Source organism: Caretta caretta, chromosome 9 (genome assembly GCF_965140235.1).
Source record: "Caretta caretta isolate rCarCar2 chromosome 9, rCarCar1.hap1, whole genome shotgun sequence".
Lineage (NCBI taxonomy): Eukaryota > Metazoa > Chordata > Testudines > Cheloniidae > Caretta > Caretta caretta.
In genome coordinates this window covers 6,467,937-6,538,401 of record NC_134214.1, presented here as the reverse complement: position 1 = coordinate 6,538,401, position 70,465 = coordinate 6,467,937, and the positions used below count along the sequence as shown (strand labels likewise).

General features: G+C 51.1%; 1 protein-coding gene and 4 non-coding genes across 5 annotated transcripts; all 5 read left to right on the top strand.

Moving 5' to 3' along the window:
• Positions 1-44,056: 44,056 nt before the first annotated feature.
• NCL (nucleolin) lies at positions 44,057-55,393 on the top strand. Its single transcript, XM_048864671.2, has 15 exons — positions 44,057-44,214; positions 45,315-45,425; positions 46,109-46,346; positions 47,194-47,334; positions 47,983-48,162; positions 48,430-48,516; positions 48,836-48,971; positions 50,404-50,540; positions 51,135-51,261; positions 51,467-51,600; positions 52,278-52,404; positions 52,584-52,735; positions 53,430-53,556; positions 54,427-54,677; positions 54,925-55,393. Exons 1-15 carry the CDS (start codon positions 44,197-44,199, stop codon positions 55,005-55,007), a joined length of 2,049 nt encoding a protein of 682 aa, XP_048720628.1. The 5' UTR covers positions 44,057-44,196; the 3' UTR covers positions 55,008-55,393.
• LOC125643244 (small nucleolar RNA SNORD20) lies at positions 48,271-48,350 on the top strand. Its single transcript, XR_007358642.1, has one exon. It is a non-coding gene; the product is annotated as a small nucleolar RNA SNORD20 (small nucleolar RNA).
• Positions 48,691-48,758, top strand: LOC125643242 (small nucleolar RNA SNORD82). The gene has a single exon (XR_007358640.1). It is a non-coding gene; the product is annotated as a small nucleolar RNA SNORD82 (small nucleolar RNA).
• On the top strand, positions 52,906-52,974 carry LOC125643243 (small nucleolar RNA SNORD20). Its single transcript, XR_007358641.1, has one exon. It is a non-coding gene; the product is annotated as a small nucleolar RNA SNORD20 (small nucleolar RNA).
• Positions 53,736-53,873, top strand: LOC125643237 (small nucleolar RNA SNORA75). Its single transcript, XR_007358635.1, has one exon. It is a non-coding gene; the product is annotated as a small nucleolar RNA SNORA75 (small nucleolar RNA).
• Positions 55,394-70,465: the final 15,072 nt, after the last annotated feature.

The following is a 70,465-nucleotide window of genomic DNA, read 5'->3' as shown; positions in this document are numbered from 1 at the left end:
TCCTTTTGCTGAAGTAGTTGGAATCCAGGCTTGTGGAGTCCCAGGTTCAGGCCTCACTCAACACCCACAGCAGGAAAGGGAGATGTTAAATTCAGGTGCCACAGAGACAGGCATGGGATAAGAACCTGCTTCCTCCCATCGCTAGCTCACGGCAGCCCAGGGATCGCAGGCCCAAACTCTGGCAATAGCCCAGCTTTTGTAAGGAGAACGGAGAAATCAGGTGCCGGGGGACAGTGTGTGAGTCTGGAGACCTGAGTCTGAATACTGCTTGGGTCGCCTGTGACATGAGTTGGGGGATCTCTCCAGGTAGCCGCTGGTGAGTAATGCTTGCCTATGTCCTAGGCCCAATTCAGCACCGTTGGCCGTCTACACTCAGGAGAGATCTCATAATAATAAGAGGAGCTGCAGGTTGGGGCCTGGGCAGAGCTGTGTGGAGGGAGCCCAAGGATGGAATAGAGAGGGGCTGCAGGTTGGGATTGAGGGGCATCAGCAGAGCTGTGGGGTGGGGGAGCTCAAGGCTGGCACACCAGGGGGCTGCCGTGCCTTGGCGGAGCTGCGTGCACCGTACGTCAATCGCTTTCCCCCAGAAAGCACAGTCAGAACGCTGGCGTCCCGCTGATGGATGGGGCTGGAGCCCTCGGTGCTATAACACGAGTATTAATAAATCACCGACTCTCAGCCTGTCCTTAATGAGAGTTTCTTTTTGAGGAGCTGTGTGGCGAGTGAGCAGGAGACCAGCTCGCAGGGAGCCCTGCCTCGCGACCAGGTTGGGGTGCTGTTTGCACTTGAGCAAAAAGGGGTTTAGCCTGCAAGGCTCTGAAATCATTGTCGCTCTCCGGAAAACAATTCAGCCTCTCTCCCTGCAGTTGCCAGGGCTGCTCTGTGCTCCCCGGGGGCGAAGGGGAGGGCACTGCCTGGTCTCATTCCGTGTAGCTGGGACCCGAGTGTCTTTATCCACCATATTCCTACCCTGGTTCTTGGCTCAGTGCCATGGGCCCATCTATACAGGCCAGACCAAGCCGTTGTGGGCAGGGCTCTGTGGCGTTAACCCAGCCTTCCCTGCCGTGCTGGCACAGGGTCAGATCCATGGAGATGCCGCACAGGAGGCACTGCCAAGGAAAGAGGGATATGGAGGACTTTGTGCCACCTTTCTGCCCTCTGGATTGTAGGCTGGAGGATGAAAACACAGCCAGCATGAGTCAGAGCAGGCCCCAAGTGATGTAATTTATGGCAGCCTGTCTGTGCTCCCTGTAGGCCGTAATACAGCCCAGAATTCCATGTGTTATGGGCCTTCCCCTGACCCCAGCCAGCCAGGCCCCCTATGCCGGGGCTTGGAGCGGAGCAGCCTAGGTCTGCTTGGGGTGATAAGACTCTGTCAGGGGAATCCTCCCCTGGTCCCATGCAGTGTCTTTATGGCCCCTGGATGCTGCCAGAGCAGCATATGGCGTCTGAAGTAGGGCACAGGCTCTGTCCCAGGAGGGTAGATGAGCCATTTTGCAAGCTGAAATGTTGGGCCAAAAGCTAGGTACGGGCCCCTGAAGATGCTGCACTGTTGATTGCCGCAGAGAAATACCCTGTATGGATGGATGTGGAGAGCTGTGTGACCGTCTGCGTGTCTGGACTCACAGCGGGTGGTTGCCAGGATGAGCTGTGAGACGCGTCTGGCCTAGGACGATCAGGCCTTTGAACACTGGCTGCACAAAGCCATCCTGGTGCAGCCCCTTTTGAGCCTGCAGGCCCCAAGCTACAGCTGCGGCGTGGTTCTCTCCTAGAGCACAATGCCATGCCAGAGTATAGCCAGCACCTGCACCAGGCCAAAGCCCTGGGGACATGGTGAAGACGTGCTTAGGTCCCAGAATAGAACCGGGTTCAGGACAGCCATGTGGTAACTGGCCTCATAAGAGTGGCCCTACTGGGTCAGACCAAAGGTCCATCTAGCCCACTATCCTGTCTTCCGACAGCGGCCAGTGCCAGGTGCCCCAGAGGCAATGAACAGAACAGGGAATCATCAAGTGATCCGCCCCCTGTCATCCATTCCCAGCTTCTGGCAAACAGAGGCTAGGGACACCATCCCTGCCCATCCTGGCTAATAGCCATGGATGGACATAGCCTCCTTGAGGCAAGTGTTGCTGTAATGCAGATGGAGCCCAGTGTAAATCTGTGGCACCAGGCTCCCATCAGCCGTGATACACCTGACCTCCGCTCACCCCACAAAGCCCTGTCCATCCAAGGAGCCCAGGGTTCTTTACGAACAGTGATGAAGCCTCATTCTGCATTATAGCTGGGGACACCCGGGCTACCCCAGTGTCACACAGGGAGTCAGTAGGCAAGCTGGGATAGAACCCAGGAGTCCTGACTCACAACCTACTGTTTGAACGACTAGATCCTACTCCCTTCCTGGAGCTGGGAATAGAACCCAGGAGTCCTGACTCTCAGTCACCACTAGACTCCATTCCCTTCCCAGAGCTGGGAATAGAACCCAGGAGTCCTGGCTCCCAGTCTCCCCTGCTCGCACCCACTAGATCCCACTCCCTCCCCAGAGCTCCCTTCCCAGGAGTCCTAACTCACAATCTCTTGCTCTACCCTCTAGAACCCACTCCCTCCAAATGGCTGTGTCTCCAGCTGTTTTGATCTATGTATTCCCTTTCCTTTCTCCGGCATTGTTTGTATTTAGTTCTGACCTGCCAGAGCCCTAACCTCTCCAGGTCCTGTTTGATATCAGCTCGCTGACCTCCTTGGTGTTTTCAGTGCTGCCCAGTTTAGTGCCTCTGCTAATGCAATTAAAGGGAGACTCAGGCCTTTTTTTCCAAGCTCATTAATTAGCCAGAATGAACCTTGGACCCTGGTCTGCACTTTTCCCTCAGAACTCTTAGCTAGTTTTGATTAAAATAACCAGCCTGCACAGATGGAAAAGCAAATAGCCTTGGCATGCTGGTTTTGTTTTTATTTTTGGTTTTTAATGACAGCGCCGGCTTGCAAAATGGAGCCCAGCTGGCAGGAATATCAAACGCCCAATTGCAGAAGCTCTAACACTAAACCATCATCAGTGTGAACTGGGGGCGCTAAAGGAGACCTGTCAGGGGACAAAGCATTGGGGCATGCATCCTCTTCTGTTTTTATATGGTGTACAATGAAGGCCTGAACCTCTCCTTGTAATCTTCTTGAGTTTTGCCTTTCCAATCTCAAGTTTTGTCGTCCCTGGTTTGGTTGGAGGACTCATTGGAGGACCAGAGAGCTGGAGTGGGAACTTTCTCAGCTTGAACTGAAGGAGTGGGTGTGTGTGTTTTGTTGAATTTTTCACAAAGTACATTTTCCTCCCAGTTGTGCGTCAGGCATTTGAGTTATGTAGATACTAATAAACACACAAAACAACTCAAAGAATTTTAAACAATAGGACTAAAAATCCCATCCTTTCTCAATCAGTCAGTGCTCATTTCCATGGTACCTGTGATCCCCAAATCTTACTGCAAGTTTTCCATGAAGTCTTCCAGGAGAAGAAGGGGAGATAAAACCTGAATTTCTAATGTTAACAAGAAGCAGAAGAGACAGCTTGGGCCTCAATCCTGCAAACACTTTATTTAACTTTATGACAATGAGCAGTGGAACTGCAGTTCCCTGAAGTCATGTAGGACTATTCCTGCGTGCATTAGTAAGTCTTTGCAGGATTAGGATCCTAAATGAAAACCCAAACATTTTTTAGGCCTGTTCTCCAGGAGGCTGGAGCAGTGTCTCTCACTGCAGATAGGCCTGCTGGGGATAAAACCTGGCAGCAAATAGGCTAGCCCGACTCCAAGCACACCAGCTACATTATGTAACGATCATTCTCTGGAGCCTGCCTTTGACGGATTCAGCTGATCCGTGAGTCTTGAATGTCCCTCACCCCCCACCTGAATCCCAGGCTCTTCACTTGCTATCATTTTCCACATCAAGCTCTGCTCCCTTCCTGGAAGTTTAACATCCCCGCTTCCGTGTTTAATTTTCCCCAGAGCTGACACAGGGTGCTTTGCAGACACCTGTACAATTTTAATGTCCAGATCTGGCTTGTGAAATCCCAGGACAAACATTGAGACATCCTGTGCATAGCTCGTGGATCGCCCCTGGGATACCTGCCTGGGATGGCATCTCCAGAAAGCCACTGGCTTGGGCATTATTCCCTACATCAAAGTGAGTCATCAGGGGGTCCCAGAGGTTTCAGTACCTTTCGCATGGTGAGCTGGCACATACCAGAGCTGTCCTTCTCTCCCAATGACAGCTTAACCCTGGCCCTCGCTCCATTTATCACGGGGTTTAGGAGATATATAAAACAAGAAAGCCCAGGCCAAGTAATCTGGTATCTTTCAAATAAGGAGCCATGGCAGGTGCCTGAGAACTCATCTGAGTGAAAGCTGCGAGGGATGCAGTGGAAATTTACATGGGATGGGAGAACCTGTATAGCAAGACTTAATGCTGCTGCCTGGAATGTCTATTGCTTTCCATCTGAGGCTCTCAAAGCACATTGTGAGCATTAATTAGAGCGCTTGAATCTGAGCTGTGCCCTGCCTGCGGTCACTCACCTCTGCTGACTATAAGGGCTGAAGGAAGTCTCTATTCCTGGATAGCCCTGCAGAGCGAAGACAGCTCTGGGAGAGGGAGCTGGATTCTATTCTGACTCGTGCATCATCAACAGAATTAACTCATGTCTGATCGCAGAGTCTTTTGTCAGCGGTGCTGATGCACCAGCCGGAAAGAGCCTGGCTTGACACTCAGAACCCAGGCTGAGTTTGCAGGTGCTCCAGGTCCTCCATCTTCTCACTTGTAAATGGTGTCCATTCAATCTGGATTCGGTGAGACAATGAACATGTCTCCCGCACAATGCCATCCCATGATCAAATTTCAGACCACACCTGAGGCCTGCTAACACACCTACAAATAAGGAATTAGACCAATGGGGAACATGAGGCCTAGAGAGATTTGGACAGGGTTCCCCAAGGAGTCAGTGGGAACTGGTAGCAGAACCCAGGAGTCCTGACTGCCGGGCCTCTGCGTTAGCCACAAGACCATCCCCTTAGAGACACAGTTTAGATATGTTTGAAATCTTCTTCCACACGTTAATCCAATTCTCTCTTAGCTTCTTGGGTCTGGATTCCCCAGTGAATGAAGGGAATGTAGCAAAGCTGCCTCATTAGTAGAGCTGGGTGAATAACGGATTTTTCAGTCCAAAAATCAATCAAAATCAAAACCATTCTGGACTGAACTGAAAATGAAATTTTTCAGCAAGGCCAATTGAAAAGCTGAAAAAAAGAATCACGTCAAACAAAGAGTTTCCTTTCGATTGCGGCCGTTTTAAAACGGTATTGATTTAAAAAGAAAGTAAAAGTAAGGGAAATGTTGAAATAAAACATTTCCTTTTTTTTTCAGATTATTTTTAGGGTTGTTGGGAGGGTTTTCAACTGACACAATGGGACAACACTGACACGCCTTTGGGAACCAATCCAGTGTGGCTGAATCTGCGTTTTTCACCAAAAACATTTCAGCCTGACCTTGCGGCTGGACCAGGCCTCTGTTCTTTTGCTTGCCCATTTCAATGACTTTTCATGGGAGGCATGACCATCTCATGGCTCACACGCTGGGCTGCCCCCCTGGAGTCTTGGATTTAATTCCTGCTCCTGCCACAGATGCCCTGTGTGACCTTGGGCAAGTCACTTATGGCTGGATTATTAAGAGTTCTGCTCCAGAAAAAGCTAGCCCTCGATCTCGGGGCCTTGGCTCCCCAGTTTTTGGCTCGTGTCTTAGCCCCCTTCCTCCCACCCCTTGTCAGCCTCGCCTGTTTAGAGTGTGCCGCACGGTGCCTGGCCAGCACCCAGCCCAATGAGATCCCAATCTCAAGGCACTTCTGTAACAAATGGTTGGATGAAGCCTCTTTAGGGCTGAATCCCCAGCCTTGGGTCAGCGGGGTACCCGGCAGAAATTGTTACACCCCGGACCTCTGCCCATTGGGAGAGTCCTTGCCTAGCAGCCCTGCAGCTCCCAAGCATGTGCACGAACACAGAGGGCTTGTGGGCATGCCCAAGGCACAGGCATTGCTGGTGTGGGAACCTCTGACCCTTGCAGACTGTGATGGCTGGGGACCGGGATGGCGTTTGGTTTTTCTTTGTACATTTCCCCCTCTATTTTGCTTGAACTCCAAGCTGCTAGCGGCTGAGTTAAGCAGGAAGCTTCTGTTTCCGCTGCAGACTTAGTAATGCCCCTTCTGCCCTCTCTGACTCAGCACTGCCCCCTGTGCGTCCCCCGGGGTCAGCACTGCCCCCTGTGACCCCAGGGTCAGCACAGCCCCCTGTGCCCACTGTCTGGCTCAGCGCCCCTTTGAGACACAGCCCAATGTGGGACTGATGTTTTCACATTGCCAGATGGGTCAGAAGGCATCTGCAGGAACTGGCCAGTGGTGATGAATTCGGGGGACCCAAGGCGGGGGACGGCGACAAACTAACAACCTTCAACGCTTCTCAGTTGCTGGGTAATTCTCTGCACCCCAGAGAGGAGAGTAACAATCAAAGACAGAGGGGAGGTTAAGCTTTAAACAACCCTCTTGGCTAGGGATCATAAGCAGCTAGGTAGGGGCCAGGCTGCAAAGAAGGCCCCATCATTATTGTGCACTATTTATAAAGCGCCCACAGCATGGTCTGGAAGCGGGAGATGGGCGGGAGGCCAGTCAGCGAGTTCCTGGCCCAGGCCTGTGCCCAGATACCTGAGCACAAGGCCCTACCTCGTGTTTGCCTGCACTCGTCACAGATACTAGCCTCGCTGATCCCCCTTGATGCAGCAAGGATTAGCTCTGGATTTGTGAGCTCGCAGACTGCCCTGAACTGGGCGAGGCTTCTGATCCTGGCTCTGCCCTACAGCTGGACGAAGACCCAGGGGTGTGAGGACGGGGGGGAGGGGAGGTGGAGGGGCTGTTTCTGGGACCCCGCTTCTTGGGAAATGATCTCCTCTCTCTGCGTTCAGAACGTGGAGCAAGACAAACGGCGACTCACTCCCGTTTGGGGCCTAGCCTGGAGCCCTGACCCTAGCGTCTGCGTCAGGTGGCCCGTGGGAAGCTCGGTGTCTCAGCTGCTCCTGGCCTTTTCCCTGCACTGGGGATGGCAGCGAGAGGAGAACCAGGTGCTTGGTGGAGGGTCAGATTGTGCTGCCTGCAGGGATTCAATCATTTCCAGCTAGGTATTTCTGTGGGCCCAGCCCCCCAGTGCCTGAGACGCTCCCCTCCCCCGGGAGCGTTCTCGAGCCCAGAAGGGCTTGCAGGGAGGGATCCTGACCACCAAGCCGCCATGTGATTTCGCCGGGGGTCGCTCAGCGAGTTACCAGCAGGGCTGGGAATAGGACCTGTCTCCTCGCCATTGGACACTCTCCACCCACTGTCACGTCAGGCGCAAACCTGTGCTAAGGGAGATCCCCTCCCCGGAGACCTGTCAGGGGACTGGCAGTGGGCTCTGCCCAATGACCGGAGTCTGGGTCTATCTCCTGGAAGCCAGCCGAAGCAGAGACACTCCATGCCAGGAGACTGGCGCCCTGCAGATATGGGGTTACCATTGGATGCTGGGATGGGTAAAACAGTGGCCATGTTCCCTCTTGTGTCCAGAGCTTTGTCCCAGGTGGCTCAAAGCTCACCTGTCACTCGCCATCCATTAGCAATATTTAACCTTCTTAGAAGAAAATTATAGGCCTCTCAGCCACCCGTGCTGATGGCAGATTGCTGCAGGAGCCGGGGAGGGCAGGAGTAGCAGGACTCTTAAGAAAAATTGATCTTGACTTCCCAAAAATGTCTCTGAGTCACAGAGCCCCAGGGGAAGAGAAGCAGGACCATGTGCTTCAGAGCAGCAGGATTCTCTCTGGATAGTAAAAAGGAAAGGAGTACTTGTGGCACCTTAGAGACTAACAAATTTATTTGAGCATAAGCTTTCGTGAGCTACAGCTCACTTCATCGGATGCATGCAGTGGAAAAGACAGTGGGGAGATTTATATACACAGAGAACATGAAACAATGGGTGTTACCATACACACTGTAACGAGAGTGATCAGTGGATAGTGTATTTGGCAAAAGTTTCCAGGAGGCGTCCTTAAGACGCTGATTTCAATGGAAGTTAGGAGCCTAAATGCCCCAGTGAGGAGCCAGCCCTAAATGCTTCTTAAATACTGAGAAGACTGCGAGTTAGCCACAAGAGTCAGTGGCACCTTAGGCCCATTAGGATTTGCATTTTCGGCATCACCTTATTTCAAAGCAAGCCCTGCTAATCGTGAGACATCATCTTCGGCGGCCACCTGCAGTGTTCTTAGCTGCTGGGCCCTCACTGCCACCCCTTTGCCCCGATATCGGGGCCTTGCAGGCTTTTTCCGTTGGGAGGAGAAATTGTTGATAGAGATCAGGTCTATTCTTGGGAGTAATCGTGTTTGTTTCCATAGAATGGACACCACGTCCTGTTTCCCTGAACACAGTAGAAGCAAATAGCCACGAGCCTGTCCAGCAAGCTCTGTGCCTGGGACCCCTGTCTGGCTGCTTCCCCTCAGGGTCACGCTCATAGTCACAGCTGCTTCTCCAGGCTTTTGGTCTGTAACCCGCACTGGCTGCAAAACCAGCGCAGGAGGTCCACCCTTTCCAGTGACATGCGCCGCATACCTAGTTGGGCGCATGTCACTCGGCAGGCAACACACAGGAACAAAATGGCGTCCTCCACGCTGCGCAAAGCACACCAATCTGAGAGCAAAATGGCGTCCGCCAGGCGGCGTGAGTGGCCTTGCACACACCGTACAGGTGTACCTTTCATATTGCTGGTAACCGGACCCCCGAGGCCCCATCCCTGCTCCACCTCTTCCCTTGAGGCCTCTGTCCCCAAGGCCCTGCCTCCATTGCTTGCTCCTTTCCCCTCGCCCCCCATCACTTGCTGGATTGTCTCCACCTAGTCCCTCCCCGCCGGCTGGGCATCCTCTGCTCTGGGGCTGGGAGGGGAGCTGCTGCAGCCTGACAAGGAGCCTGCTGGCAGGTAGGAGGCAGCCCCAGCTGAGCAGGGGCTGGCGTGGGTTAATGACCCGGCGTCTCCCCCCACCCTGCGGTAACTGGACTTTGGGTGTCCGGTCAGTACATCTGACCGGACACTGCCAGGTCCCCTTTTTGACCAGACTTCAACCCTAAATGGCACCTGGACACAGGAGGCAAAAACCGGACTGTCCGGGTAAAACCCAGACAGGTGGCAACCCTCGGCCCCCAGGCCGCCAGGTTGGACCTCACCGGGCCCTGAGCCAGGCTCAGCTCTAAGCAGCCGTGTGCCTGCAGCAGTAGTCCCTCCCTTGTGCTCGCAGTGGTAGTTTTCAATATAAAGGGGCTTGATTGCTCCTTCTGTTGAGCCTGAAAGGCTTGGCCCAGCCATTAGCTTTAACAAGGCCTGTGATTGCCTTTGGATCAAAGACTCCCTGAATGGCAGCCATTAGCACCTATCCGCACAACAATGCCCGGGCCTGGCAGAGGTGTGGATTCAGTGTTCTTGGGCTTTACATCTCTGTCTCCGAGGACCTTCTAGTGACTACTGATTTGGGCTGCCTGCTCAACCATGGGACTCCTTAAAGAGCCCTAAAGAAAAGGAGGACTTGTGACATGTTAGAGACTAACCAATTTATTTGAGCATAAGCTTTCGTGAGCTACAGCTCACTTCATCGGATGTATAAAGTGGAAAACGCAGTGAGGATGTTTTATACACACAAACCATGAAAAAATGGGTGTTTATCACTTCAAAAGGTTTTCTCTCCCCCCACCCCACGCTCCTGCTGGTAATAGCTTATCTAAAGTGATCACTCTCCTTACAATGTGTATGATAATCAAGGTGGGCCATTTCCAGCACAATCCAGGGTTTAACAAGAACGTCTGAGGAACAGTGGGGGGCGGGGGGGTAGGAAAAAACAAGGGGAAATAGGTTAAAGAGCCCTGAGTCTCGGGGGGGAGGAGGGGCTCAGCACTGTCTGAAAATCAGGCCCCTTTAAGATGTCTCAAGCTTGGCCCCCAAAATCTGAGTGAGCTGTAGCTCACGAAAGCTCATGCTCAAATAAATTGGTTAGTCTCTAAGGTGCCACAAGTACTCCTTTTCTTTTTGTGAATACAGACTAACACGGCTGTTCCTCTGAAGCAAAACACTGGTTACTTTTAAAAATCTCGGTGTGTGCTCCTAACCCCCAGTGCCTCGCCCCAGCATAGACTGAATCAGGTGTGACTAGCAGGGTGAGGGTTCATATCTAGTGTGAAATCCAGGCTCCACTGAAGACCATGGCAAAACAACCATGGATTGAGCCAGGATTTCACTCTTGCACTCTACTTTGTTCCCAAATCCATCTGGAGTTGGATCTGCCTGGGACATTGCAGGGAGGGCCGGCTGCGGTTGGAACGCACCACAGTTCCAGCTTCCAGTCCAGTTGGGGAATGGGTTGTGAAGACAGCTAATGACTTCATACTTCCATCAAGCTAGGGGAAGCCCTCCTGGGTGCCGGCTGGGCAGCGATGGTGCCTTAGAACCAAGAGAGAATGGAAAGAATCCAAAAGGGAAATGAGAACCTGCCCCCACCCAGGAAGGACTCCAATGATCTCGCTGCTCCAGTGAATTAGTGCTTCTCTCTGCTGGCTTTGTGTCTCTGCAGGTGATCGCCGAAAACACCAGAAAGGCAGGGGGCTTGGAGCAAGGAACAGACATGAGTCGCTTCAGAGCCGGGGCTCAGATCAGTTAGGGGGTAGTGTGGATGGGGGCAGCTGGGGTGATTTGCTAACGCTTGGGGCCACCTGGACCAGGCAGGAAAGTGTCACGCTGCAAGCAGCCATTAGCGGTGATGCAGATTCACATGCAAAGCACTATGGGGCAGCTCAGGGGCAGTCTGGGGCAGCTGAAGAGCAGGCTAAAAGACTAAACATGCCCCTCCCCTGGGGTTTTTTGCAGTTGCATCTGGAAAGAGGCTGTTGCTTTTTGTATGGACACAGTTGGCAGGGAAGAGTCCCTCTCTCTGCTGGGGGCTCAGGAGGTCTGGTCTGGAAGGAGAGCGGCAGCTCTAAAGGGCTAAGATTGATCAAGGCAGGTCAATGGATGTAGTTGCTGTGTGAGATCCAGGAGGGCGGTGACACTGCAATCAGCTGTTAACTCTGGTAGGGCTGGACTTTTTCTCACATAACTGGCACAAATACCAAGTGTCGGAGCACGGCCCCCTCTCCTTTCCCAGTCTGCCCAGAGAGGGGCCCAACACATCACAGCAAAATGGTACCAACCAGTACTAACCATCACCACACTCACACCCCCAACAACAACAGATACTAACCATCACAACCCCACGCACCCCACAACAACAACAACCGGTACTAACCACCACCAACAACTGGTACTAACCACCGCCACCAACAACAACCGATACTAACCATCACCACACTTACATCCCCATCAACAACCGGTACTAACCATCACCACCCCACACTCCCAGCAACAACAACCGGTACTAACCAGCAACAACAACTGGTACTAACCACCTTCAACAACCGGTACTAACCACCACCACCACCACCAACACGTGGTACTGCCCTCCCCCACTCCCACCACCAACTGGAACTAACCACCACCACACCCATACCACCACCAACCGGTACTAACAGGCCCCTGTGTTGGCGGGCTCAGCAGAGGCCACGTAATGAGGGCGCTATGGAGACTTGCCCCCCTCGAGTGGTGAGAGAAGTACAGGGTGAGCTCGAACTCCAGAGCTAGGAGCCTCTCAGGCTGGGCAGCTCAGCCGCATGAAGAGGAAGTGAAAGGAGAAACATGGCTTGATTCTAAACTAAGGGACTCCCAGACGGACCCGTAAGATTATCCCAGGGTCTTACGCTGGCTGGCCCAGCACTGACCCCTGGTTCTGATCCACCGCCCGCTAGCTCCACAGTCTCCCAAGGCTGCTGCAAAGAGCCAGCTTCTTGCGATGCACGGAAATCTGTGGCTGTGGTTAACACGCCTTCATGGTGGCTGGAGTCGATCGATAGCCATCCATCTCAGCTGAGCCGTGACTAATGCTGCTCAGCTCACAGCCGTGCTGGCTGCGGGGAGGGAGGGGGGTTGAACTGGTGAGAACAAACTGTGGTGCCCTCCCAAGAAGGTCTTGCCCATGAGATCCATGGGAGAGGACCCGTGTGGAGGTGCATGGGTCTGACTGCAGGATTGGGGTCCAGGTGGGCACCTCCTTGTTATGTGATGGGTCCCCTTCCCCCACCTCTGGGACCTGCTGGCCAAAGGACCCCAAAGGTGCCCCTCACTCCTGATCTGCAGCTCCCCTGCTTTTCCACTCCTACCTTTCCCTGCCAGCTCCTCAGCCCACACCTCCTCTCTGCTCTAGCCCTGGGCTTCCCCTGGCCACAGACAGCCAAGAGAGAGCTCAGATTGCGTGGCCCTGCTTTCAAAACATCCAGCACCCAAGCATCTGCTGGGGATCAGACCGAGGCCACCCCATTCATCTCAATTGTGTCCTCGGTGATTCAGGGCTGTCAAAACTGAGTCTCACTCCATAGCTATTTACACTAGCTTGAAGCCCTGGCCCTCAGTTCTGAATGCAGCTCTGCCCAGAGAACAAGAAATAACTGCTTTTAGAAATAACAGAAGCAGGGCTTGGCATTAGTTTGGGGGTTGGTTTGTTTTTTGTCAATCCGGAATGTTATTACAAAAGATCTCGGTGCCTTGGATTTGAAAGCACGGGGGGCTCACGGGGCCGGGATCCTGCCGCTGGGGAAGAGCAAGGGTTTATTCCAAAGGAACAACGCGAACACAGCGCGAAACCCACCAGAGCCTTCTTAAGGAGACAGTACGATCCTGTGTGCGTGTCGCCCCACAGGACGGCCATGCTGCGACTGAAGGAGAATTGCCCCAGTGCGAGGTCGGGGGAGGGCTGCCGGACACAGCCCCCACGCTCAGCCCGTGGAGGGAACGGCCGGATCACTCTGCAGTGCAGCGAACTGCCCACAGGCAGCCGTGGGCGAGTTCCCTGAAGTCAGAACAGCACCTAGGAATCTGGGCTGGGGGTGGCCTTCGTCTTGGATGGTACTGGAGGGGGGACGCCAAGGGCTGCACCTCCATAATAAAGCACGAAAGCAGCCGCAGTCTGCTCCCGCTGAGGCAAATTATCTGCTGCCCTCAGCCAGCGCTGATGTCAGCTGGGTAAAGTTTGGGTAGGGGCTGGCGGGGGACAGGAGAGCGGTGGATGTACGGGAGGGGAGGAGTCTCAGGGCAGGAAGGGGCGGAGCCAGGGGACCCATTGTTTTTCCTGAGTATTTTTTCTTTGCCCTGCCCAGTGGGGGAGCTGCTGAGAGTCGAGCTGGAGCCTGGCCACCACCCCTGCTAGGATGCCTGCTTATGGGGCGCACCCCATTGATGCGGGCAAGGTGGGGCAGCTCTGCCTCACAGCCAGCTCCTCCTGCCAGCTACAAGGCGACCAAACCTCCCCACTGGGGCTCCAGATGAAGCGAAGGGAGTTCCATGCCCTTGTTGAGGTCCCGCTTGGCATGTCTTAAAAGGCTCTGAGTATCACTGCGAGCCCTGTCATTGAATTGCTGGAAGCCGCCCGTGTCACGAGCTAGCAGCCAGCATGACCCAGCAGGCTACCTGTGACAGGGGCAAAGAGCCATAGGGCCAAAGGCTTTGAGGAGTGATGAGGACACTGGGGTGGGCGGCAAGAAACCTGGGTTCCATTCCCAGCTCAGTCACAGATTCCCTGACCAAGTCATTTAATTGCCCCACTGCCTCAGTTTCCCATCCGAGATGCATCAACAGAACTGGGTGGGGGGGGTGCGCTGCACTGCAATAGTGTAGGGAACTGTGGGTCTGGACTGAATTGCTGGATTGCAAGGACTGGGGTGTTTTTGGCACCGTATGGAGGCAGCTTTCCCAGTGTCTGCATTGTGCCTGTCTGGCCAGTGCAAATCGCTCTCATTCAGGAACGATACAGGTACATTCACTTGCAAGCTGAATGGCAAGGATTAAGCATCCCTTCCGCAGGCTGGGAGTCACTGTGGTGGGCTGGAGGCTGGACAAAGTGGGAAAGGATTTCCGACTTTGTCCAGCATCCAGCCCACCACGGTGACTCCCAGCCTGTTGAAGGGATTTTGAATTCTCTTTTTATAGCTTTCCCAGTCAGGGAGCTTCGTCATCAAATTTTCAGCAGCCTCCTTGTGTTTGACGGAAAGGACCTCCAGAGAGGGATTAGCCTCCCAAGGCTCCTGCATCCAGCCAGCGTGCACAAATGCCAACAAACGGCCAAGGCCCGTTCTGCCTCATGGCACCAACTCAGAATTAAGACACAAATGCCACTTAGCAGGGGTGGTCAGAGCTACGCTGCTTGCAAACGTCTGTCTGAGCCCGGGCTCTTGAATCAGAAAAGTGACTCTTATGCTGGCTCGAACGAGAGGAGCCTGGGGTCTGATGGATGGTGTGAGCAGAAGGGATAGAATGCAGAGGCAGGATCAGGATTTGGGGTGATGTGGGGCTCAGGGAAGCAGTCACAGGGTCTGGGGGTGATGGGTGACAATATAGGAATTGGTTAAGCAGGATCCAGGGAGTAGGGTCTAGAAACAAGACAGAGCAATTAACTAAGCCTGTCTCTCTCTCTCTCTCTCTCTCTCTCTCTTTTTAGGTTTCAGAGGAACAGCCGTGTTAGTCTGTATTCGCAAAAAGAAAAGGAGTACTTGTGGCACCTTAGAGACTAACCAATTTATTTGAGCATGAGCTTTCGTGAGCTACAGCTCACTTCATCAGATGTTTACCGTGGAAACTGCAGCAGACTTTATATACACACAGAAATCATGAAACAATACCTCCTCCCACCCCACTGTCCTGCTGGTAATAGCTTATCTAAAGTGATCAACAGGTGGGCCATTTCCAGCACAAATCCAGGTTTTCTCACCCTCCACCCCCCCACACAAATTCACTCTCCTGCTGGTGCTAGCCCATCCAAAGTGACAACTCTTTACATAATCAAGTCGGGCTATTTCCTGCATAGATCAAGGTTTTCTCACATCCCCCCCACCCCCATACACACACAAACTCACTCTCCTGCTGGTAATAGCTCATCTAAACTGACCACTCTCCAGGTTTAAATCCAAGTTAAACCAGAACATCTGGGGGGGGGGGGGGTAGGAAAAAACAAGAGGAAACAGGCTACCTTGCATAATGACTTAGCCACTCCCAGTCTCTATTTAAGCCTAAATTAATAATATCCAATTTGCAAATGAATTCCAATTCAGCAGTTTCTCACTGGAGTCTGGATTTGAAGTTTTTTTGTTTTAAGATAGCGACCTTCATGTCTGTGATTGCGTGACCAGAGAGATTGAAGTGTTCTCCGACTGGTTTATGAATGTTATAATTCTTGACATCTGATTTGTGTCCATTTATTCTTTTACGTAGAGACTGTCCAGTTTGACCAATGTACATGGCAGAGGGGCATTGCTGGCACATGATGGCATATATCACATTGGTGGATGTGCAGGTGAACGAGCCTCTGATAGTGTGGCTGATGTTATTAGGCCCTGTGATGGTGTCCCCTGAATAGATATGTGGGCACAATTGGCAACGGGCTTTGTTGCAAGGATAAGTTCCTGGGTTAGTGGTTCTGTTGTGTGGTATGTGGTTGTTGGTGAGTATTTGCTTCAGGTTGCGGGGCTGTCTGTAGGCAAGGACTGGCCTGTCTCCCAAGACTTGTGAGAGTGTTGGGTCATCCTTTAGGATAGGTTGTAGATCCTTAATAATGCGTTGGAGGGGTTTTAGTTGGGGGCTGAAGGTGACCGCTAGTGGCGTTCTGTTATTTTCTTTGTTAGGCCTGTCCTGTAGTAGGTAACTTCTGGGAACTCTTCTGGCTCTATCAATCTGTTTCTTTACTTCTGCAGGTGGGTATTGTAGTTGTAAGAAAGCTTGACAGAGATCTTGTAGGTGTTTGTCTCTGTCTGAGGGATTGGAGCAAATGCGGTTGTATCGCAGAGCTTGGCTGTAGACGATGGATCGTGTGGTGTGGTCAGGGTGAAAGCTGGAGGCATGCAGGTAGGAATAGTGGTCAGTAGGTTTTCGGTATAGGGTGGTGTTTATGTGGCCATTGTTTATTAGCACTGTAGTGTCCAGGAAGTGGATCTCTTGTGTGGACTGGACCAGGCTGAGGTTGGTGGTGGGATGGAAATTGTTGAAATCATGGTGGAATTCCTCAAGGGCTTCTTTTCCATGGGTCCAGATGATGAAGATGTCATCAATATAGCGCAAGTAGAGTAGGGGCTTTAGGGGACGAGAGCTGAGGAAGCGTTGTTCTAAATCAGCCATAAAAATGTTGGCATACTGTGGGGCCATGCGGGTACCCATAGCAGTGCCGCTGATCTGAAGGTATACATTATCCCCAAATGTGAAATAGTTATGGGTAAGGACAAAGTCACAAAGTTCAGCCACCAGGTTAGCCGTGACATTATCGGGGATAGTGTTCTTGACGGCTTGTAGTCCATCTTTGTGTGGAATGTTGGTGTAGAGGGCTTCTACATCCATAGTAGCCAGGATGGTGTTATCAGGAAGATCACCGATGGATTGAAGTTTCCTCAGGAAGTCAGTGGTGTCTCGAAGGTAGCTGGGAGTGCTGGTAGCGTAGGGCCTGAGGAGGGAGTCTACATAGCCAGACAATCCTGCTGTCAGGGTGCCAATGCCTGAGATGATGGGGCGCCCAGGATTTCCAGGTTTATGGATCTTGGGTAGTAGATAGAATATCCCAGGTCGGGGTTCCAGGGGTGTGTCTGTGCGGATTTGATCTTGTGCTTTTTCAGGAAGTTTCTTGAGCAAATGCTGTAGTTGCTTTTGGTAACTCTCAGTGGGATCATAGGGTAATGGCTTGTAGAAACTCGTGTTGGAGAGCTGCCGAGCAGCCTCTTGTTCATATTCCGACCTATTCATGATGACAACAGCACCTCCTTTGTCAGCCTTTTTGATTATGATGTCAGAGTTGTTTCTGAGGCTGTGGATGGCATTGCGTTCCGCATGGCTGAGGTTATGGGGCAAGTGATGCTGCTTTTCCACAATTTCAGCCCGTGCACGTCGGCGGAAGCACTCTATGTAGAAGTCCAGTCTGCTGTTTCGACCTTCAGGAGGAGTCCATCTAGAATCCCTCTTTCTGTAGTGTTGGCAGGGAGACCTCTGTGGATTAGTATGTTGTTCAGAGGTATTTTGGAAATATTCCTTGAGACGGAGACGTCGAAAATAGGATTCTAGGTCACCACAGAACTGTATCATGTTCGTGGGGGTGGAGGGGCAGAAGGAGAGGCCCCGAGATAGAACAGCTGCTTCTGCTGGGCTGAGAGTATAGTTGGATAGGTTTCTCTTTTTAGGGGAACCCTGATATCTTCTAGCTGTGCTCAAGAAAAATACTCTGGGTCCGGTTCTCTGTTACTCCATCCTTGTGCCTGGAATGGGAATGAGGAGGGTGGGATTGTGGTGCTCCGGGAGCATCTCAGATCCTGCCCAGCCCTGGTTTAAGTTAGAGCAGCCCTGAGGCTGCTCTGACCTACGCTTTGCTTCCTATGGCCCCCAGGGATGAAGTGGACAGCTGTAGTACAATGCACTTCATCCATGCACCTTTCCCACCCCAGGGCTGGCTCTCCCTGTACCCCAGTGCAGGAGGGCTGGCACAGAGCCCTCAAGCTAGCTCTACCCCAGTTGGGTAAGGATCCTCAGGAGGCTGCGTAGGCTCCTTTCAAGGCCCCTATATGCTGCCAGAGCACAGGCATGGGGCATGCGTGTAACTGGGACTCAGGCCTTCTGGTGTTGGTAGGGGCTGGGAAGGTTTAGAGAGTTGGGCGTGGGAGCGGGGCAGGCAGTGGGGTTAGCAGCTCAGAAATAAAAACCCCCAGTCCATTGATAGCTGTGGATCCATCGGCTACAGCAGCCGAGGTGCCTTCCTGCAGACTCCCGGCAGAGTCAATTAAGAGGCTTTTTTTTAAAATGAAGCAGCTTCACTTCATGCCCTGAATCAAATCATGAGAACAAATGTGGCCACACAAAGCTACCTCAAGTGATCAGCCGGGGGCGGGCTAGTTACCCACCCCAGCTGAGATGGTAAGAAATCCAGTGACGGCTTCTCTCGGGGGCCTGCAAGCCTGTGCTTCCGGATGCCGTGCCAAGTGACAATTAGAGTACAATTAGAGTACATTGTAGTCACAGCCCTGTCCCTGGAGAGAAGGATTAGGACGCTTGGTAGTGAGTGCGAACATGACCCTTGCTAATAGCTTGCAGTTATCATATTTGGTGTGAACTGAATGTTGTCTGACAAGTGATTGCAGCATAGGGGAGTTTCTGCGCAGTGTCCCCGTGGAAGCAGCCCCATGGAAATTCAGCAAAGAGGGGTGCTTAGCAGCCAAATTCACCGGCTGTGTGGCGGGGTTTGCAGCTGGGGATTGGGAGTCAAGGGGAAACTGGGGGGGGGGGGGTCTAGGGGCAGATGCAGCAACACCGAGAGCTACAAAGGGAAGGAGGAAACTCTTGAGAAGCTGGGCATGGACGAGCAGGGGTTCTCTCGCCTAGTCAGCAGAGCCAAATCAGGCAAAGCCCCTAATTCTGAGCAATAACCTGGTTTTGGAAGAGCTCAGAGGACATTCCCGTTCTAGTGCAGGGGAGGGGGACCTCTGTGGTCCTGTCTGGCCATGAAAGGAAGTATTAGCTAGTGGTTAGAGCACTGGGCGAGGACCTGGACTCCTGGGTTCTCTTCTTGACTGTGTCGTTGCCTCACTGTCACTGCATCTTTCCGTGCCTCAGTTTCCCCATCTGTGAAACAGGCATTACACTTGCCTCCCTCCCAGGGTAGGTGCATGTGAGTCTCCATTACTGAGAGAGAACAAAGGGCTTGGAGATCCTCGAATGTGAGGTGCGCCGTGCCAGGAACTGTAACTCAGCCGGAGCCCGCCCATGCCCAGGCTGTAACTCAGTCCATGGTGTGTGCCTCGGTGCTTGGCAACCCAACTCGTCCTTCTGCGGGGAATAAACGGTCCCCTTTTGTTTAGAACGTGCACAGTCCGCCGTATTTTAGCTGAATTAATCACAGGGACAGGCATTCGTTCCCCGCTACTAGCAGCCTGAGTCATAAAGATGCCAAAGTGGCCACCCAATTATTGAATATATACAGGCAAGTGCTAGGCGAGCAGGCTCTGCCGTGACCCATTCCCTCAGCTCGGTGCAACATGGCATAAAGGACTCTCTCCACTTGATGTAGTGTCATTATGTGGGCACAAAAGACAAATCTCTGGCCCAAAGATGTTACAGGGGAGGAATGAGCTGGCAGGCTCCATGAGATGGGCTTATAGGTCAGGCACTGGGTTGGGGGTTAGGTGCCCTAGGTGCAATTCTGGACTCTGCCACAGACACCCAAGGTAACCTTGGTCAAGTCACTTAGGATCCAATCCTGCAACTTTTTTTCCTACGAGCAGAGTGCTGGGCCCCTCCTGAAGTCAGTGGGGTCTGGGAGAGCAGCTGCAGGATCGGGGCCTAGTCCCCTAGTTGCTGGCCTCAGACTTTCCTGGGCCCTGGAGACTGAACCATCCCCCTTACGCTAAGGGCTGGTCTACGCTACAAAGCAGGAGCGATGTAGCTAAGCCCACCTATGCCCCAACGCAGACAGTGCTCGGACGCCTCTCGGGGAGGCGACTTTACTCCAGCGACCCAAGACCCTGTCCCCTCACTGCACTAAGTGTCTACACGAGCGGGGAGGGGTCCTGGGAAGCTGCACAGCTCTGGGGACACAGACACTATCAGACACCAGGCCCATTTCTGACTACAGATGTCCCTCTCTGGATCCCGTGTTTGGACCCGGTGTTCTGCAGCCCCAGCCCTCTTCTTCCATTCTTTGTCACGTGTGTGGCTCCTCCCCCCACAGGAGGGGGTGGGGCCTTTCGTTACTCTGCGGGGCTCCGTCTACTGGCCCAGCGCTCAGCTAGGCTGATGCCTTTCACCCAAGCTGATGGCCAGTGGGTCTGAGTGTGAGTGTGTGTGTGCGTGGCAGGGAGTGTCAGGCAGCAGGTCGCCCCATCGTAGGGCTGTAGCTCGCATTTCCCTGTGCAAAGCGGTCTGAGGAGGGGTTGCCAGAGAAACCGCTTCACACCCCAGCTGCCTTTAATTGTCACATTGACCAGTGGGAGCCCAGACAGCACCCTGCAAGCCGAGTGTCCCCGGGACAGACTCGGATCCCAGTGGTCCATCGGTGGCCCCTCTCTCAGGGAGCCAAAGGAGAATCACACCAAGCTGGTCTCAGCTGAGAGTCTCCTTACTCCAGTGAGGCTGCTAGGAGCCATGCTGAGCCAGTCTTCACTGGGACTGGCCTCCCTCTGGCTGACCTGAGCTGGTCCTGCCTGGGAACTGCTTCCTTCTCGCTGTGTCAGTAGACGTCACCTTGAACTGGTCTCCGCTGGGAGGCCCCGGAGAGAGGAAGGCTGGCCTGACAATCTGGCTCAACTGCCCATATGCTCTGTTTCATCCCATTAGGTCTACTTACCCTTTGGATCCCCTGAGCCTTCCCTCTCCCACCTGGGGGTTTACACCCTCCAGCTAGCCAGAGCTGTAATTCAGCTCCTCCATTCTTTCAATATGATTTTTTGCTCCTGACAGAAATGATCCTGTTTAGCTCTACCCTTCCTCAAGCTCCTTTCCCGTCACGTGCTTCATAAAGCCCGGCAGTCGGGCCAGCAGGCCATAGAGGTTTTATAGCCAACAGCATTGAGCTTTTAATTGCCCAGTTGGATGAGTAAATCAGGGTTGTTTGTTTGCTGTACAATTAAAAATGAGCGTTATGGGCCGGGTATAAATGTGCTCTGTTCTAACTTTCCACTACAATTCTCAGGTCCAGGAAGGGAGTTGATGGCTTGGAGGGGCTGGAAAACACTTTTCCTCCTAGCAAGCAATGTTCTTCCTTCTCTCTCGCAGGGTCCAAATGGCTCAATAACCTGCTTGTCTCTGGTTAATGGGACACAGCTGGGTAGTTTGTCACAGGCCTCAGGGATTGTTTTACAACATGGGTATTAACGGAGACGTTTTCTTTGTTTGATTGATTGATTTTTTTTTTTTTCCATTTCAGTGAGAGCAATTTTTTTTTGGTTCAGACCTTACCATCCCCCTGCGGGCGTTTGCAACTCCCACTGCAAACTGGGGTTTCTGGGGGTGAAAACCAGGAAATGAAACTGACCCAAAATGACTGTGGTTGTTTGCAGTGATGATGTAGCCCTGCTGGATATGAAAGAGACAAGGTAGGTGAGGCCATGTCTTTTATTGGACCCACTTCTTGAGGTCTGGGGAAGGAAAAAGAGTTCTGTGGAGCTTGAAAGCCAGTACTTTCCACCAATTGTATTGGCCCAATGGAAGATTATCTCACCTACCCTGTCTCTCTAGAAATGACTAATCTGGGTCCTTGACGTGCCCATGCTGAGTGAAATGAAGAAAGCCAGTGAACAGCATCAATGCTGGGAAAGTACATTCCATTTAAAAAGAAATTCTTTCAATCATAATAATATATAATAATATATGGTATTAGATGGAACCTGCAGATATGCAGAGATAAGAAGATAGAGAAGAGCCTAGTTAGATAATGAGCAACTGAAAGGCTGGTCTTATATGGGTCAGGCCCTGGACTGGGACTCAGGGGATCTGGCCTCAGTTCCTAGCTCTACTACTGACTCGCCCTCTGACTTGGGCAAGTCACATAATCTCTCTTCGCCTCAGTTCCACATCTGTGAAATGGGGAAAACAATTTTTCCCTTCTCCCCGCACAATCTCCCACTGTGTATCTTGTCTATTTAAATTATAAACTCTTTAGGGCACAGGCTGCCTCATGCTACATGTCTGTGCAGCACCTGGCACAATGGGGCCCTGATCTCTACTGGGGCTTTTTCGTGCTTCTATAATACACATAAATACACACACACACTGTAGGACCCATGCACCACAAAGACAGCCTGGCTCTCACACCAATGTGCAGGCCCAAGGGCTGTCCTGGGGTTGTGTAATATTTTGAAGTGGTGCAGTTGTTTCAGAAAAGACTCTCAGTAATTAAAAAAAAAAAAAGAAATCAATTGACTGTAGCACTCTCCAGCAACCCTAAAACACTGTCTGCTAATAAGACCAGCAGTGCTGTGAAGCCAGCTCCAAAGCAACCAATTGGCTGGGCACATGCCAGCCACAACAAATAGCAAGAGGATGCGATTCAGTTTGCAATGAAGAGGCCAGCGCCCAGTAAATCTCCCTTCGCCTGCCCTGTCCAATTTGCAGGGGAGGCCAAGTTAACGTGGTCAACGGGTTCCCTGAGCGCCCATTCTCACCGACACACCCAAAGCCACTTGGGTTTGCAGCGAGCTGCCGACCCGTGACTTAACACCTGACTCTCAGTGAAACATCTCACATAAGCATAGAAATGCAAGATGAAAACCACTATTCTGAAACGCATCCAGACACGCCGGCTGTTAGCAGAGTAGTTAGCAAAACATGAGGACACGGCAGGTGGCGCGTTTCAAGGGTTTAGCATGCGCTGCAGGCGATCTGTGGCTTCATGATATACAGGTGCTGGGGCCCTGAGCCAACCATGTATGCGCGACCTTGGAGACAGAGTTTGAAAGCATCACCTTTCGCATCACTGGTTTCTACCCAGTGAACGGTGCTGACATATTGCACCCAGCAGGAGGCAGTGCTGAGACCACTGCCAGACTCTCCTGTCAGATCAGTCTGTATTCAGCAAAGTACATAAGCACCTGCTTAAAGTCCAAGTGGCTTCAATGGGACTGAAGCCTGTTCTTAAAGTTAAGCATGTGCTTAAACGCTCTTCTGGATCAGAGATGGTATTGCTGTTATGACCTGGAAATGATCGCCTCAAAGCCCATAAGCATGAGCAATACAAACAGACTGGGTGAAATTCTCCCAACAAAAGGTGAAGCTACTTGCAATTAGAATCTGTTGGCGTTCTGTGCCTTGAAAATGGGCGATTTGACCTAAAACATGCTCCATTTTGCAGGCATCTTGCTATACGTGGAACACTTTCCCGGGAGAGATGAGCTTAAAGGGCCGTCGGAATCCAATACTGTCAGCTTGAATAATAAATATTGTACGTAGCAAAGTAACAGTGGAGAGTCCCCAGTACAGACCCCACACCCGTGTGAAATGCAGTGGTGGAATGAGGGTGAGACATCAGCAGGACGTGCCACTCGACCAACCCCGGAACCTCCCTCTTTGTCCATAGCACTCTCCCTGCATTCAGGGGGAAGCTAGGGTGGGTCCTTTGGCCCATGGTGCCATCCACCCTGGAGCCATCTCGGCCTGTGCAGTCACTCAAAGGGGGAGTTCCAGGAATGAGGCATCTCAGCCAAAGCCTGTCAGTAGCATCTGCGTTTATGATGGAGAGTATTTTTAAAGGCACAAAGGGCAGCAAAGTGCCCAACTCCCAAGGGAAGCACCTAACTCCTTCCTGTGCCTTTGAAAATCTCCCTCCGTGTTCCCTATGTGTATTGCAGTAGCATCCAAAGGCCCCAGTCAGGATCGGGGCCTCATTGTGCCAGGCGCTTCACAAACACGGAAGAAGGCTTGGTCCCTACCCGGAAGAGTTTAGATCTGATTTAAGACAAAAGCAACAAGTGGCTGCAAGTCGACAGGAGTGAGGGAAAGTGAGGGAACTGATGATGTTGTTATTATGGTGGGAGGCACCAGGTGGCGCTGTTACACGTAGTTTTACAAGTTGTTTCTTTGGGGAGTGCGAGCAGGGTTCACTGTTCAGTCTTTGAAGAAATGCTGCAGCTTTGCAGAGCCAGTTACGGTGGGGGGAGCAGTGGCAAGCAGCATGGAAGTTTGCTCTCTGCCTTACTCTCTCTGACTAGTCGACGCTTGAGGCACAGTCACTCTCTGGGACTGGGGCACTGGTGTTTTGGCTGAGGTTCCTGACAGAGGGTTTTGCCTGGGTGCTCTTTGTGACCACCTCTGTTCCAGGACTGCAGTCTAGAATGTAAACAAACAAGCTGCACTAAGAGTATCCCCAGTGCCACGGATTTCTCCTCCAATAGGAAGCCGACCTGCCAGGTCCCAGCATCAGCTCCCGCTCAGCAGAGGGACAACAGTTGGATCATGCAACTGCATAGGTTAGTTACATGCACAACTTGATGGCTCAAGGCCTGGATTGCTACAGAGGAAGCTTGCTGTATTGCTGCCTGTGCCTGCTCTGTGGGTGCCTAGAAGGCTGTAGGCTCCAGAGCTGTTGATCTCGTACCTTTCCCCAGGATGGAGTGCACTAAAACAGCAGCCACAGATATGTGGGAAGATTCTCTCTTATAGGAATTGCCAGAGTGGATCAGATCCAAGGTCCAGACACCCAGTGTCCTGTCTCTGACAATGGCCAGTGCCAGATGCTTCATAGTAGCAGATGTGGGGTAATCTGCCCCCAACATAGGTCTTAGCCTGAAATCTAACACGGCTTGGCTTAAGCCCTGAAGCACAAGGTTTCATATTCCTTCCAAAATGTAGTTATCGTTAGTATAACACAGGATATTTTTCATATAAAAGTCCAATCCCATTTTTGAATCCCAAGGAGTTTTTGGCCTAACTGACTTCCTGTGGCGGGGAGTTCCACAGGCTAATTACACATTGTGTGAAAAAATATTTCCTTTTGTCAGTTTTGAATTTCCAACCTTTGTGTTTCATCGACTGGTACCTGTTTCCTGTGCTGGGAGCCAGGGAGAAAAGAAACTCCTGGTCTCTCTTCTCTACCCTGGTCATTATTTCACACACTTTTATCAAGTCCCCTTTTATCCGTCTCCTCTCTAAGGGAACAATCCCAATCTTATCAGTCTCTCTTCTTTCTCTCACCTGCAACAGCTTGACAGCAGTGTAATCACTCTGGCTGTGACAGAGTTACTTCTGCATCAGCGTGAGAGGGGATTCGGGCCCAGGCAGTGTAAGCAAAGGAAAAGGGGGTTGGAAATACAATGTGTTTGCTGGGGGAGATTCTAAATACAGTGCTGCAGAGTTGTGTTCGGAACGACAGCCCTCTGGAGAGCTTTGCTATGTTAGGGAAGAACTGCAGCCTGCACCAACAGAGAGCAGGCTAGCAGAAATGATCATTGCTAGGAGCCTTAGGGGAAAAGCAGAAAAGTATGGACTTGTGCCAAAAGAGGAAGCTCATCCACTGTTAAATAGCAGTGAGCGGGGATGTTGATTACAGAAAAGTGGCTAAAGTGCAGTAATGTAATTCCAAAAGGGAGAGCAGAGTGTGTGATTCGGAGGGTAGCTTAACAACTGCTCTTTTATTGCTTTGACATTAGGCAGAAGGAAGGCATGTGTGAAATCAAGACTCTGGTAGTGCTGGCTAGAGGCAGGTCCAGTCCAGGTGGGAACAGTGCATGCTGCTTCACCAGAACCCCGGCACACTTCCATCCTGACACACAGCATCCCCTGCTATCCCAGCCCCGGGCTCCCCTCCACCCCGGCTCTGCCGATGCCCCTCAATCCCAACCCACAGCCCCCTGCTAACCCACCCTGGGCTGCCTTATCTCCACCTACCCCACAGCCCCCTGCTATCCCAACCCTGGGCTGCCCCATCTTCACCTATCCCACAGCCCTCTGCTATCCCAACCCTGGGCTGCCCCATCTTCACCTATCCCACAGCCCCCTGCTATCCCAACCCTGGGCTGCCCCATCTTCACCTATCCCACAGCCCCCTGCTATCCCAACCCTGGGCTGCCCCATCTTCACCTATCCCACAGCCCTCTGCTATCCCAACCCTGGGCTGCCCCATCTTCACCTACCCTATAGCCCCCTGCTATCCCAACCCTGGGTTCCCCCATCTCCACCTACCCTATAGCCCCCTGCTATCCCAATCCTGGGTTCCCCCATCTCCACCTACCCTATAGCCCCCTGCTATCCCAATCCTGGGTTCCCCCATCTCCACCTACCCTATAGCCCCCTGCTATCCCAATCCTGGGTTCCCCCATCTCCACCTACCCTATAGCCCCCTGCTATCCCAATCCTGGGTTCCCCCATCTCCACCTACCCTATAGCCCCCTGCTATCTCAATCCTGGGTTCCCCCATCTCCACCTACCCTATAGCCCCCTGCTATCCCAACCCTTGACTCCTTCATCTCCAATTAACCTCTGAGGATAGGACAAGAAGCAATGGGCTTAAATTGCAGCAAGGTCGATTTAGGTCGGACGTTAGGAAACACTTCCTAACTATCAGGGTGGTTAAGCACTGCAATAAATTGCCTAGGGAGGTTGTGGAATCTCCATCATTGGGGATTTTTAAGAGCAGGTTAGACAAACCCCTGTCAGGGATGGTTTAGATAATACATAGTCCTGCCCTGAGTGCAGGGGACTGGACTAGGTGACCTCTCGAGGTCCCTTCCAGTCCTACGATTCTATGATTCTGTGACTGACTGGCTCAGCCAGACCACTGCAGGCTAATGGTACATGAGGCTGGGGATTGCAGCACGCCAAAGGAAGTGGGGCGTAAACTGAGAGAGCTTTACAAAAAGATGTTCACAAATTGAGCTCCCGGCGAGGGATCCCTGAGCATTGGAGCCGGTGTGACCTGACGTGGCCTGAGGGACAGAGCCAGACACCACAGGCCCGTTAGATTTGCCACGGCTGCGGGCAGAGTATCGGGAAGCGTTCGAAGGGATCCTGTGGGAAAGGAGCGTGCAGCGCTCAGACGAAGCTCTCTGAGTGCTATGAGGGGATGGCAGGCTGAGGGGCATGGAGTGGGGAGATGGAGGGCAGGAGGCACTCCGAGGGCAGGCATGGAGTCAGACGGGATCTCACACAGAAGCTGGCATCCCATTCACGCCTCCATGCCGCTGGGAGATGGCACCTCAGGGGGAACGGGGGGGGGGAGTTTAGGACTCTAGCCCAACCTTCTGGACACCCCAGGTCACCAACTACTCCCTTCCCCCCGCACCTGCAGCCTAACCGCAAGAGCCGAAGTGTTGCCGCCCCCAGGAGACTCGCTATTCACCATGGGCAGAGATAGGAGGGGCCGAGGTGCGCTGGTGCCCAGGCCCCTGCACTAGCAAGGGAAGGAGGACGTGAGATAGACCCAGCTAATCCCAGCAAGTGACCCGCACCTACACGCTCCTGAGACAGGCGAAAACCAAACAAAACCCCAGGCCGATGGGAGCCCTTCCACTGAAGTCATGGCCTACGTATGACGCACCCGTCCCCAGGGTGCGTGAGCACCACTCCTCCGGAGCCAGGCCGTGCTGCTGCCCGCGGTCCGACATGCAGAGCAAAGGCGCGAGGGCGCGGGACTCAATGGGCAGAAGAGCTACTCATCCAGCTCTCTCCACTCCCACGTAATGAGCCACAGATGGGTGGGGGTCCTCCCCCGCTCAGCACCGGGAAGGCAGTGCCCGTGTTACCCCTATGCCCGTGTTAGCCAGCACCTCTGCCCCCGCCCCCCCGCACACACACACAGGGCAGACCTGAGAGCCCATCGTTAGCAGCGAGGGCAGCAGGGCCGATAGAGTTTGATGCGGGGCACTCTGACAGCTCTTGGCATCCGCTCTTCACCCCTGCCTCCGTCCAGGTGCCGAGCGGAGGGGGACGCAGACATCTGCAACTCGTTACCTGGAAGCAGGAAGAGCTATATTATCCACCCCGCTGCCCTTTCTTCCACGCACCCTTCCTCCTTTGACCTGCTCTTCGTGCCGCTCCCTTGCTCAGCCGTGCCTGCCTGGAAGGAAGACGGCCCGGCCCCTGACATAACGATATAGGTAGCTCCGTGGTATTCAATAGAGCGTTGCCGATTCACACCAGCTGGGACCACACCCGGAGGCTCAGATCCTGCCCCCACTGAACTTCAGGGAGGTATCCGTTGAGTTCGCTGGCCACAGGATCAGACCCACGATAGCCACGCTATGGGTAGCAAACATGTCTTCTCTGCAGTAGTAACTGTGTATGTATTCAGCGGGGACCTGTGGCCGTGGGCCAACATGGTTTCTTGTTGCCAGTGTGGACAGAAAACCATGTCAGGCCGCGGCACTTGAGGCATGTCTCCGCCTGACTCGGGAAAGTCAGTTACAACCTGTTTGCTCTCTGGCCTGATGATATCAGGGTTGAGGTTAGTAGCGCTGATGGACCTTCACCGTGTTCCAAAGCCCTGGGCAGCCCAGCTATGGTCCCATCAACACAACCAATCAGAATGGGGTTGTCTCTGGATCCGGGCCAGCCACGCTGTGAGTGGGTCGCCTTTCTTGGTTGCAACTATAGTGTAGATGAGACCTCCTTATATTCCATCCCAGCGTAAAGGGGCCCTAACTGGGCAGAGGGTTCAGAGTCCATGTCCCGTCATTCCTTGGCCCCTTGCTGCAGTTGCCAGAGAAGCTGCTGGCTGACACCAGTTATGGTTGGGTATTTTTTGTGCCGGGGTGGACGCCTTCTGCAGAGAACAGTGAGACCCAGCAAGCTTGTTCCACGCTTGTTCCACCGCACAACAGCTGTCAGGTGAGAACAACTGTCAATCACGGGCAACTTGGCCTGGACCCGGACCGTGGCGGAGGGGACTCACGTGTGTGACATGACAAAGAGAGGTGCTAGGGTCTCTCTCCCAGGCTTTTCCCACATGGGGGGCTGGGGTCTCTAGTGACCATTGCATGGTGGGTGGGAGTATCTGATCTACTTGTGCCCCTTTCCTAGCTGCACTGGGCCCAGGGAATCTCCAGAGCCTATCCTCCCCGCAGCCCCCCAGGCTGCTTCTTTGCCCAGGAGTTGCTGGTGAATTCGCTTGAGGGATACGGACCTGGGGAAGAGAAGCTTCAGCTCCTTCTGCCTTTCCCGTCTGGGCTGTGAAGTGTGATCGTTCTGCCAGACGCTGATCTGCTGCTTCTTGCTCAGCGTGCCAGTGGTTAGCTGCAATCCCCATCCCCTGCACGCTGAGTCCTAGGAGCTGCACTTAGACCTCGGTGAGGGCCAGTGGTGCTGGCTGAACCCAGCTCTGGAGTCAGGAAGGACTCAGATCCCTTCCCTGCTTATATCAGCTGTGTCCTGCTCAGCATAAACAATAGCGTGAGTCTCCATCTCCTCTGCCTTCCCTCCTCTCCACCCCGAACTTTCCTTTCTCCCGCTTGTGCGCCTGATCCAAAGCTCAGTGGAGCCAATGGCAGCTTTCGAGTGACTTCAGATCAGGCCCTAAGTCTAGGTCCCACCTCTCTCTAGACCGCCTGGAGTGTGCACAAGACGCTGCCCTGGGCATGTGAGGGGCCCTGCTGGAGGGGGTCTCAGTCAAGCAGGGAGGAGTTTCTGGGGGTGGGGATCCTTAGGGGTGGAGGGGAGTCAGAGAGAAGGGCTGCACCGGTAAGAGTATCAGAACCACATCCAAACACTTGTGTTGCTGTTCAACTCCGGAGAGTCCGACCCGCCGGTGCAAGAAGCAGCGGAAAGGGTGAGATTCTCCTTCACTCCCACATGTTGTCTCCTGCTCCTTGTTTCTAGCTAATACTGCTGTAGTGCCCCCGTCAGGATCAGGGCCCCTGGGTGCTGGGTGCCGCACAAAGATAGGAGTAGACACTGTCCCTGCCCCAAAGAGCTCATACTCTGATGGAGGGCTCCTTTCCTATCTTTTGTGACAATAATGGTATTTTATTTATATGACACTAGTATTGAAAGACCCCAGCTGAGATCTCCATTGTGCGAGGTGTTGCACAAACACACAGCAAGAGACACTCCCTGCCTTCAAGAGCTCACAGTTAAAGCATGATGGAAGGACCCCGGGACTGAACCCAGGTCTGCTGAGCCTAGGACAGCCAATAGTCCCACAGAGCCACTGGGAGGCCATCAGAGATGCAGCCAGGGAACGTTATGGAGAGTAAGCACTGCAGGATGTCCCGCTCAAGAGACCCAGAGTGACGGCACTTTGTGGCCCTCTGATTGGCCAAGCACCCTATTTAACCCCAGGGGTTGGACGTTGTCTGGGCAGTCACACAGACTTTGGCCTGTTGCAGTGTCAGACTTTTGGGCTCTGGCTTATAGAACCTGGCTGTTGCGATTCCTCCAACTCCTGCCTATTGACTCCTGTCCCTGGTGGGTAGACCTCAGCCCAGCTATGACCAGTAGGCCAGACTGCCTATGCCTTGGTCCCTGGCACATCTGCTGAATGCAGCGTCTTGCTGACATCTCCTGGCAGGTTCATTCCAACCCACAGGAGTTCCCATCACGTCTGCATTCCTCTTCTGTTCAGCGGCATGATTCTTCAGTGCAGGTCAGCTGGCCAAAGGCAAGAGGGACAAAATCCCCACCATGTTAGGCCCATGGGACAACACAGGGTGTTGCAAGGTGCTGGGGATTGGAGACAGGCTGGTTACAGAGGTGACATGAGTGATGTGCACTGAGTGTGGCTAATTACTGTGTATTATTTGCTGAGGGCACAAATAGGTACTCCCTGCCCCAAAGAGCCTGCAGTTGCAGAGGTGGGCACTGTCAGGGTGGGATTCGCTGGCAGATGGGGGGATATAGTTTGGGCTCTGACTGGTAGGCATTGGGCTGACCTGGGTGAAGATGAGACAGGACTAAGTGAGGTGCTCCCAAAATTGGAACGAGGGGCTCCCTGAAATACTTCCCACCACAGCTGGCGAGACACACGAAGTTCCCTGGATAAAATCTTCTCCCTCAAAGGATGAGCCATAAACTAGGCACACTCTGCCTCACATCCACCCTGAAAAACATCAATTCTGCACTGATCCCCCAAGAGACTCATCAGTTCCATACTGTCCTTCCCTCCACCCCATCAATTCCATACTCATCCCACCCCCCGCCACACAACCACCCAGAGTCCAGTCAATTCCATGCCGTTCTGAGCATCCCTTCCTATCCACATTTGCTTACCCGCCTGACCCTGTGGGCTCTCTTCTATCTCTGATTGCTAAGGCTCTCTGAGATGCTGGCTCTTTCTCTCCTGGCGAAATGTGTTCTCTGAAGCCTGGGTTCTCTGTGACGCACTAATTGGCTGATGGGGGTGCTGATTGTGGTGTCACAGAGCAGAGGGCTGTGGCTTGAAATGAGGAATGAGCAGCTGCTTGCAAATGGGGAGTTTCCAGGCTGGAAGCAGCTCGAGTCAAGAGAACATATTTCCCCCCGTGTAATTTGCCTGGCCTGGCCTTTCCGACATTCCCTTAGCTGTTACTGCAGCTCTCCTGCCGTTATGGTCAGAGAAGCGACTGTGAAAATAAGAGTGGGCTCCTGCATATTCCATCCTGGCCAGATCAATTTTGCCTCCAGTTTAGCCTGGAGAAGATGGTGGTTTTTGCTGTTGTCACTTCCAGCTCCCTGTGGGATCCAGGCTCTTCCTGCCACTTGACTCTGCAATCAGAACTTAGCTCACAGTTTTGTTGCTGGGATGTGAGGTGAACAGACTCCTGGCTCTGTAGCCAGGCTAGCAGGAACTGTGCGTCCCATGGGTCAGGAGGGAGCGGATCTCACCTGAATACACACTTCTCTGCCCAGTAGTCAGGGCCTTTGCGTACCTGGCTAACGGTCACAGGCCCCCCAGGACTCAGTACGGCCCCGGCCACCTGTCTGACTGCATTTGGCTGATCAAACAGATGGATTGTGGGCCAAGCGCATTCTGTAGGGGACCCACAAAATGGGAAGGGGTCATCAGTGGCTGTTTATATCGCAGCAAACAGCCATTGTGCATGTGGAGGGTGCATGTGGGCTAAGTAGTTAAAGCAGGGGGCTGGGAGATAGGGCTCCTGGATGTTATTCCTGTCTCTTGGAGAAGAGAGGGGCCTACCAGTTAGAGTGGGGGAGGGAAGCTGACAGTCAGGACTCCTGGGTTCCATTCCCAGGTATGGGAGGAGTGTGAGGTCTAGTGGGTGAGAGAGGAGGGAGCCAGGACTCCTGGATTCTCTCCCCAGCTCTGGTTTGATGGACGATGTTAATAGGGAGTAGTGGAGAGAACTGGCTCCAGCCACCTGGTGCCAGGTTTTAGGACAGAGCTCAGTGTCTGGGACCACGCTCAAGGCGGGGCAAGGAGGTGGGCTATTTCCCAAGCCAACGCAGCCCTGAGCGTGGGCGTCCTCAGAGGGGAATGGTCTCCCAGCCCTCCGCAGGGTTGCCACATGAGACCTCGCTTGGGGAAGTGCAGGAGGTGGAGTCAACCAGGGCAGAACAGAGCTGGGGGCAAGGCCGGGGCTGGGGCCGGAGCGGGGCTGGATGGCATTCCTGCCCTGCCCCCCCGTGTGGGCTGGATGTGTGTGGGGCCGGGGACCATGGCAGGTCTGGGGCCGGGAACAGAGCTGGGGCCAGGGCTGGAGCAGGGCTGGGTGGCACTCTGCCCCATCCCCTGCGTGGGCTGGCTCAGGCCCAGCCACGCACCCCTAGAGGGGCGCACCCCATAGTTTGGGGACCTCTGATCTGGTGTAAAGTGCTGGCTCAACAGCTCTGGAAAGTGATGGCCTCTGTCCACGGCACAAACCTGAACGGCAACTCTCCCAGCCCTCAACCAGGGCTAGGCTGGGAGAGCCGCAGCTCCCACTGCCAGCTGAGACGTTGCCTGTCAGGCTGGCCAAGGACAGTTACAGCTCTCCAGGAAAAGGAGGGAAGTTGGACATGACCAAAAACAAGCAGTAAAAATTAAACCTCAAATAGGGGCAGTAAAGGATGTTCTGGTACCATGGTGACGAGCATGTGATAGAGAGAGATGGGCCTGTATGGGGCTGGGTGGCTGGGCAGATGGATCTATATGGTGAAGGATATATAGGTCTCTAGGGGGATGGATGGATAGAGGGGCTGTATGGGGCTGGATGGATAGATAGATGCAAGCCATTTTTAGTGTGCTTTGCAGGTCACATATAAATAACATAGGCCCAGACTTCCGAAGCAGTCCTTTACGTGCCTATGTCCCATCCTACCACCTGAGGTCAGAGGCATTGGATCCGCTGTCTATTGCGCAGCATAATCCCATAGGGACGGGAGGTAGGGCCTTCTACATTGTGGGTCCGTGAGCTCTAACCCCGCTGCATATGCCAGGACGCACCACCCAGGCAAGGCTGCTGATGTTTTGGTTTCTGTGCGAGACTTATATCCTCTGAGCAGGGGTTCTTTTATTTATTTGCGCATCGGGGGCTGTGCTTTGGCAGTTTTTCTTTTTCATTTTCCCCACCTGCTCTGCTGTTTGTTTATTTCTTGGCTATGTGGTAAGTTTTTAGTTATAGGTTCCCAGCGGCCCTTAGGCGCAGAGTGCCTGTGGCCGTACAAATGCATGGTGTTTATGATTGCTCCCGGGATGGGGCATTGTGTTTTTAGGACCCCAGCTGGTTGTTGATCAAATGCAGAACTTTGTAGCATTGGTCATCCCTCCAGTTTCAGAGCCTCCCACGTTCTCGGGATGGGAGATGTACCGGGGTAAGTGCCCGGCTGCTCAGATACTCTCTTCTCCATGCGTGCACCTGCAGAGGGTATCACAGTTGAGATCTGCCGTGCAGCTCTGAGAGCACAATTTCCCCTTTCAGTGGCTGTGGGGTTCCCACTTTGAAAAAACGAAATGCAACCCGTTGTCGCCATCTAGTGGGAAAGCCCAGACACAGAAACACACATAGTTTGGGGGAGAGGATTTTTTTTCACATGTGGTTGGCATTAATTTGTACCCAATGCCAGCCCTTGTCAGTGTGTTGAGGTAGATACAGCAAGCTCTCAACTGGAGGTGGTTTTGTTCTACAGAACCATTTTATTGTAGTTCAGTTTTTGATCGTCCTGCCCTGGCCCCAACATCCCGACTGGAGATTGCTCAGTACTTGAACTAATGTCTGAGAATGGTGCTAGGGGGAGCTGTGCTTCCTGGAGGGGCCTGTCTGTCAGATCGGATGTCAAACCAAAGTCCTGATCATTAACAGAAGTTATAGATTGCCTGACGCTTCAGAGGTGGAAGGAGGGACCAGTGGTTAGGATGCTGACGTGGGAGACCCACATTCAATTTCCTTCTCTGCAACAGATTTCCTGTGTGATTAACCTCTCTGGGCCTCAGTTCTCCATCTGTAAAATGGGGATAACAGCACCACCCAACCTCGCAGGGGTGGTGTGAAAATAAATACAATACAGATTGAGAGGTTAGATGCTCCAGTGATGGGGGGGTGGGGCAATCTAAATAAGTACCTAAAATAGATTTGCTCCAAGAATCAGACTGTCCCACTCCTCTAGCCAAGTTCCAACTTAAGTAATTGTCTTGCATCCCTAAAATTTCAGTTGCATGCAGTATTCTTCACTTCCCATCTTAAACTGTTGCAGAGTATGGGTCTGTATTTATATTGCAGTAGTGTCTAGGAGGCCCATTGTGCCAGGTGCTGTACAAACAACAAAAAGAAGAGCTTTGTGATGTAAATAAATATAGCAGTGCAGTAATCCCTACCACTCTCTCTCTATATATATATATAGAAAGAGAGATCTTGCTGGCAGATGGTGTAACAGACACAACTGTCATAGCCCAGTGTCCTGTCTTCCAACAGTGGCTGGTGCCAGATGCCTCAGAGGGAATTAACAGATCAGGGCAATTATTGAGTGATCCGCCCCCTGTTGCCCAGTCCTAGTTTCCGGCAGTCAGAGGCTTAGGGACATCCACAGCATGGGGTTGCATCCCTGACCATAATGGCTAATAGCCATCGATGCCCTATTTTCCATGAACTTATCTAATTATTTTTTGAACCCAGTTATAGTTTTGGTCTTCACAGCATCCCCTGGCAGCGAGTTCCACAGGTTGACCATGTGTAGTATGAAGAAGTATTTCCTTTTGTTTGTTTTAAACCTGACCCCTGGTTCTTGTGTTATGTGAAGGAGTAAATAACACTTCCTTATTCACTTTCTCCACACCAGTCATAGACCTCATAGACCTCTATCATATCCCCCCTTAGTCGTCTCTTTTTCCAAGATGAACAATCCCAGTCTTATTAATCTCTCCTCATGTAGTCCTAACACACGGACCATGTTGCATTAAATGGGTCTCTAGCTCTAGAGAAACAATGTAACATAACAGACTGAGCACCGGATTGGAAGCCAGGAGTTCATGAGAATAACTGCCACTGCCTCCCTCGGTGGCCTTTGGTAAGTCACTTTGCTGCTCTGTGCCTCAGTGTCTCCATGTGTAGGTGGGATTTATGTGGACTGACATTTGTGAGGTTATTATTACTATACGCAGGTGGTCATTGCCACTACAGTAGGATTCCAAAGAACACTTTGCTACAGACCGTGACACCTGCTGTGGGGAAATGTTTTGAAGAATGAACATTCGCCTGCCCCTGAAGTACATGAAACCCATGTCTGGCAGCCCTACGTGAGCTGAGGCAAGGAGAGAGAGAGACCGCATGCGTCAACCTGCCGGTGGCTTGGCCAGATTGTTTAGAAATGAATTTGGACATTACATGACTTCCGCCTTGAGCGCTGACTTCTGGGCAAACGCCTCCTAACCGTCATAGTGGTTGCTTGGCACCTCAGACAAGTCTGGGTCTGTTCTAAGCAGAATCCAGCATGATCCCATGCACGGGAAATTCCTGACTGGCCACCGTTCAGCTCTTTGCCTGACTCAGCAGGTTCCCTTCCCATGGGAGGGCTGCAGCGCTATGGAGGTAATTGAGCACCGTGGGTAGCAGTTTGGTGCAGAGCTAAGCCCCAGTGCAGGTAGGGGGACAGTACAATGGCTAGTGCAGTGCAGCAGCATGAAGCTAAGTTGTTGTGCCAAGGGGTGTAATGCAGTGCTACGGAGGTATTGCACCTGGGGGGGATAATGCAAGGAATGGAGGGCAGCGCTAGGGGTAATTCAGCACCATGCGGGCAGTGCAGTGCAGTGCAGTGCAGTGCAGCTGGGGCGATGCGGCGTCGCAGAGCCTTGAGCAGTGAGGCAGTGCAACAGGGTTAATGCAGTGACACGGGGGGCGGGCGGGGGAGGGGGATCAGTGAAAACATTCTTCCTTCCCATTTGGGTACTGCGCTCCATTCCAAAGCAGCACCGCAGCTCATTGCTGCGATTCACAGGCAGGCTGCGTGGAGACGGAAGGCAATTTGTTGGTACCTGAAAACAGTCTGCTGCCCTCCCCCATTCAGAACACTCCATGAATAACTGATCGAGTAAGAAATATACCAATCTGCTGCCAATGTCAAGCTCTGTCAGGCTGCCAAGCTGTCACTTTCATTCTTTGCTGCTGCCTCTGGGAGAGCCACATCGAAAGACGCAGGCTTGGCTACACTGTGACGGGTTGGATCACAGAAACCCCCTTGGGAACTGCCACCTGACTCGCTGAGACTACCTCTAAGCCCGTTTCCCCTGGCAGCTTGGGATGTCAGTGCCCTGCCTGGTTTGAGCCAGACACGCCAGCCTGCCGCAAACCCAGACCCAGGTCTGAACCATGTCCCCCAGAAGCTGCAGGCTTAACTGAAAACAGCTTAAGAAGTGCTTCTGTCTCCAGCACTCAAATACCCAACTCCCAACGGAGTCCAAACCCCAAATAAATCCGTTTTACCCTGTATAAAGCGTATACAGGGTAAACTCATAAATTGTTCACCCTCTATAACACCGACAGAGAGATGTGCACAGCTGTTGACCCCCGCAGGTATTAATACATACTCTGGATTAATTAATAAGTAAAAAGTTATTTTATTAAATACAAAAAGTAGGATTGAAGTGGTTCCAAGTAATAACAGACAGAACAAAGTAAATTACCAAGCAAAATAAAATAAAACATGCAAGTCTAAGCCTAACACAGTAGGAACCTAAATGCAGGTAAATCTCACCCTCAGAGATGTTCCAATAATCTTCTTTGACAGACTAGCCTCCTCCTAGTCTGAGTCCAGCAATCACTTACACCCCTGTAGTTACTGTCCTTTGTTCCAGTTTCTTTCAGGCATCTCCTTGGGGTGGAGAGGCTCTCTCTTGAGCCAGCTGAAGACAAAATGGAGGGGTTTCCCAGGGCCTCATATAGTCTCTCTCTTGTGGGTGGCAACCCCTCTTTCCCCCTGTATAGAATCACAGCTCAGCATGGAGTTTTGGAGTCACATGGACAAGTCACATGTCCATGCATGACTCAGTTGTCTACAGGCCAAGCCAAAAGCTCAGATGTGGATTGGCATCTATCAAGGTCCATTGTTAACCAAGTACTTCCATTTACTTGAATAACCCCTTCATGCTATGTTGACCAAACTTGTGCCTGTAATGCCCCTCTGCCATGTGCATTGGCCAAACTGCAGAGGTGAAAGTAAGCCGGTACACCCCAATACGGCGTACCGGCAAGAGCTGGTGCACCATACTGGGGCAGCCCAGCTTCCCCAGGGGGCAATTTAAAGGGCCTGGGGCTCCCAGCAGTGGCTGGAGCCCCAGGCCCTTTAAATTGCCTCCAGAGCCCTGCTGCTGGAGCCCTGGGGTAGCGGCTGCAGGGCTCCGGCAGCTATTTAAAGGGCTTGGGGATCCCCTGCTTCTACCGCCTGGGCCCTTTAAATAGCCACTGGAGCCCCGCCGCCGCTACTCCAGGGCTCCGGCGGCTATTTAAAGGGCCAGGGCGGTAGAAGAGGGGAGCCCCGGGCCCTTTAAATAGCCCCCGGAGCCCTGGGGTAGCGGGGGCTCCAGGAGCTATTTAAAGGGCCGGGGCTCCAGCTGCCTCTGCCGACCCGGTCCTTTAAATAGCCGCTGAAGCCCCGCCGCTTCCCCAGGGCTCCGGCGGCTATTTAAAGGGCCAGGGTGGTAGAAGAGGGGAGCCCCGGGGCTTTTAAATAGCCCCCAGAGCCCCGGGCTGCTGCTGCTACCTCGGTGGTGGTGGTGGGAACTTACCTTAAAGGGTGGGCTGGAGCTGGCTCTGACCCCCTCAACCCAGCCCCTTCTGCCCTAGGCCCCGCCGCTTCTGGGGGCCAGAGCTGGCCCCAGAGTACCAGAGTAACTCACTCGACCTACTTTCACTCCTGCCAAACCGGACAGTCTCTATGCAAAAGAATAAATGTACACAAATCTGACATCAGGAATCATAACATTCAAAAACCGGTAGGAGAACACTTCAACCTCTCTGGCCACTCAGTAAAAGACTTAAGGGTGGCAATTCTGCAACAGAAAAGCTTCAGAAACAGACTCCAACGAGAAACTGCGGAGCTTGAATTAATATGCAAACTAGATCCCATTAACTTGGGTTTGAAAAGAGACTGGGAGTGGCTGGGTCATTACACGTATTGAATCTATTTCCCCATGTTAAGTATCTCACATCTTCCTGTCAACTGTCTAAATGGGCCATCTTGATTATCACTACAAAAGTTTTTTTTTCTCCTGCTGATAATAGCTCATCTTAATTAATAAGCCTCTTAAAGTGTGTATGGCAACTTCCACCTTCTCTGTATGTATATATATGTATCTTCTTACTGTATATTCCATTCAATGCATCCGATGAAATGGGCTGTAGCCCATGAAAGCTTATGCTCTAATAAATTTGTTAGTCTCTAAGGTGCCACAAGTACTCCTGGGTTTTTTTTTGTGGATACAGACTAACACGGCTGCTACTCTGAAACCTTTCTCCAGCAAACACTTTAAATACAGATATAGAGGCAATGCTCATAACTTCAGATATAAAAATGAGACATGCATACGAATAGGATGAATACATTCAGTAGAACATGACCTTTGCAAAGCTATGTTACATGGCATATGTAGCATAAAACATATTCCAGTTATGTCCTATTTACATTCATAAGCATATTTATATAAAGCATTATGGGGTGGCAACATCACATACACTTAAAGGGTTTGTCAGTGGAACTATATCAGTATAGCCATTCTAGCAAACCCTCATACTGGAGACCCAGTCTTTAGTGGTAAGACAAGTCCTTTTGCCAGTATAGTTTATCCCAGTCCCCTGAGTGAAATAAGTTGGCAAAACGACATTTTTGTTGCTATCACTGCACTTATGCTAGAACTTTTATTAGTACAGTTGTGTCAACAAAAAAATCAGAATCAGAAGAGGAGCAGCCCAGCCCTTAGTGATGGCCACAGCACAGGTCGTAACTCCCACGAACATAAAGGCAATTACAAAGTGTAGCACCATGAGCTTCCCTCTCTGATGCCATGCATTTTAAGAATAAGGAATGGCACCTTGGGACATCCAGGTCGCTTGCTCCAGCAATTGCAGCATGGTGAAGAGGAGCCATAGGGAACTTGAGAAATTCTGCTGGGTTTCCAACACCTGTAACAGCACCAGAGATGTTTCCTCTAAAGAAAGAAAAGGAGTTTCAGTGGCAAAAGCTGGGGAGGATTGAAATGATCCTCTGCAGAGCTGAGAACCTAGACACCAGTGAGCTACTCAGGAGCCAGAAATGAAACTGATTAGAAACCCAAAATGAAACCATGAATGAATGAAAAATGAATGATTTCATTGCTCTAACTGCGTGAAGTGCAGAAAAGTAAACCAACAGCATGGACTGGGAAAAGTAAAAGAATTATTACAGATGATTTATGTGTGCATGGTCTCTAGCATTGTCGCATACAGAGATAAGCACAGGATAAATATTGACAAGACAGGAAAGGGGGAAAATGACCGCACACTTTTGATCATATTTGCTGTCTGGACTTTTTAAGGTATACATTATTGGTAAAATGTGATTGAAGTTATCCTTAAGAGGGAGATAGGGGGCCAATTTTAGGAGCATAAATATAGCTGGGGAGCTGAGTGGTGAGTATAGAGACCAGCAGGAAGGTGTGCAAATGTATTACAAATAAAGTGTGCTACTGGATAGGTTTTAAGATAGAGAGACACTAGGGTTGCCAACTCTGACTGAAGCTATTCCGGGAGATTTTTTTTTTTTCCCCCAACATGTCATAATGTCATTTTCTTAAAATATCCTATTAATTAAAATTTCCTGGATTGTTTTCAATAGTCACCAGGAGATGGATGCTGATTCCAGGAAACTCCAGGCCAATCCTGGAGGTTTGGCAACCGTAAGAGACACAGAGAAAGGCCCAAACTCCTCATGGAAATCTACTGTGTTGTAGGATCTGGTTACATCTTGGTTGTGGCCAATACGGTTTAAACACTGTCCAGCCTTGCAGTGAGATGGGACCAAACTGTGTTAACAGACGATGCTAAAATTTCCAACTTTGCAACCAGCTCCAAAAATGTGTTTTTGTAGTGTAGATGGGCCTATGCGCAGAAGCACAAGCTATCCAAAGGAATTCCCTCTGTACCATGGAGCCAAACACCTGGTAGTGTTGCCATATGAAACCCAGTTTGCCCAAGGTTATAGGGTGAAATCAGTGAGTATGGACTGGATAGTGAGCTAATTCAGACACATGAAACTGCCGTATGCAAATCCTGGTATGCCTTTCTCCACTTCTGCAGCTATCTAGCTCAACGATACTCAGACCTCAGGGGTTCAGGAGCCAAAGGAGCAATCAACATTACCCCAAAAGAGCCACAGTTCTGTGAATTTTTTCATTTACTATTTTATGTGTCTATAATATATATATATATATTATTCTCATAGCAAAATGGCTGACCAAATATTATTATATTATCAACTACAATTGGTTAATAACATAGTAGAAGCATCCTGATTGGTAATAACTTAGACTGGCTAATAATTAAATCACACAGAGCCGCACCAGACATATTAAGGAGCCACTTGTAGTTTGCGAGCCTCAGTGTGAATATCACTGATCTAGTTGATTGATAGTGATTAGTCAGAATAGACAAGGGCAAATGATATTCAGCATTGTGTCAGTTAGTTAGCTGTGGGCAGGGGCGGCAAGTTGTATGGGCCCATGGTGCCCAGGCTCCAGCAAATTCAGGGCCCCAGGGGCCTGGCTCCACCAATGTTCTGGGCTGGGTCTCTCCCCTGGCTCCGCATGCCGGCCCCGCACGCCTCCCCCGAGTGTCCCTGCCTCACCTGTGCCCTGGGCAGCAGGTGGCTGCCCCCTGCAGCTCCGTGCTGCACTCCCTGGCTGGCCGCTGCCAACTAAGGGAACGGTGCCAGCGGCAGGCTGACTGCTGCGCCTGCAGAGGGAGGAGGGGAAGAGGCCCAGCGGCATGGCACCCTCCACCCCCCCCCCCACCCTCTGGCAGGCAACTCTGAGGGGCTTATCCTGTCTGGACCTCCAGAGCAGCAGCCTGGGGCTTGGGTGAATGTTGTGCCAGGGGGAGAGGGAGGCCCCTCCCCTGGAGCTCGCTGCTGTTGGTGCGGAGAGGGCTGGGGGGAGTCTTTCTTTCTGGCCCCAGCCCCAGGGCAGCCTGCCTGCTGCACCCCAAAGTTTGAACTCCTCATCCCTGGGCCAACCCCACCCCAGAGCCCGCATCCCCAGCCACAGCCCTCACCCCCCAGACCCCAACCCTGAGCCTCCTCCTGCACCGTGAACCCCTCATCCCCGGCCCCACCCCACACCCCAACCCTCTGCCCTACCCTGAGCCTCCTCCCACACTCCAAACCCCTCGGCCCCACCCCACTAATTTTGTGTAATAATAATCAACAATGGATAAATTTTTAATAAAGTTACCCAGAGAAAAAGAACAAAAGGATAATTCATCAAGTGACGGCCTGAAGTTATACAAAAGAAAGATGCGGCAAATCTAAAAAATCATCAATCTTGGCTATCAAGATTAAAGTGGTTGGAGTCCAATAGCACATTAGACAGAGCTTTTTGCTTTTGTGGGTTATTGATCCAAGAGTGCTGGGTTGTTTCCGTATTCAAAAGAGTATTAATAAAGTTGATATTCTTAGTTAAATAAGTTTTTCTTAGGATAGTGATATTGGGAAATATAGGGAAACTGTTAACGCTTACTGTTTCCAGTCAATTTTTACATTATTTTAAAATATATATATATCAGCTTATAAAACAGGGGTGGGGGTGGGGGAGGACTTGGACCCATTCTGGGCGCCACCAAAAATTACACAAACCTGCCACCACTGGTTGTGGGTAAAGTCTACTGGCATCTGAGTTTACCCTCTACTTGCTAACATGATGCTGACCACGGCCTGTTCTTGTCTGCACTGATGAGTCAGACCCCGCCAGCATCATGCTCCTTAACATAATAGTTAAAAAACGTGGTTAAATACAATCTAGTTTCCTAGTAAAGACAAACCTACGTTGAATTACAGTTTTGCCCTTTTCCCCCAGCCTGTAAGTCCCCAGAAAGAATAAAATAATAGTGGCAACCCATTCATCTTAAGCGAGTGTTAACTATGATGACATTAACTTGATCTGCAAAGCTTTTCTGCATTTGTCAGCTCATGCGACTCATGGTTCATGAAGAGCAACTTATGCTTTATTTTTTTTTTGGTCAAAAAACCTGTTTTCATGATTTTTAAATTAAAAATAGAGGCTCTGATGCCCCATCCTGGATAAACCCCAGTGAGAGCGGTTTAAACTCCAGCCCCTTGCTGATTTAACTGACTAGCATGGTAAGTAGATGCAAAGAGCCTTCCCTTCTCTATCACACTCTCTACTTACAGGTTGGTTTGCTTAAAGTTGTTACATTGCAGCCTTCCAGTACAGAGTGGGAGGGGAATAATGTCACAGACGCCGATTACAGTCAGTGACTAATACGTCCAAGGGGGTTGTGATGTCACTCTCTCACAGAAAATGAAGTTATAGGCGCTAGTGATACAGCAGGAGTTTTAAGTGTGTCTACAGTTTGAGATGGGTGTGACATTTTATAATGTAAGCTCTTTGAGGCAGGGATTGCCTCCTACTCTGTGTTTGAACAGTGCCTAATATAGTGGGGTTGGGACCTTGATTGGTCTCTAGACACTATCATAATAAACATGATTGATAATGGTAGAGTTGTCAGCTAAAATGTGCTGGATTCGTACAGGTCGGGATGTGACATTTTGGATGGTTTGTACAAAACAGGGTCCAACAACAGCAAAGATCATTTACTGCATCTAATGGAATCTGTCATCTGCATGATATTTCCATGGCTCTTACATTTTGTGCCGTCTAAACTCAGGGCTCTCACTTGCCATTGGAAGTGAGCAGAACCCCACACACTCTGGCCTGTGCTCCACAGGTATGAAGGTGTGATTGTAGTAAGGGTAGACGCAGATTGTAATGCAGACATGGTGGAACAGGCAGGCTTCACCACGGGCTCCCCTAACGAAGGTGCCGGGGTATGCATTCTGGTTGCTAACCCCTGCCACTCCAGCAACTCTATTGTTACCCCCGAGCTAGATTAAAACTAGCACAGGTAGGCCTATCTCTGCTACAACCACACCTTCACTAGCCCTGCTGACCCACCCCACAGAAGAGCAAGTGGAATGAGGCAGAAACAGAGTACAGAGGCACAAGATGGGTAGAGATGGAAGGAAAAGAGAGAACGAGGATGAGAGACCAGAAAAGAGAAGTGAAAAGAGGGTATTCTTAAACCCTCACAAACCAAAAGGGAAAAAAACCTTATCCAAAGTAAAGATTTGACCCTGAAAAGGGATCCATGCCTGAGGCGCTGGGACGTCTGCGAGGGTCCTTGCTATTGACTTTATGTGTAAGGAACTCAGACGCCATGGTGATGGGCAGCAGGATAAAAGAGATCGTAGATCGGGGAAGAAACCACCCTCTCCAACCCATCACCAGCCCAAGTCCCCCTGGCATAATTCCATCTACCCCACTACTACCCCCAGGGCTGGGTGGTCCCATTGCCAGACCCCCAGGGCTAGGCTGATCACCGGCCCCAGGCTGGCCCCGGCTCCCGACCCCCAGCCAAGCCCCGGGGTAAGGTAACGACCCCGCTGATCCCCGCTCCCCCTGAGGTCCCAGGCGCACGTGGTTTTCCCGGAGCCACGTGCCGCGCTGCTCCGCTCCTTCACCAGCCCCCACCCCCCCCCCTCCGAACCCCACCGGAGCGCAGCCGCCTATTGGTTACATTGCCCCTTCTCCCCAGCGGGCGCGACCTCTCGCTGTAACGCGCGCTCCGATTGGTCGGCGGCAGCCCCGCGCGGATTGGTGTGCCTTCCGCGCCCGCAGCCCGGCGATTGGGCGGCATTCGGGCGGGCGGGCGGAGCTAACCGCGCCGCCTGCAGGGGTTGGTCCGGCGGGGCGAAGGGGGGCGGGACAAAGCATAAGCTGGAGGTTGGGGGGAGGGGCGGCGCTCTCACTCTTTCGCTTCAGTCCCGGGCGCAGTCGAGTCGAGTCGCTGCTCGCGGCGCTGCCTGTCGCACACGGACCCAGCCGCCCCGCACCGCCCCGCGCGCCGGCCCCGCCGCCATCATGGTGAAGATCGCCAAGGTGAGGCCCGCGGAGGGGGGCGCCCGGGCCCCCAGCCCGGGGAGCGGCGGGCCCGAGGCGGAGCCTTCCAGGGCCCCATCCGTGAGAGGGGCGAGCGGCGGCCAGGCCCCCGTCGGGTGGCGGCGCCGGGGGTCGGTTTCTCGTCCCCCCGCCCCCACCCCGGGCTCCCGGAGGGGAGCGGGTTTCTAATCCCGACCCCGAAGCCAGCCGGTTTCGCGCGGCCTCTCCCAGCCCCCGAGGCCGGTGGCCGGCTCCGCCACGGGCCGCAGGACTCGGGGCGGTTTCTAGGCCTCTTTCCGGCCGTTCTGTGTGCGGGGGGAGGGGGGGGTTCTAGGCTCCCCCTCGGGGCTCGCGACGGAAGCGAGAGGGTCGGGGCGCGCGCGCGCGCGCGCGAGGAAGGGGGGCGGGGCCGGAGGCTCGCGCTGCCGGATGGGAAGGCCTCAGGCTGCGTGCGCCGCGTGGGGGCGGCGGCCACGTGGTCTCTGCGGAGCCGCAAGCGCGCGGCGCGGCCCTGCCTGGGTCCCACATGGTTCAGGGCCCTTTGTCGATCCCGCCCGCGGGGCGGGTAGGGAGGGGGCTCGGACTTCCCGCGGCCTGGCCGCGGCGCTGCCGGCTCCTGCAGTGCACGTGTGGGCTTGTCGAGCAGCGTGGCTGGGTGTGGGCGGAAGGGCTTTACAGGGGAGGGATGGGGGCCCCCCAGCGTCCCATCGCTCTGCTTTTTGAAAGGTCTGCAGGTGAATTAACGTTACAGACGCTTCGGGAAGCGGAAAGTTTTTTCTCCTGTCGACGGAAGTTGGTCCCATAAAAGATCCCGCCTCGCTCCCCTTGTGTTTCGGGTTCATGAGCAGGCATTTTAGCGCATCTGAAAAACGTGTTGGTCGCTGCGGATTTCTAAATTTGATAGGAACGTATTGGCGGCATGCCCTTGTGATACTTCTGCGAGCACGCACAATATGGAAACAATTTTGCTAAAATGGCACTCGGCTTAAATGTTTTATGGCTTTGGTGTATTTTATAATCTTTTGTCGATAGGTTTGTAAATTGGAAGATGGAATGGGTGAACTTTAATGTATGTTCATATTTCACGTTTCTTCTTTCAGAATCCGAAGAATCAAGCCAAACAGAAAAAAGTGGCTCCTCCTCCCCCAAAGGAGGTAGAAGATAGTGAGGAGGAGGACTCCTCGGAGGAAGAGGACAGCAGTGAGGAAGAGGTGATCATTTTACATCTGGATTCTATTGTGCTCCATGTTACTTTGGGAATAAATTATTCGTTGGGAAAACCCAACCCAAAAGCCTTCAGTGAATGAAATAGGGAAATAAATACAATAAGTGATGAGAAAATACCATAAGTGATGAGACAATGAATTAGCATTAGCAAGTGGATATTTTGAGTGTAGCTAAATAACTTAAAGCTTTCAAATTTGGCTTTGTAAAATTTTGAGTCTGGTGGGGAAAGGCTGGCTTCTTGAATACTATACTAATTGTATTCTCTTTTCTATTTCTCCCCCATAAAGATAGTGGAGAATACTGCCATAGTTCTGTCAAAAAGTTCTGTCTATTCATACTCTGCTCTTACCAAGGGTTCTTAATGTTGGTTTCTTTTTATACTTGGTAACCCCACCACCTCCAGATGTTCTAGTTGTGGAGGCAGAGAGGGGCAAAAAACAAGCGTAGAGGTAACATAAGTTATGTAGCAGGGAGGCTTATATTGTATATGTAAATGAGGGACAGTCCTTTGGTTCCCCGTGAGCTGCCAACGTGGCTTTACAGTCTGGTCCTGCAGTCTTTCTAGGCACTCCAGCAGAGGGGCTAGTTGGATGAATGGTTGTGGTGGGTTTAATTTAATCTAATTTTGGAGTTGTGTACACTCGTTTGACTTGTCTGTTTCTCTAAGGTTGTTCCTCAGAAGAAAGTGGTAACACCAAAAGCAGCAGTTACACCTGGCAAAAAGGCTGCCACTCCAGCCAAGAAGGTAGTTGCCACTCCAGCCAAGAAGGTAGTTGCCACTCCAGCCAAGAAGGTAGTTGCCACTCCAGCCAAAGGAGCTAAAAATGGAAAAAATGCGAAGAAAAAAGATATGGAGGAGGAGGAGGACAACGACGACAACAGCGAGGAGGATGAAGATGACTCTGGCAAGTCAAAATTCACTTTTCTGTTAAATGCTTTGCCATCGTTGAACAAAATTACCTCAACCTAAATAGCTCCTATTTGTCCATATCACAAACCAGTGTGCAGTTCAGCACAACTGGCGGTTCTTAGTCAAATGAGACACAGGGTTTGTGTAGCAAAGGTGGGGGGTAGAGAGGACCGTATTAAGTTAAAGTAGCAGAGCTGTTTGGAGGAAGTTTGTATGGGCTCCCTGTCGTGCATGGTTCAAGCCAATGATTAATTGTTTATCACAGCTTTCTTTACCAGCATTTCAGAGAGTACATTTCTTGAGCAAACCTGAATTAACAGTATAAATCAGAGATGGGCAAACTTTTTGGCCCAAGGGCCACATCTGGGTGGGGAAATTGTAAGCAGGGCCATGAATGTAGGGCGGGGGAAGGGGGTTGGAGTGTGTGGGGGGGTGCAGTGTGTAGAAGGGGGCCCAGGGCATGGGGGTTGGGGTGCGGGGCCTGGCACCACTTATCTCGAGTGGCGGTGGGGCTAAGGCAGGCTCCCTGCCTGCCCTGGCCCCGTGCCACTCCCCGAAGTGGCCAGCAATAGTTTGTGGGCTGGTACCACCCCCAAAGCTCCCATTGGCTGCAGTTTCCCATTCCCAGCCAATGAGAGCTGCATGGAGTGGTGCCTTCAGGCAAGGGCAGTGCACGGAACGCGCACACACACCACACCACCCCGGCTTCTGGGATTGAATCTTGTGGGCTGGATTGAAAGCCCTGACGGCCCGAATCCGGCCCTCAGGCCATAGTTTGTCCTCCCCTGGTATAAATGCTGTTTATAGCATGCAGACTGGTGAGTGATAAACTCTTGTTACAGATGAATCTGAGGAGGAAGTAGCAATGCCTGTAACACCTGCAGTCAAAAAGCCCGTAGTGGCAAAACCTGTGGCAGTACCTGCAAAACAAGAATCTGACAATGACGACGACGATGAGGATGATGACGACGAGGAAGATGATGGTGTGTAGGCTACGCTGGTTATGGGAAGGCTTAGGTTATATAGTTTTGATCATTATAAAATGCACACATTTTTAGTTGGCTTGAACCCACAGAGGCTGACATGGCACTAATAATGTACTTAGCTCTTTGTATTATTGAAACTGGTTTGCTAGCCTATTTCACATATGGCAGACCTGATTTTATAAGGCCACTGACGCCTACAAATAAAACTAAGGAGTCTATTTGAGTTTAACAAGTTTTTCCTATTGCCGCTTTCTGTGGCGCTTGTTACTACCTACTGGACGCTACTAATGGGTAGCACTTTAGGATATGGGTAGCACTTTAGGACATGTCTACATGCCAATAAAACGTCCGCAGCTGGCTTGTGTCAGCTGACTCAGGCCAGCCACAGGTGTTTCATTGCAGTGTAGACATAGGCTAAGAGACCTCAGTCAGGTCCAGGATCAAGTTGTGTTAAGCACTGTAAAACAAACTCAGTCCCTGCCCCAAAGAGTTTGCAAACTGAAATGGACAAGACGAAAGAGTGAGACGCATGGCCCGTTTTACCAGAGGGGAAATGAGGGTGGAGATTCCTTCCTCAGTTGCACAGGAATTGAACCATTGAAATTGAATTGAACCCATGAAAGATAGTTTGCTTTGATGTTTCAGACTCTGAAGTTGAGGCAATGGACGTAACCCCAGCAAAAGGAAAGAAAGCTGCTCCAGTGAAAGCTGTTCCAATGAAAGCAAAGGCAGACTCTGAGGACGATGACGAAGATGAGGATGATGATGATGACGAAGATGAGGATGAGGACGACGACGAAGATGAGGACGACGACGATGAGGAAGGTGAGCTGAATGTTCTATGTTTGTGTAAATCCCTGCTGCGTAGTAATACACAGAACTCATCTTCAGCAGCAGTAGGCAAGAAGTATGTCCAACCCTGTCTTCCAAAGCTGGAACTGATGAACAAACTCTGAAATGATGTGATGAAAATCACAATGAAAGTTTCTCAAGATAGTCAAGTACTGATCCAGTGTGACGGAGGGTGGGGGTGTCACTGGATGCCTTACTTATTATTCTAAGATCCTTCTAATGTATCTTCCTGTACCACAGAGTCTGTGAAGGAAATTCCCGGAAAACGAAAGAAGGAAATGCCCAAGCAAAAAAGTGTCCCAGAAGCCAAGAAAAAGAAAACTGAAGGTATGTTAGTGTGATGCATCCTTTAATGTGTTCTAAGTGCAGCTAAAGTCAAGGCTCCCCTTACTGCAGTGCTCCAGAGAAAATGTTCAAAATTTTTTCATTTAATGTGGGAAGGTACTAGCTGGGGAACTTGTACTAAGGGGTTTGAATCTTTGGCTTTTATATGGTGCTGCCAGCACAAATGATGAATACTAGGGACTTAATACTGAAGTCTGATGTGACTTTGATATAAACTGATGTGCCGTAGTCCTTTAGAGTAAGATGCCTCCAATTTGATCATCCTTTAATTTGCCTAATTGAACTTCACTTATTCTTAAAGAAACTGCTTCAGCTTTCTCCCTGTTTATGGGAAACTTGAACGCCAGCAAGGACTATGAGGAACTGAAGACTGCCATCAAGGAGTTCTTTGGCAAAAAAGACCTTCCAGTTCTGGAAGTCAGAATTGGTGGTTCCAAGTAAGCTCTTCACTATAATTCTGCTGCCACTCTCTTTATACCAAGCTGTAAACTACTGGCACAGTTAGGAGGCGTAACTGGGACAAACAAAATGTTTAAGTGATCATTGAATAGTATGTGGAACTGTTAAACCAAGTTCAGCCGTATGCTATTATGAACAAGGTGGAGCATTTTCTCTCGGGACCGGTAGATGCTTCAAGCAGCATGCCCATACTAAAGAGGAAGGCTGCAGTCTTCATTTTATGCAATTTATGTATAGCCCTTGTTTGGGTAGCTGAGTCTACGCTATTATACTTTTCTAAAGAGCTATTTTTTGAGTGTCTTGGCAATTTGGTTTCATTTTTCTGAAAATATTTAGTACTGAACAACTAATTCTTACTAGTTCTGTGACTTGGGTAAGTGTGTCCATTTGGCAGATGTTCAAAGAGGTTAGGTGACTTTTCTGGGGAGGCACAGGAAATCTGTCCTGATTTGAATCAGGACTGTTTTAAAGAACTACACCAGCCCATCTTGTAACTGAGATGTAAATGGTCTTGATGCATTTGGATCTCTAAATTTGAGTTCCAATCTGAAAACTTGTTGTCTTAGTAAAGCAATCAACATGATAGGTTCCTTGTCGAGGGTCACAGCTCTTCTGACTATGTTAGTTGTGTAATGTTTGTTTTGATGGCTTCCACTGTAAAGCTGCTTCAATCATTTAACTCTTTTTGAAGGCAGCTCTTAGGGTAGGTGTACACTGCACTCTAAGGCTTTGTCTACACTGGACTTTCATTGGCAACACTTTTTTGTCATTCAGTGGTGTGGAAACACCCCCGCCCCCCATGACAAAAGTTTTGCCAACCAAAAGTACTGGTGCGAACAGCTACCGCCGCTCGTTGGAGGTGAGAGGAGGGGTTTTTTGGCGTCGGGAGAGCTCTCTCCTGCCGACAAAAAGCGGCTACCTTGTGTGCCTTTTAGCGGCACAGCTGTGTCACTAAAAGGTGCGTGGCGTAGACCTAACCTAAGTCCGGTCCTGATTCAGCTTTGAGCACAAGTCCCCTTTCCATCCACACACACACATCAGTCTGACTTGTATCAGCAAGCAAGCAGGACTTCGATCCTAGGGTGGGCCGCCACTGTGATTCTGGTCCAAGCCCTTGTCGTTTTGCAATGTGGATGCAGCTCAAGCTGCAGGCCCAAGTCAGGAGGTCTGTGCAGTGCAGGGTGGGTGCATTAGCATGGCTGTGACACCCGAGTCCAGCAATTGTGAGCTCAGGGTTACAGTGCAGTGTGGATGTTCAAGCGTGGGTTTGGAAACACCAAGTCCATAAGCCTGGGTTGCACAGACTATGGTTTACAATGCAGTGTAGACATAGCCTTATTGACTATACTTCCACAATGTGTTCTGACACTAACTCCAAAGTTCTGTGTATTAAAGTCTTTCTCCTTTCAGGCGGTTTGGATATGTAGATTTCTCCTCAGCTGAGGATCTGGATAAATCCCTTGAATTTAATGGGAAGAAATTCATGGGTTTGGAAATCAAACTGGAGAAAGCAAGGAGTAAAGAAATCATTAAAGAAACAAAGAAAGGTATGAAAACTATCTTCGTTCTTTATCTGCTAGTTTTCTGGGTAACACATCTTGTCATGTTGAGCAAGCCAGTGACTAAGTGTCTTCTACTGGCCTGTTCGGTTTGGTGATAGTGGGTAATACCTGCAGAAATGGTTAATGGTTTATCTTCATACTGTTCAAGAAAGAAATTGCACCTCTGATATAAGCACTTAGTAGTTAATCAGAAATCATTAAACTTACCTAACATAAAAAGTTTTGGTTGTATTAGTTTACCACTTCCTTATCAAAGCCTTGTTATATGGGTTGAGATTTTCAAAGAAGTCCGTCTCGGATATAGAGACGGAATTCAAGATGATCTGGATTGTGTTTTGGGGAATGTTCATATTGCCAGCAAACCAGTATGTGGTAAAGATATTTCTGCTTTTGGATGTAGAGCCCTTAATGTGTAAAATTACAATTGTTCCTGGCACAAATACAAAATAATCAACTTTACTTGTATTTTGGTGACATAATTGAATTACTTTTGGCTTTCCTGGTGCTGGCATTTTGTTCACTGTGGTACAGTGTACCAGAGAACCTTAATTTTTTATTATTTTTTTTGTCTTTTTGTAGAAAGAGATGCCAGAACACTTTTTGTTAAGAATCTGCCTTACCGTATAACTCAGGATGAATTGAGAGAAGTATTTGAAGATGCGCTAGAAATCAGGCTAGTGACTGGCAAGGATGGGAGCAGTAAAGGGTATGTACTTGTGATAGTTTAATTTTTCCCAGGCATGCGTTGCCTGTTTAACATAGACTGATGTCTTTTTGCTGTCTTCAATGGCTATTTAGAATATTGAAATTAAGTACTTGTCCTAAAAGCATTATTTGGGTTTTAGCTTTTTGTGCATGTTCAACACTCCCCAAAGAAACAGCTTGTTCATCTGCTGTCTTCACCATTCTAGGATTGCCTATGTAGAGTTTAAAACAGAAGCTGAGGCAGACAAGGCACTAGAGGAGAAGCAGGGCACTGAAATCGAGGGTCGTTCCATCATCTTAGACTACACAGGAGAGAAGAGCCATCTAGAGACACAGAAAGGTATTTATGCAGCACTATTATGTGCTAAAGGTACATGATAGGCTGTGCTGCTATCACAAGCAAATTATAGCAGTTCACAGGAATCCTTTGGGTAACACGGAGGGAATCTTGTGTATTTCTTCTCCCTCTTTTCTTTCTACTTTCAATCCCATGCACTTCGTGCCATTTTACATAGTTCTAATTTGCATATTAGTGGGTAAGAGGTCTCAGACTTGAGTCAGCCTGCCCCGTCAGGCTTGACCTTGTGAAACAAGTACCTTCATTCTCTAGACCTTGACCTAGAGAGAGAGTGTTGTACATTGGTGAAATTCTTGGATTTGGGGATTTGTTTTGAAGGCCGTCAATCCAGCACCTTGCACAAAGGACACTTAAACCATTCTTAAACTCCAAGAAACTCCAGAAGGATTTAAGTTGTACAGAGATTCTCCAGTTCTGAACAATCTAGGTAGTCCAGATACCAATTACCCTGACATACAATACACTAGATGCCAATTAAGTGTATGAAGGTTATTAGCTTGTGCTTGGGAGTCGTCCTTGTGCATGGTCCCTGAGGCAGATACCGTAGTGGAGCAAAGAATACCCCATTCCCTCTTGCTCCTAAAAGCACTGTTGGTTTAGTTTGGAAAAGTCTGCCTGTAAGTGTGCAGTTCTAAGTTGTCTTTCTCTTTTCCTGATAGGTGGAGAGTCAAAGACCCTAATTGTGAACAACCTCTCATACAATGCAACAGAAGAATCTCTTCAAGAATTGTTTGAAAAAGCCTCTGCTATCAGGATGCCACAAAATAACCTGGGCAAGCCTAAAGGGTGTGTAAGAGTGGACTCCTCTCCCCCCACCCCCACCCCAAAAAAAAAAACTAACAAAACCTAAGTGATCCAGCCCCGTAGTAAAGATTTGAATATTGGCAGCATGACTGGTTCCATGCTATCTAGGATCCATATGGGAACAAGTCTCCAGTCTGATCAGAATTTTTCTCTCCACCTAGATATGCGTTCATCGAATTTTCCACATTTGAAGATGCTAAGGAAGCTTTGAATTCCTGTAACAACACAGAAATTGAAGGCAGAACAATCAGACTGGAATTCAGCACACCAGCCGGACAGAAAGGTGGTGGTAACTCCAGAGGAGGATTTAGTCGTAAGTGACCTGTGCTTTATCCTGACCTACAGAGGTTTTGAGACTTTGATGCAGCTATAATTCATGCACACTTAATTCTGTTCCCCAAAAATCATTTGATGTGGACAAATGATATAAAAAGACCTGCTTCTCAGATGCTAGGAACAACAGCAAGAGTTAAGTTTAAGAGGTGGATATGATGACTGAGATACTGATGAAATAATCTGAAAATTCCTCTGGATAGTCCGGTACTGATCAAGCTGTGTTAATTGTAGTTATGATTATACCTTCATGACTAAACTTGTTTTTTGTGAGCATTTCTGTTGTAAATGCTTCAAGTCTAACAGGACAGTTTTTGTTTTTCCCCCAGGTCAGAAACGAGGGTGGGGGAATTTCTTGGCATAAGCTGCTAATTTTTTTTCCCCTCTTTTAAAATCTCAAAAGAAAAACACTTTAGCTGTTTCTGTGTCAGTCACTTAAATGTTTTTGGCCTTTCTATTTTTGCAGTTGTGGCCCAGAAAAGCAACCTTATGTTGATGTAGATAATGGCTTTTATCTGACATCTCAGTTAGTCAACAGTGTTCAATTGGCTAACTTCTCTTTTTTCTAATGTAAAAGGGCTTGATGTATGGTGGCTGGGAACCTGGCTCACATCTATCTTAAGGCAGAAACTTTACAAAAGTGGTTGATCTGAAAATGGATTCTCTTTGTTTAGAACAAACCAAAACGCTGTTTGTCAAAGGCCTTTCTGAGGACACCACAGAGGAGACATTGAGGGATTCGTTTGAGGGCTCTGTCAATGCCAGAATAGTCATGGACCGAGATACTGGCTCATCCAAAGGGTATGTTAAATTCTAATCTGGAGATGGTATAATTCACTTCCTATTGGAAGAGGTCTAGATTAATCGATTGAAATCCTAACTGACCTTGGATTGGTATTAATAACGTTGTCAACTAGTTGCTAAGAGGAAACAGGCTTGCAATCTTGAATATCCTGTGAACAGTAAAGGTGTAACATCCTCCCTTCTCAATGAGCTCCTTCCTGCCGTAAAATCAGTGGCAGCCTATGGATTCGCACGAGAAGAAAATTAAGTGCTCAGTGCTGGCATATTCACCTTCTGGCTTTAGATGGGTGATTAGTCAAGGCTGTGGGACACTGTGAATGTGTTCTTGTATTACAAGCTGTGCATGGTCCTGTAGCACTCCTGACAGGATGGTCATGAAAAATGGTGGTGTAGATCTTCTGCTCTGACTACCAGTGGGTCAATATTAATAGTGCAAACAGATCCTTCATGATAAGGTGCTCCCTCCCCACCCAGTAGCTCATACCAGTTTATTAAATCGAGCCTCCTTTGGGATATTTAAAGGTCACAGCTTTGATCGCTGGTCCAACATCAGACGCCCACTAATTTGGACTGAAAGCGTTGTGAAGAAGCAACATAGTCTAGGGTTCAGTATGGAACTTGCCTCCTTTACACTGAGCATTCTTGCTGCAAGGAGCAGGTTACACGGATAATGCAAAGACTAAATATAGGATGGTGGGAAGCCAAATACAGTGGAACTGCGCACAGACAAACCTGCGTGTTTTTTTTTTAAATGCATACATTAGTGTAGCTCTTCAGTATGCATGGTATTCTAGTGAAGGGTGGAGCTGTGTTGCGTGGCTCACTTCAGTGGAAGGTGAACTCTTGTCTCTTCACTACCTTGCATAGATTTGGGTTTGTGGACTTCAGCTGCCCAGAAGATGCCAAAGCAGCTAAAGAAGCTATGGAGGATGGAGAGATTGATGGAAACAAAGTGACCCTTGACTATGCCAAGCCCAAGGGTGATGGTCAGCGTGGCGGTGGATTTGGCGGTGGATTTGGCGGTGGATTTGGCGGTGGATTTGGCGGACGCGGAGGAAGAGGAGGACGGGGTGGCAGAGGTGGATTCGGTGGACGGGGTGGCGGCAGAGGATTTGGAGGTACGAAGAAAATATAACCAAAGCTTAGCATGTTATTGACTTCAGGCAACATTTTAGATAAATCGAAGACTGACTAATCCCAGGCTAGGCGCATGCTTTCAGATTCTCTGAGGTGGCACATTGGAATACTAACATGTGCATTCCCTTCCATGTACTGTCATCTTCCAAGCACATACTGAGGGGGAATACTAACTTCTGAGTCAGGCTAAATGCAGCTTGGTTCCTAATCTCTCCAATTTCTTTCCAGGTAGAGGAGGTGGCTTCCGGGGAGGCAGAGGAGGAGGAGGAGAACACAAGCCACAAGGGAAGAAGATAAAATTTGATGACTAAGCGTTCCCTTTTCCTTCCTTCTCCTGCTATCTGAAAGGACTCTGGGGTTTTTATTCTGTCACCTTGTTTTGACACGGAGCCTTCTGAGGACATTCCAAGATGCAAAGCAGTACTGTGAGCCACTTGGGAAAAGTAACTATCATTTCAAAGAATGGCAGCTTGACTGCCCGGCTATTCAAGTGAACTTTTTAAAGAAATGAGTGCTAGATGTGGGAGTTTCCCCCTGTCTGTGAGTTGTCTTGAATTTATAACGTTTTACCCCATGTACAAAAATATTTTTTTCCCTATAAATTTCCGTAGGTTTTTTGCTGTAAAAATGCAGACCGTTTTATCATTTTTTGTGCTTCGGCACCCTGTCTCAGACAGATTAAAGGGCCTGAACTGGTGCATGTCTTCCTGCCATTCTTCAAGTGCTGATGAGTTAGCAATCTGGGACAGGAAAGCAAGCAAGCTGTAGATTAGAGCCCTGCTGCGGAACTGGGATCTTGCAGGACCTGCTTTTGTCATAACAGGAGTGGGTGAGAGCAGGATTAAAAAATAGTCCCATGCAGGGCTCTACTCTGGATGAACCTTTGAACCTGTTTATATGTAGCGGTACTAGTTTGTCTAAGATCTCTGCTTGCCACCTCTTGTTGCTCAAAGAGTGCACACTCTAACTCACCGTAGAATGGCTGTTCCAAATCCCATTCCTGTGCTCGCAAGCCTCCAATATTGCAAGTTGCCATTTGAAAGGCGTGTAGCAGCCCAGTATATAGGATCACTGTGACGGTAGGATGGACAAGTCTGAGATTTAAAAACTGCTGCCTGTGAAAGCAGGTGGAGGGAAATACAATATTATGGCTTGGGCAAATCATTTAAAAAAAAAAAAAGGCACCCTGCATTCCTAAGGGTGGTGTTAAACGCCCAGCTCACTTGCTGTAGCTCTGTGCCCCATCTGTTATGTTCAGAGTTACAGAATCTAAACTCATAAATGAAAGTTTCTAGCTGCCTTGATTGGGAATAAAACCTAAATATACACTGTTGGAACTTTGTCTTCCCAAAACATTTAACCAGCTCCATTGCTTTAGCTCTAACAACTGATGATGTCTTAAATGCATATCTGATTCATTGCTTCCTGATGTATATGGGGAATTGAGCATGTGGGGCTGGGAATTAGGACTTCTTCCCTGGAGGGAAATGTGGAGGAAAGGAAGAGAGGAAACCTCTCCCTGCTCCTATCACTGAAGTAATGGAGATTAAACTAAACATTTCACTAAATAAAACTTGGCTAGCTAGACAGAGCACATCAGTTACACAAATCAGACTGTTCCAAGTTTAGCTGTCCTGTAGTAATTTAAGCTGTCTAATGGAATATATCAAAACAGACAAGTCGTGGAGAATTTTAGAGGTTTCCTGAAAGACGATATTCTCTAATGTAACAAAACTCTAAAAAGTGTGAGCCTGCCACTTCTGTCAGTAAATCTAATTCTTGCCGTAGAAGCTTATTGGAACATCTGTCATGGATCTCTTACCTTCTCTTATGCTGTGCATAACAAGTCATCTTTTACATTCCTTTGAATGCCAAGCTGATAAAGCTGACACTAGACTGGTGAAATGACGTGTGCAGAGGCCCCATTGTATTAGGCACAGGATGGAGTAAAAGTATACCTATTCCGAAGTGTTTAACATCTGCATCGATAAAGACAGGCTGGGAGAAGGAAATCTCCATCTAGGGCTGGAGGCCTAGTGCGTAAGCATTTTGCCCAACGTAACAGGAAGTCTGACACAAATTTCCATGTGAACACCAAAAGGCATCCTATTTCAGTGGTGTGAGCACCTGAGTGTTGGAATCTGATTTTCCTCCTGTCAACTGTAATTACACCTGTGTTTCCCATGTAAGCTGGGATATCACTTAGTCTGTGTGGATTTTCTCTGCTAAAAAACTAGCATTTGCCTCAGTAATGTCAGATTACTTGGTACAGTGCCGATTTAAAAAAAAAAAAATGTATTTCCACACTTTTGTCTTGAAAGGCGTGCAAGTACCCGTACTTAACTCTCCCACAAACGATAACTAGATGTTACACGTGTATTTTAAGAGAACAATGGAGGCTGTCGTCGTAGCATAGATTCTGTGCCCTATAAGTTGGGTAGAACACCACATACCACAAATTGTATGATGATCTGCTGTATTCTGCACAAGCCAAGGTTTTAAAAAGTGGCTTCTGTGTGTTTGATTGGGGACCTCCAATTCTGTGCAGTACAGCGCCTCTGAAACCCGCAGCAAGGCATGGTTATTCTGGGACAGCTTGCAATGCCTAGATGTTCTGTTTACTGGAAAGCTCTTTGTGAGGCTCATCACTAGTATCTGTGTGGCAGTTAGTGCACTTATTCCTAGGCATGCTAGTGTTAATTGTTTACAAGGGGGAAACTGAGGCACAGACACACCCTGATGAGAAGCAGGTCCTTTGTCACTACTCCAGATGGAAGACTTAGAGGAGGAGCCAGGAGCAAAATCCCCATGAACTACAGTGTTGATGTCTTAACTGCTGTTTAATAGAGGAGGCTGTTTAAGTATTAAAATGAATTGTATAACATGCTGTTGTAAAAATATTCAACTAAACTAGGTAAAGGCTTTCTTGATGTGTGAAATCCTCAGTGTGCTGGCCTAGAATGGGTTCCTTGCTACACCTGTAAGTACCCCAGAATGCTTCCTTTCTAAAGCCTCAGAGCAGCAATTCCCACTACAATTGCATCTTCGGATGTGGCTCTGAATGAGGGTGATGTCGTGTAGGGTGAAGTACGGGTCTTGCAAGCAGTTTGGAGGTCCTTCCTGTCTTTGGCTGAGTGTGTATGGCACAAAGACCTTGGAGTAACAGGTGAGAACTTGCTATGCTGTGGTGATCCAGGAGCTTGCAGGCTAGCCATATAAAAGGGCAGTGCATTTTTAGGGGCAGGTCTACGCTACACATTGGTATAACTATGTTGCTCAGGGATGTGAAAAATCCACCCCCGAGTGATGTTACATTGATCCGCCCCGACCTAGACCCTGCTAGTGCCAACTTTGCTCCTGCCTCTCGGGGAGGTGTAGTTATTAAGTTGATGGGAGACCACTTCACCAGACACGCTACAGCTGCACCCATAAGAGTTTCTAGTGTAGACCTTCTCTAAGAGATCTTACCCTCCCAAGGTTAGGCAGCTTAGAGGGGTTAGGGGGTTGTGCACAAGCCAAGCTGTTGGAGCAAAGGGACGTTCTGAACACTTGTGCCTAAACGTTAACGTTTGTGCCCCCTGCACAAAGGGTGCATCTTGGAATGTGGAACAGATGACAGCCTGTCTTTTCAGCCTTGCAGTTGTCCAGGCCAGGAATACATCTCTTCTCCTTTATGAGATGAGTGACGGTAACACATGGATCTGTACAACCATGGTCAAGGCAGGGGCTGGTATACTTCTGCAGCCTGCAAAGGGACAGTGATGGTAGAAACTTCCCTAGTAACTAAGCTCTAAAACCAAAGTGCATGAGAAATTCCCAGACTACAACCGTAGTGCCACTCTGAGTGTATGATGTGGGGGTTTTACACCGTGGCTTGATGTGATTTTACGTGCTCAAGGAGAGTCTCTTCTAGACACAAGCTGGAGTGCTGTGCATGTCCTTAGGGGCACAGGGGGAACTGTTGTACGGTTATATCATTTTCTGGCAGATTCGAATGGAGCGAACATGTCTTCACTCACACTGCATCTCGGGTGTGAAGGTTCATGCAGGATCATGGCAACTTTGGCAAAAGTACGTGTCTGCCTTTCAGAAAACCATTCCCTAGAACGCTCTGAAGTACCTCCAGGCCCGGCTGTCGCTGCTAAAAGTACTGCCCTTGAAAGATACTAGAGGAACAGGGCAGATCGTTACCTGCTGCTCCTCTGCTTAAAGCTGTTGCATCTTTTTTTGCTTGTACCCCCTTTCGAGGCAATGCCTCTGGGAGAGAGAGGGGGCAAGGACTGGGAGTTATCCTGCATTTATTCTGACTAGTTACTGCCATGATCACTAGTAATAAGTGTTATGGGACCTTCAACCTTATACAAGAGGAGCTGCAGGAGGTGACATGGTAGCTCCCTCTCTTTCCCTTTGTTGCTTGTGGTACCCATAGGTCCCAATTAAAATTAGGCTCATTGGACGGGGGGCCGTGCAAACACAGCAAAAAGCAAAGCCTGCCCCAAAGAGATTAGTTCCTTTCCAAAGCCCACCGGGGCATTAGGAAGTGCTGACTTATTTTCCAGTCTTCTACCTCACCGCTGCACAGAACAGTTCACAAAATTAAAGCAGCCAGGTTGTAAATGTTCCTCATCTGCGAAGGAAAACAGAGACTAGAAAGCACAGGAGTCATGACAGCAATAAAATATTTTAAAGTCATTTAACCAGTACTCCCCAGGCCTGCTAGAAGGATTTGGTGAATATGGTTTAATTTGGGCATCAGCCATTTTAGAAGATGTGTGGCTGCTTAGAAGCAATACCAGCAAATGGTTGAAAAGGCTCTGCTGCTATTCTCTGTAAGAGCTCTAGATGGCAGCATTTGCTTTTAGCAAGGCCTGGAAAAAGCTGTTCAGGGGATTTTTGGTGCATGTGAGATGATTACAGGTTCTTACAACTCAACCGGAGTCTGTTGCTGAGCTTTGAGGGGTGGGAGGCTGCAGGTAGAGAGCCTGGGAGAGCTGTGTCGGAGCAAGGTAGGAGCACTTGTTTCCTTCTTCTCCGAAAGGCTGGCGAGAAATCACTTGTTTTTTGCGGGAGGTGGAAGGGTTTGAAAAATCCAATCCCATTAAAACGATACCAGGATTACCAACCCCAAATGCTCAGAAGTCATGTCAATGTCTCTTCAAATCAGCAGATTGTCTTAAAATCAGGAGATTAAAAAAATTAATTTTAGATGGTGCTTAAGAACATAAGAGCGGCCCTACTGGGTCAGACCAAGGGTCCATCTAGCTCTTCGAACACTGGCCAATGCCAGATGCTTGGGAGGGAATGTATAGACCAGGCAATCACTGAGTGATCCACCCCCTTTCTTTGCCTTCTGGTGTTTGAGCCTTTAAGGGGCTATATTTTCCAGCTTTTCTAGGCAACCCGGACGCTTACTATTTTGATTAAATGAAAGCTGAAAATCTCGGGTACCTATCGAACTCTGGGAGCTGATGCTTTAAAAAACCCACCAAACACTACGAACCAAGAAACAGAATCACAAGAGAAGAGAAACCCTGGACATCGTCAGAGCAGATGGCATGAAGGAACCAGCTTGGGATACTGGCCTCTGCTGTGTTTGTCCAGAAACTAAGTTAAGGGGGCTGAGTTTAAAACGCTGCTCCAAGCAATCGGCTGTGCCTGGGCACTGGGGCTAGGGTGGAGGCTTGGCAGAATGGGGTTTGAAAGCATGCTGTACCTAAGAATTGACAGACTACGGTGTCTCTATGCTGCCGCTGTGATAGCACCACGATATAACCGCTTCCTACATCGCTGGAAGGGGCCGGTTTCGCCAATGTAATTACCACATCTCTCCGAGAGGCGGGATCTAGCTGCACGGCAGAATTCTTCCATCAACGTAGCCATGGCTGCACCGGGAGCTGGGTCGACTCAACTACGGCGCTCAGGACGATGAATTTTTCACAGCCCTCGGCGGCTGAGCGAGGGCGAGCGAATTTTTAAGTGTAGCCCGGGCCTACCTAATACAAAGGGGTAAGAGAGGGGCTATTTCCCAGTAGCTGAAGCTGGTCCCTTGACACGACTGGAATGGCACCAAGGAGCCCCAAGGCAACGGAGCGCCAGGTTCATAGTATTTAACGATCCTCTCGCAAACAGGCATGGCTCTGTCCACAAGAAGGTAGTTCTAGTGTGTTTAAACCTGAATCCCAGGGTGGGCCTGGCAGCCAGGAGAGAGGAGAGTTCTAAACCAGCAGCCATACTGAGGGGTGAAGTGTGGGATTGCGTGGGAGCCAATGCTTCCTCGATGATGTCTCCAGGATGAAATCAGGGGTGTGGTTAAGGACTGGGACGCGGTCTGTGGGCCACCGTAGACTGGCTGTGTGATTGTGCCCTGGTGAATTAACAGCCTTGGCCCTTAAGACAATGAGAGATGAGGTGACCACCGCTGTTATGGCCAAGTATGTTGGTTTACACACCCAGTGGCATCTCTGGGCCTCAGTTCATTAGTAAAATGGGGCTAACTTTCGGCTGGGGACTCGCTCTCACTGTGTGTGCCGCGCTCGGCACAATGGGGACCAGATCTCACCTGTAATGGACTCCTGTAATTGAACTAACGATACACACACCTGTGCCAGTTTGGGGCTGGACTAGGTTGTTCCTCGTGAAGCGACTGGTACTCACAAGACCGAGGTTTTGGTTCATAGATTTTTAGCAACAGAAGGGCCCATTCTGCGCCTCCAGTCTGGCCTCCTGCGAAACAGGCCAGAGAACCTCACCCACTAGTTTCTGCAGCAAGCCCATAACGCATCTGAGCTAGCGCAGAAAGAGACAGCCAGTCCCAGAGATGCCACCACAGCCCTAGACTCACTATGACGTAAGTGGCTAAAGTCCAGCGCAGGGGTGGGGATACTGCATTCTAACCACCTGCCCTGTCCCTGCCTTCCAAGGACACCCAGCCGCAGAGCGGTCACAGGCAGGCAGGAAGCTGCTTTAAGGCGTGATGTGCTAAAACCAGGCTGGCACTGCCAGGCTTGAGCCACAGAGCAGCTGCACCTGGCTAAACTTCCCACATAATGGTGGGGTCTGAGCTGCCCTGGAACCCAGAGTGCATCAGGGAACTGAATCCACTGCAGTATAGACACTGATTAATCGTTCTCCTTAATGGAATGTTCCTGATTACCTGAGTGCAGCGAATGGGTAGCATAGCCATGTTGGGCCTAAGATATTAGGGAGACAAGAGCTTTTATTGGCCCAATTTCTGCTGGTGAGATAGACAAGCTTTTGAGCTTACACAGAGCTCGTGTTCAGGTCTGGGAAAGGCACCCAGAGTGCCACGGCTAAATGCAATGGTGTAACGCAAGACGTTAACGTGTTGCAAGAGACCATTCAAGGTATAGAGAGGGCAGTGAATAGGACATAAGTAGGGGCATAGCGAGCAGATCGAGGGACGTGATCGTTCCCCTCTATTCGACATTAGTGAGGCCTCATCTGGAGTACTGTGTCCAGTTTTGGGCCCCACACTTCAAGAAGGATGTGGATAAATTGGAGAGAGTCCAGCGAAGGGCAACAAAAATGATTAGGGGTCTGGAACACATGAGTTATGAGGAGAGGCTGAGGGAGCTGGGATTGTTTAGCCTGCAGAAGAGAAGAATGAGGGGGGATTTGATAGCTGCTTTCAACTACCTGAAAGGGGGTTCCAAAGAGGATGGCTCTAGACTGTTCTCAATGGTATCAGATGACAGAACGAGGAGTAATGGTCTCAAGCTGCAGTGGGGGAGGTTTAGATTGGATATTAGGAAAAACTTTTTCACTAAGAGGGTGGTGAAACACTGGAATGCGTTACCTAGGGAGGTGGTAGAATCTCCTTCCTTAGAGGTTTTTAAGATCAGGCTTGACAAAGCCCTGGCTGGGATGATTTAACTGGGAATTGGTCCTGCTTCGAGCAGGGGGTTGGACTAGATGACCTTCTGGGGTCCCTTCCAACCCTTATATTCTATGATTCTATGATTCTATGACAATAGGGGGATTCATGGATAAACAGTTATTGTAATGAGCCCTAAATCTAGTGTATTCACTGAGGCCACGATCTGTGGTGTTTAGCAGCATTATGAATGTAAATTCCCAGGCTCCTCTTCTAACGGGGTGGTACAGGTGTCCCTGGAGGCCGAGGCGTGAGCAGTCACATCTGGCATGGCTGTTTTGTGATAGCAAAGTGTTTGTCTGTTGGCATTTTATCGATGTCCTATGTGAGCTCATTCGAGAGCGTAGGGAGTGTCGCCCACAAAGTTGTTACTGGGGCAGTTAGTGCACTGGGCGAGGTACACCGCATACTGCAATAGGTACAGGGATCGTGACAGGTGTGTGTGTGTGTAGGCGGGGGGATAATTGATCATTGTAGCAGTGGAGCTAGGGCTGCAGGTTTTGCAGCTGTTACGGAGCAGCTGTTGCCGTGTTTCACCAAACAATCACTCCTTAGAAAAGATCCTACCTCCTCTGGCTTGGCTCTCGCATGACTTGGAGTGGCAGATCACAGGCGACTAAGGCCCAGCTCCTGCAATCAGATTCTGCCAGCAGGTGCCCTAGAGCAGTGGTTTTCAAACTGCAGGTCGCATCCCAGTACACGTAAGGCACTGGGTCGCGGCAGCTCTGGTCAGCACCGCCGACGGTGCTGCCTGGCTAAGGCAGGCTAGTTCCTACCAGTTCTGAGACCGCGCTGTGCCCCGGAAGCAGCCAGCAGCAGATCCGGCTCCTAGGTGAGGGGGTCACGGGGCTCCACACGCTGCCCCTGCCCCGAGCACCGGCTCTGCACTGCCATTGGCCAGAAACTGGACCTGCTGCTGGCCACTTCCAGGGTGCAGCGTGGTCCACAGTGCCAGGAGAGGCAGGAAGCCTGCCTGCCTTAGGACCCCCACTGTGCCGCTGACCAGGTGCCGCCTGCGGTAAGCCTGTGCCCCAATCCCCTGCCCCAGCCCTGAGCCCCCCCCCCAACCCAGAGCCCCTTCCTGCACCCAAAACCCCTCAGCTCCACCCCAGAGCCTGCACCCCACCCCGGCCCAGGGTCCTGACCCCCTCCTGCACCCCAACCCCTTGCCCCAGCCCTGAGCCCCCATAAACCTGGAGCCCCCGCCTGCATCCCAAACTTCTCATCCCCAGCCCCACCCCGCAGCCCTCTGCCCCAGCCCTGAGCCCCTCCCACACCCCAAACCCCTCATCCCCAGCTCTGTTGGGCATCAACAATTTTCTTCAACTGGGTCGCCAGAAAGAAAGTTTTAAAACTCCTGACCTAGAGAAGTCAATGGGCTTCTGTGTGGGTACATGGGTCTGCTCAGGCAGGTACGATTGCAGGGCAGGGGCTCCAGAGGGCGATATGAGCCAGAAGATGAGCACGCAGGCCATTAGCGGGCTGGCATGGGACAGCTTTCCCACGTGACCTTGGCCAAGTCACTTAGCCCCAGATCCTCAAAGGTATGTAGGTGCCTAACTCCCATTGAGATGATCTATGGGAATTAGGTGCCTAAATATTTTGAGGAGCCAAGGTGTAGTCTCTCTGTGCCTCAGTGCCCTGTCTGTAAAAGGGGGATGCTAGCACTGCCCTGCCTCCCGGGGCGTTGTGAGGATATACAGGAAAAAGGGCCATAGGCAACTGGGCCTTTAGCTTGACAAGGCATCCGCTTGATGGTGATCAGAAGCTGTTGTCGTCGAATGGTTGTTTGCTGGCCTGTGTGAATTGGGTGGACCCAGGAAACAATACCACACAGAGCGCTGAGGGCCTGCGGGTGGGCAGGCCGTAAGGGCACTTGGCTCTGCCATGAGGTAGCCTGCCAGTAACTTTGGGACCCTTGGGGGGACAAATGATGCCCAGCAGCACGAGGTTTGGGGAGGCTTAGCCTCCCCGGGCCTCCATTACTCACTGTCTATGTCCGGCAGGGTTTGTGGTCCCCGGTATGAAAGATGCTGCAGTGGGTCCGTGCTCAGCGATTCTCTTGCTGCGTGAGCCAAACGAGAGGCCAGTAGTTGATGCTTCTGAATAAGGCCAAAAGAAACCACAGAGGAAAAGCCAGAATGTGCGTTACCGATGAGGCCCTTCTCCTCAGGGCACGAGTGTCCTTTGTATAGCTGGGAGCACAGGGGTGCCACGGCCTTCATCAGTGTAATTAGACGCGCCGCACTGTGGCCCACCAACCCTTTACGATACCAGCTGCGTGCCAGGTGTACCACGGCTCCGACGCACGTACTGCGAGGCCTGGCTGGCTCATTGGGGGCCCCCTCTGCCCTGGCCGCTTACCCCGTCGCCGCTGTTCCCCATAAGTCCCACACAGACCTGGTCCCAGCTGCGGGTCTGCCATCGCACCCTGCTCCACCGCGGTTCCCGGGCGTCTGCTGCGACCTACGCTACGCAAGTCCCTCGAGGTGTCTTCCTGCTTCCCGCCAGCAGCCGGCTTGCCACACCACGGCTGCTGCCCAGAAGGGCCCCGTCCCTTCCTGGGTTGGGGTCTTTTCATGGCGTTTCTGCCCCCTCCTCCTACCTGGCCAGGAGGAAGTGGATCTGCAGCAGGGAGTGGGATCAATAGGAATCACAGTCTCCTGCTTGGCAGATCTGGCCGTTAGTACACTGAGCCACTCCCCCAGGGTGATGCTCCTGGCTGTTCTTCTGCATCTGTGCGGGTTTTAGGTAGTGGGGGCAGGGGTGCACACCCTAGGGAGGCAGATATCTGTGTTCCTAGCTGGGAGGCCAGGTCCTTGGGCAGACACTTGGCTTAGCTCGGCTGCTGTGATCCACTGGGGATTGCAACCCAACTGGGGCTGCCTCCAACTGTGCCCTGCTTCTTTGAGGAGCAGCCACTGGGGAGCCACCAGGAAAGCCCAGGCCCAAACCCTGTCTCCTAGGAGATAAGGTCTCTCCCCTCTTTCCAAGGCTTCTGAGAACAGGCCAAGGCTCTTTCCTGCCATGCCGCAGTTGCATGGAAGAAGCTGGCTGCTGCCTTTCCGTAAGGGGTTGCCCTAGAGATTCCTGGGCTGCACTCAGTGCTCTGGCCCCTCAGCAGCAGGAGTGACCTGGCGTGAGGGGACAAATGGGCTGGGACGGGGACAGCAAAGGCCAACAAGACGGGCCTTGGAAGGGAGAGAGTGTCCCTCAAACAGGCTGGCTCCGGAGCTAGCCAAGGAGAGAAGGAGCTCTTTGCCCCGCTAAGTTGTGGGTTCAAGTTGGTATTGCTACGTGAGGGCTGCTCGGCTTAGGGGATGGGAACTCCAGCTAGTTTGTGCCAGGCAGGTGTCCATCCTATAGCACAAGAGTCATCGTTGCCCTTGGCACCAGTTTGCTACCTTGTGCTTGGGCTTGGCCAAGAGGCCAATGGGGACTAAAGTGCGTCACAGCTGGGGCGCATGGGTCAGGGGTGGGCCAAGGGCCCATCTGAGTGTCACTCGCTTCAGGGGTTAATCAGAGGCCTCCGTGCCCCTTTCACCAGTTTCACAACCCTCAATAAAGGCAATTTCAAGGCGAAACCAGGTTTTCATTCATTTCTGCTGCAAACCATGGGGACAAACAGCTACCTCCAACCATTTTGCCCAGGCCGAATCCCTTCAGGACAGCTCCCTCCCACACAGCGAGGACTGGGCTGGGCAACTGTGACACAGCTGGAGATGAGAGTCGCACAGCCTGCAGAACACCAAGTTCAGCGTGGGCTTGGCCTCGTTGTTTGCTGGAGAACGGCCCTTTCGTTGACTCAGGTGCAGGGAAAAGGTGCCGGGGGCAGGTCTGGAGAACAAAGATCTCTCCTTAGCCCTGCACGTGGTACAGCAGGAGCAGGGCCCCTGACCCCGACCCTGCGCCTCCTGGTTGCTCTGGACAGACCACCTCAAGGGCTCCCTTTCAGCTGAGGCTGCCAAGTGATGTGGCCGCGTGTCCCTCAGGAACCAGAGTGACACCCCACAGCTCCTTTCACACAGACCTGGCCTGATGTGTGCTCACAACACCCACACGCAGCACTAACCCATCCCTTCCCAGGCACTGCTCCAAGGGCTGCTCATGTGACAGGGCCAGCATACTCTTGCGACTGATTGCACTTATAATCTCCGTAGCAGGCTCAAATAACAGCTGCTAGGGGCAAATCTGACGTCAGAGGAACATTTTTATTTGTCTTGCGTCTTTGTGTTTTCTTTTAATAAAAGAAAACCCCCATCAGTTCCTAATTGATGCCTCACGCCCTGCATTCCAGCATGGCACTCAGCTCGAGGGCAATGGAGAGCCGAGCAACAGAGGCGGAAACTAGGGTGCTGATGAACTTCTGTATGGGGCACTGGAAATGCCCCGGGCCCTCGGCATTGCTGCGTGTGTTGTTTGCAGGTTTCCAGTGGCAGGGCCAAACAGTGGTGCTGGAACAATTTTTACAGTAGGGGTGCTGAAAGCCAGTGGTCCCCAAACTTTTTACCTCGCACTCGTCCCCCTTAGCCCTGTCTGTGCCCCCTCTCCCCAGAGCTGGCGCTGGGACGAGGGGGGTGGGGGAGAGGTGATGCAGACAGGGGTAAGGGGGCTGAGGCTGGAACCACAGCTGGGGGCGGGAGCAGAGCCCCCGGTGTGGGGCCTGCAGCCAGGACCTCACATGCGGGGCCAATAGTGGCGCTCCAGGCGCAACGCCTGCGGCCGGGACCCCACACAAAAACTGGGGGTTCTGCAGCACGCCCCGCACCCATAGTTCCCGCACCTAGAGGGCCGACCAGTGATGCGCTTGCTGCATTTCAAGAGCTAGCAAAGCAGGTCAAGAAGATGAGAGCCGCCGGGCGGTCCCTGGGATCATGCCGCAGTCTCGAGAAGGAGCTGATACCAGCGTATCAATACAGCATGGAGAGGCGCCAGCTGGTGGGTGCAGAGGTGAGCCGTGAGCTATGCTGGAGGGAGGATTCTGGGTCAGGCAAGTCTCTTGCGGGTAAATAATGAACAGCCTCCAAATCAACTGCAGTCGCGTTGTTGCCCCTCAACCTGAACCTGGCCTCCAGCGGCAGGATCGCTCCCTTCAGAGCTTCCCATGGGTTCACACCTGCGGATGATTCTACAGCTCTCCAGGAGATGGCAGGCCTGAGCTTGGTTAGGCACACCCTGTGCGGAGAAGGCTCCATTACACAGACAGGGCTTAGTGAGGTGCCCCAGAGCATCCCTGATGCCATGTTCTGGGTGGGTTTTCCCCCACTGGGGGTTAGGTTGGGGCAGGTCCTAAGTCCCCCTGCCCCGCTCAGCATCATGGCATCTTTGCTTCCATAGCATCATCCCCCTACCTTTCCATCAGTCACAATTCCTCTGCCTTTGCCAGCTCTCTGACATGTGCCACTGTCTGTCCTCTCCATAACGCCCCTCCCTTAGCCCTGACCCACTGCCTAACTATGGCCCTGGCTCCCTCTTTCCCTTTCCCGCTCTGTGGGTGAGAAAAATGCCCTGCTCTCTCCACTCAGCTGGTACCCAGCATGGTCTGGACTGAGCTCTGGTTAGGGGCAACCCCGCAGGAATGCCCCTCCTCCACATCCCTAAGGATCTAATTGCTCCTGTCGGGTCCTGCTTGGTAGCCATATGAAGCTCCGATCTCTTTTAATCAATGAGCGGCCTGCTCTGTTGTGTTACATAATGCACACTGACGGAGGTGGGTCAGTATCAGGAGCTCCTTTTTCCAAATAAACAAACTGAGGCACAGCATGGGGCGGTGACTTGACCAAAGCCACCCACTTAAAGCAGTGGCAAAGGTAGGAAGAGCAGCCAGGCATCCTGACACCCAGGTGCCAGCTCTAACCAGTAGGCCATACTGCCACGCCTCAGCCATTCAGTTCCAGTGTGCTTGTTTTCACAAGTATCGAAGGGCTTTGCACAAACAGGGGAGGTACAAAAACCTTGCACTAGCTCAGAAAGGAGGGCGAGTTCACCCTCGAAGTAGCACATGTGGCTGGCTGGCCGCACCAGGAACATTGTGTAATGCACATGCCTGCCTGGCAGCGTGGAACACAGTTCAGGGGTCTAGCGAGGGCCGATCAGCAGGGGCAGTAACTAGCATGGTAGGGATTGTGTATATGGGGCAATGATAATGCACCAGGCCCTGCCACCATGAGCATCATTAAGCACTGAGCCAAGCAGTACAGCAATTCGGCTGCACTTGCCTCTGGGGAAGTGGCCTGTTCTATGATCGCTCCGCTGGGGGGGTGCCATGGGCTCTCCCCCAACCCTTGCCACGCTCCAGGGACATGAAGGAGCAACTTCCTTGACAAAGCATAATGGGGCCAAGGAAACTGACCAAGCTCCTGGGAAATTCACAGGAACCTTGCTATGTCTCAGGCCAGGCTAGTTAGCAAAAAGCCCCAAGCGTTCAGCCAGCTACAGGCGCATGCTGCCGAGCGAAGGCCGCTGTGAACTAGCCAACAGTGACATCCAACGAGCAGTGCCCCTGGCAGGGGGAAAGAATTTGCAGCGAAATCCCCCGCCACGCACACATGCCCCACAGCAAATCGCTGCAGCACAAGGGAGCTCCAGCCGCACACAGCTGGGTGCCAGCAGGCGATAAGCCCACATGCTGGTTACATGGTTGGGGCTGTGTTGGTAACATGGGGCTTGGTAAGTGCCAGGGAGAGAGAGCGCACAAAATGCACAGGCCGGATGCCCCTTGCCCAGTACTTTGCCCTGCTCAAGGGACAAGCCTGGCACCACATTTACCCACCTGCTAGTGTGAAAGCCAGTTGCTGCCCATTGAAAGCTGCTCCCGGTGCTGATGCGTGTACTGCATGGTCCCCCGTCCTATTGCTCCCAGCCTTAGCGAGCTGCAGGGCTTGGGCCTGGTGATGAAGCTTTGCAAGCCAAGTGCCCTGCCCCAAATCCCAGCCTAGCACCTTGTGCTGGGCCAGAGCAAAAGCCTGTACGCAGTTCAGTGCCGTCTGGCCTGGGCCATTCTCTCGCTATAGATATCAACAGTGAGAGGTGCAGGGTGAAATCCGTACATTGGACAGCAGCTAGGCCCTAGGAGACAAACCATGGCTCTGTTACCAGGGTGGGACCCTCTCTCCCCGACCTGATTACACCAAACACAGCCAAGGTGTGTCCATACGGGCAGCCTTTTTTCCCCAACCACGTGTCACTGTTCAACACCCACTGCGCTGCCTGCATTGGCTTTTGTCTCCGTGCATTGTGGGATAAGTGGGGGCAGCTATCTCAGAGGGCCTCGGCAGGGCAGCCTTCGCAGCGAAGATGCACCTAGAGCGGCAGCAGGATGAGGGCACTGCATTGCGGGGGGTATCACGGCACAGCCGGGGACGGAGTGCTCAGGGTGGATACAGTAGCAGTGAGAAGTCTGGCCACGCTGCAGGGCATCAGTTACTGATCGCCATGAGCCAGCCTAGGGCTCTAGCGGGGCAATACACCAGGACTGTCTACTCGAAGCTGCAGCAGCAGGGTGTTAGTACAGGCTGGCAAACCACCCAAGGAATTGCCCAGGATTTGAGGTGGGCATGTACCACCCATGCTTCTGGGCTTCACTGCTTTTGGTGCCCGCGCTCGTGAGATCAAAGCTAGCTCAGGGATGCCTGCAAGTCTTGCAGTCACACAACCCCCCATCCCCAATGGTAGCGTAGACATGGGTTTAGTGCAGTGGGTCTCAAACTAGGGGTTGGGACTGATACTCGCGGCTGCGCCCGGTTAGCCGCACAGTTGCGCATCAGCAGCAGATACAGCACAGTATCTAGGGTGGTGACCGTCAGGGAGTGGGGCTCTCTTGGGCCGAGCCAAACCATTGTGATGCCAAGATCGGAGGTCGGAGATCAAATCTGC

Coding starts and splice junctions, on each gene's coding strand:
- NCL (XM_048864671.2), top strand. Junction 51,601..52,277: donor CCATCTAGAGACACAGAAAG/GTATTTATGCAG, acceptor TTTTCCTGATAG/GTGGAGAGTCAAAGACCCTA. Junction 53,557..54,426: donor GATACTGGCTCATCCAAAGG/GTATGTTAAATT, acceptor TACCTTGCATAG/ATTTGGGTTTGTGGACTTCA.